The 72,089-nt window shown below is 36.1% G+C and overlaps 1 pseudogene; it reads right to left on the reverse strand.

The window, feature by feature from the left end:
- Nucleotides 1–47,191: 47,191 nt before the first annotated feature.
- LOC138148042 (ornithine aminotransferase, mitochondrial pseudogene) lies at nt 47,192–48,528 on the reverse strand (annotated as a pseudogene).
- Between the last annotated feature and the right edge of the window lie 23,561 nt (nt 48,529–72,089).

Consider the following 72,089-nt stretch of genomic DNA (forward strand, 5'->3'; position numbering starts at 1 on the left):
AGTACATAGTATAGCCACCTCTCTATTCAGTAACAAACTAGTGCAAAACATTTACAGAAAATCAAGGTACAGAATTCACAATATTACAACTTAAAACAGAAAATTAAAATACAGCATTCACCATGTCACAACTCAAAAACTTATCACTAAAAGAAGCATGAGTTTTCAACAAAGTGGTCACATAGATTTAAACAAAGTACATTCATTTTGTCAATCACAAAATCCTTAATTCAATCACAAAGTAAAAAAGTTAAAGTTCTGCACTTCTAGGTCACAGTAAATCATAATCTCAGTAAGAAATAGTATCCAAGTATCCAAGCTTGACTCAAGACTGGCTCTCAGCTTCCATGGTTCCTCTTCCATGCTCCCAGCTCCAACTGTCACCTGGATTCAAAGGCAGGCAGCTCCCAGTTCCTTTTTCAGCTCCTTGTCCAGTTCCTGTTCCATATTGAAGTTCATAGTGTCCAGTCCACCTCAACTCCTTCACCCTTCCTGTTTCTGGGAAGACAAAGCTTGACAGAGCTACAATAATATTCATATACATTGCCGGAATCATCATCAATTCACTATTTGTCTGTGAAATCAACTTAGACCCACTAACAAGATTGGAGAATTCAACACAAATCATCCACATAGAAATCAACACAGAGCCACAAACAAGGTCCAAGAGCTCAGCACAAATCATCAGTAAGTCCCAGGACCTCCAAAACTCTCCTACAGCTCTTCTGTAAACATGCAACAAGAAAATACTCTTTCAGGGCTTCCAGTAAGGTCCCAGGGCTTCTGTACACAGTATCACAAACAAACATCAACACAGAGAAGACAGAGTTCCGGGATTCCACAAGTTTTATCCTCCTTGACTCTGCCACCACAAGAGGCCTATTCTCAGTTTTGTTGTCTCTAGTCAAGACCTCTCATAATATATGGTCATTATAGCCTCCCCTTCCTGTTGCAGGAGTTCATGAGTTCTATGGTTTACAAGTTGTGAGGTTCACATGTTCTGCTTCTTAACAGACTTGATACAAGGCTAAAAAGAAACTTTAACTGAAACAAGGTGTTAATTCAATACCTGAAAAAAGGTGTGAACTACTTCTGTGCTTGCCATTACAGTGTGGAGGGATTTGAACTTTCACTCTTCAGAATTGACAGAAAAATAGAATAACATACACACTCAGTAAGACAGAAATCTATCTCAATCTACCGGCAATTAGGAGGGGGAAAGGGATAAGAGAAGCAGCACTGTTTGAAGGAAGCAAAGATTGGGGGAAGCAGCAGTAGGAAACAAAATTCTTTTGAGGATGGACAGGGTTAAAAGAGAGGGTAGGATGAATATAGGGTGGAACAGGATAGAGAGAAATACATAGTAATCATAACTGTGAAGACATTTTACATTAAATGTATCTGACAAAGGCTTTATTTATCAAATATGTAGAGAACAGAGTCAAATTTATAAAACTAAATGCCATTCTTCAATAATGAATGAAAAGCATAAGTATAAGCAGTTTTCAGATGAAGTAATCAAAATTATCTATAGCCCCCTAAAAATGTTCTAAATCACTATTGATTAGAGAAATGTAAACCTAAAAAAATACAACTCTGAAACACTACTCCATAAAAATCAAATTGAATAATGTGTCAGAAAATAAAAATAACAAATTTTAGAAAGGATGTGGGACAATTGAGATACTAAAAGCATTGTTGAGAGAGTTTTGATTCAACCATTCTGGAAAACAATATAGAAGTATGCCAAAAGAACTATAAAATCATGCATACCCTTTGACCCAGTATTACCACTACTAGGCCTGTCTCTCAAAGAGATAAAAAAGACAAAAAGGACCTATATGTACAAAAATGTTTATACCAGTTCTTTTATTGGTGGCAAAGAATTTGAGATTGAAGGAATGCCCATCAATTGGGGAAGGGCTGAACAAGTCATGGTATTTGATTGTTATGGAGTACTATTGTAGTATAAGAAATGATAAGAAACATGCTCTCAGAAAGAAAAAAAAATTTGTATACTCTTAACTGAACTGCTGAAAATTGAAAGAAGAAAAACCAAGACAATATTCTATATACTAACAGCATTATTGTAAGATGTTCAACTCTGAATGATATAGCTATTCAGAAATACGATGATTTAAGACAATTACAAAAGACTTATAATGAAGAATTCTATCCATTTCCAGAAAACGGACTAATAAAGTGTGAATATATGCTGAATCAGACTTTTAAACTTTTTTTTTTCTTTTTTGGGAGGTGGGGGTAAATGGGGTCTTTGTTAATTGTTTGTTTTTTGTCAGGATTAATATGCAAATATGTCTTTTATGACTGCATGTGTATAACCTACATCAACTTGCATCCCTTCTCAATGAGGGGCCAGTGGAGGTAGAGAGAGCTTTTGGAATTAAAAGAAAATATTAAGAATTGTTTTTCACATGCAATTTGGAAGAAATAAAATATTGAATAAATATACTTCTGCAAAAGAAAAAATTAAACTGAGTCCTTATTTTCCTGGTAAGTTCAGATACTTAATACAGGTTTTAATAAGAATGGCTATTTGGGGAACTACAGGATAAGAACTGAAAGATGACCAAAACTGTGCCTGAGGGGAAGGAGATGTCTCAGACTACCACAAAGAAATTCTAACTTGTGAAGGGTGGAGAGCCATGTACCATGTCAACTACTACACAGATTTGGGTCACATATTCATTGAGAACTGAGTAGGTGACCTATGTATAGAGGGAAAAATCCAGGTGAAACAGTATTGGCAAAATAAGTTGTGTACTGAGCAAGAAGCTAAAATATTTAATTGTTTATAGTAATTTTAAATTGATTGTCTAGGATTATCTAAATATATCACCACATCTTTTGCAAAGAGTGATAGTCTTGATTTTTATTGTCTATTCTTAAACCTTTAATTTATTTTTTGTGGGTCTTTTGTTATGCCTAGAATTTCTAACAATGGTGATAATGGCCATCTTTGCTTTACTATGACCTTATTGGGAAGACTTAGTTTATCTTCATTGCCCATAATAGCTTTAGATTAAAAAAAAAAACTACTTTTTATTTTAAGAAAAGAGCATATTGTCCCAGTTGTTTCTCAGGTTTTTAAAAGGAATGGATATTATATTTCTCAAAAGCTTTTTCTCCATTTATTGAGATAATTATATAATTTTTATTGTTTTTTAATTGATATTGTTGAATTTGCTCCCAGTTTATCTAATCTTGGACTAAGATTACATTCTTGGTACAAATACCACCTATATATAGTGCAAGATCTATGTGATATATTACTGTACTATCCTTGATAGCATTTCAATTAAAACATTTGCATTAAAACTCATTAGCGAAATTAGCCTATTGTTTTCTTTCTCTCTTATTGTTCTCCTAGTTTAGATAATAAAACCATATTTGTTTAATAGAAGAAATTTGATAAGAATCCTATATCTATTTTTTCAAATATTTTATATGGTATTAGAATTAATTTTTCTTCCAATATTTGGTAGAATTTACTTTAAATTTATTTGTTCTTCATCTCCCTTACTGCCCTCCTCCCCCACAAAAGGGAACATGTTTATTTATGGAGTGTTCAACTTCCTTTTCTAAAATAGGGTTATTTAAATATTCTATTTCCTCTTCTGTTAATTGAGATAATTTATAAGTCTATAAATATTCATGCATTTCATTTATATTGTCAGTGTCATTGAAATACAATTAAAGAAATAGCTCCTAATAATTGTTTTAATTTTATCTTCCTTGAAGGTGTATTTACCTTTTTTTTTTTTCATTTTTGATACTGGCAGTTTAGATTTCTTCTTACCTTTTGAATGAAAGGGACCAATGATTTATCTTTTTAATATTTTTTAAATGAAGCTAATCCTACTTTTATTTATTTACTGGCAATTAAAAATTAAATCTTTTTGATTTTTCAAGATTTTCATTTTGGTGTTTAATTGAGGATTTTTATTTTTTCTTTTTTTAATATTTATTTTATTTGCACCCCTAATTCATTGACCTGATCATTCTGTCTTTAAATAAAGAGAGAGTATAGAGATATAAATTTTCCCCTTACATGCTATTTAGCTAAATATCACAAATTTTAGTATGTTGGCTCTTTGTTGTCATTGTCTTAATGAAATTATTTTCTCCGTGATTTTTCTTTTATGTATTCATTCTTTAGTATTATATTATTTAATTCCCAACTAATTTTAATCTATCTTTCTATGGCCCTTTATTGAAAATAATTTTATTGCATTTTGTTCTAAAAAGGATGCATTTAATATATCTGCTTTTTTATAATGGTTTATGGTTTTCATTCCTTAATTCATGGTAAAATTTTGTTACAGAACACCTATAGATTAGAAAAAGGTATACACTATTCTACTCTCATTCAACTTTCTCCAAAGGTCTATCATGTCTAACTTTTCTAAAATTATACTGAAATCCTTAACATTTTTATTTTGTGATTAGATTTATCTAGTTCAGATAGGGGATAAATTAAGGTTCTCCTCTAGTTTTACTATATCCTCATATTAAGTGAATTCATTTAACTTTCTCCTATAGAATTTGGATGCTATACCATTTGGTGCATATATATTTATTACTGATATTATGTTATTGTCCATGGTGCCTTTTAGCAAAATGTATTTTCTCTGATTATCTATTTTAATTGTCTATTTTTGCTTTTGCTTTGCCTAAGATCATAATTGTTACCCTTGTATTTCTTTTTCCTTCAGTTGAAGCATAATAGATTCTGCTACAATACCTTATTTTAAGTCTATGTATGTATTTTTGATTAAAGTATTTTCCTTGTAAATAACATATTGTTGAGTTATGGTTTCTAATTCATTCTCTTCTTTACTTCCACTTTATGGTTGAGTTCATCTCATTTATATGCACAGATACTATTGCTCATGATATAGTCTTCCATTTTATTTTGTTATGTATTGTCTTGTTACCTTATTCTTCCTCAATAGTGTTTTCCTTCTGACCACTGTCTCTCTTAAACTTCTCTTCTGTTTATGACCCTTTTCCATTTTTCTTAACTTCTCCCCTTCCCTTCTTCTTTATTGCATTTGTTGGATTTCTATAGCTAACTGAGTATGTATATGCAATCTTCTCTCATTGTACTAATTTAAATGGGAATGAGATTCAAATGTAACCTGCTTCCTTTAACACCCCCCCACCAGTTGTTAAAAAACAACAATGGATTTTTGCATGCTTCTTGTAGATAATTTTTGCCAGTACTTTTTTCCTTTCTCCCTTCTCTTCTCTCAGCCTTACATTGTTTTTTTTTTATTTTCAGATCATCACAACATAACAGATTCAAATCTATTACCCCCCACTTCTCCTTTTATCTTCCTTACTGATAATAAAATTCTTGAGGTTGTATAGATATCATTTTCCCATTTGGGAATATAAGCAGCTTAATCTTGTTTCTCATTATTTCTTGCTTGTGTGAGAATTTTTTCCCTGTTTCTCATATATATTTTCCTCTTTCTCATATATTGTTGTTAGAATAATAAATTTTCTATTCATTGCTGGTCTTTTCATCAGGGATGCCTGAAAATTCCTTATTTCAGTTGACTTGCCGGGATGGGGCCTGATGATGACTTGCCTGGAAGGCACCTGCACTAGATTTCCCTTCACTTTTACCTGAATGAGACAGACTCTTTCTGCCATTTTTTAAAGTTGCTTTGGGCTGGAAAATTGTTTTACACCATGTTTTTGCTGGTTACACTGCTCCAGAGTTCATTTTATGTTATTATTTTTATGGTTGTTTGGAATTGAATTTGGAAGACTTAAGCCAATTTCCTGTCTTATTTTTCCATCTTGCCTCTGCTCTCCACTCTTATTAAAATTTAAAAATAATTTATTTGGTTTTAAAAATATTTCTTTCCCTCTTCTAGGAAATTCTCATCAGCCTTGTTTCCAATCATTATTTCTCTTTGAAGCTTTGGTGATGTTTTCATATGGTTGTTTGTTTGTTTGTTTGTTTTTTATTTTGTTTCTTGAGCTTCCCTGTCACTATTATAGATTTTTATGATCAGGTTCTTTTTGTTCTACTTGTTTGCATATTTTCCAATGCAAAATTCAGTTCTAGGGGCGGTCAGGTGGCTCAGCAAGTAAGAGCACCGGCCCCAGTGTCAGGATGACCTGGGGATCAAATCCGGGCTCAGATACTTAGCTCCACACCCAGAAATAACTGGCCGTGTAACCTTGAGCAAGTTATTTAACCCCAATTGCTTAAAAAAAAATGAAAATTCAATTCTATTCACCTGAGAAACTAGATGCGTCAAATGTCCCTATCTTCAGGCCTTTTGCTCTGTTGTTTTAAAGGATGTTTCTAGGGATATGTAAATCTTCAATGCCTCCAAACTGGTGTAGTCCAAGGATCAGGGTGGTTATTGTTTTCTTTGTCTGTGCTTTGGTCCCTATCCAAGTAGGCATCCTGATCTTTAGCAACTATGTTGCCTGTCCTCTCTGAAACTTCAACCTATGCCCAGGTAAGCTTCCACTTCCCTTTCTACCCCTTGCAAGTTCTCTTCTCTTTCCTAAAACAGTGAACTAAAACTGGGTAATGAGAAATAACTTTGCCAAATGTTGCTGGGTTTTGGGCCCATTGCTAGCACAGAGATCTCCTATAATCTCTTAGTTACCAAAAGTCCAGTTCCCTTACAATTTCTGAGCTGCTAGTGCTACTAGTACAACTGTGGCTGCCACAGTCACCTTTAAGAACCCCAACTGATTTTGAAGCAGCATTATGCTCCAAACCCAACCCCAATGCCACTAACTTCTTCTTCCACAATCTTACATTTTACTGGGTTGGAAAAATGTCTAACTCTGACATGTTAATTCCACTTCAGAAATTAATTTTGCATTTTATTCTAAAGATTTTTTAAAGGGGAATTTTAAGTGAGTACAGAAAGAATTCTCTCTTTCTCCATATAAAAAATTATAGACATGACATTTACCTATTACAGATATAATGGAATATTCAAGCATAATTGTGGTGCATGGCACTTTCAAAACTTATGTATTATGCCACAAAATCCTTACAAAAATTGAATAAGAAGAATCATATTAAATGCATCTTTTACATACCACAAGGGAATAAAGTAATAGGATTACAACCAAAAAAAGTACTTTATACAAATGAAGGCAGATAAAAAATGGAGAATATTTATTGTTTGTGGGTAGGGTGAACCAATGTGATAAAAACAATAAATGTTAAATAAATGTAGTTATTTGATTTGGTACCACTTAAACTAAGTGATTATTTTATGAAACTAAAGAAAATTAAAAACAAAATTCACAACAAAATTTAACTGAAAAACAATTTGAAACTATGTCCAAAATGGTATTAAACTTTGGATACCCTTCAACTTAACAAAATTATCTCTATACTTTAAAAAAAAATCAAGCATAAGAGAAAAAGGATCATAGCTAAATAATTTTATAGCTAATCTTTTTTATAATAGCAAAGAACTTTTAATTTGGAAGTTGTCCATCAACAAAAGAATGATTGAACAAATTATAGTAAATGAATGTAGCATAATATTATTATAACATAAAAAATGAAAAGATTATTTCTGAGGAATTGTAAGATAGGTATGGATTTAGGAGATTGAAGTAACAAGAAGCAGTAAAGCAAATTATATAATAGCAACATTATTATAAGGACAAACTATTTTGAAAGACTAGAATTTGTCTCAACAAAATAAGCAATGATGATGGCTTAGTATTCATGATGAAACATTCTATGCACTCCATGTCTGAGAAGTGATATCCTGAGTGCTGAATTTATGTCTGTCTGTCCATATATTTGTAATTTATCTCACTGTCTCTCTCTGTATCTATCTGTCTGTCTCTTTCTCTCTCTATCTGTATGTCTATTTTCTATTAGCTATGTATCTGTTTCTATCTAATTATCTTTGGATGCAGCCATTTAGTGATTTAATTTGTTAGAATTTAAATATTTTGAACAGATTTTTTTCTTTCTCACAGGTGCTAAGGGGAGTGGGTAGAAAGAAGAGGTGATTTTTGTTGTTTAAAAAGATACTATTTTTACAGAGATGAGTAAGATATGGTCTTTAAACTCTGAGAAGCAACAAATGTATGCTTGTGCATGTCTACTATTTGGCAAGAAGTTGTTAAGCACTGCAGATACAAAAATAGGCAGAAGAGAGTCCATTCCTTCAAGGAGTTAAAAATATAACAGCAGAAACAACAGACCAAGAAGTATTTATTAGCAAGTATATATGTATAGGAGTTTGTGTGTGTGTGTGTGCACATATAAATGTATATGCATATTTAAGAAAGGAATGGCACCAGAATCTAGAGGGTTTGGGAAAAGTATCCTGAATGAGATGAGATTTCAGTTGGTAATTTCAAGAAGACAGGAAAGTCAGGAGGAAGAGATGAGAAGAGTGACCCAGGAATGGGGAACAGTCAGAGAAAATATCCAGAGCTGAGAGATGGAGTACCTTGTTTGTGGAACAACTAGGTGGGCAGTTTCACTAAGTAAAAAAAAGTATATAACAAGGAATAAGGTATAAGAAGAACGAAAAAGTAAATTCGGGTAAATTATATGATGAAGGGCTTTGAATGACAAATTGATGATTTTTTTTGATTCTAGATGTTATCAGGAGTTGCTGGAGTTTATTGAGTAAGAGGGTGGCATTGTCAGACCTACATTTAGAAAAAAAAAATATTTTAGCTGATGAATTGAGAATGTATGGAAGTGGTGAGAGGACTGAGGCAAGGAGATTCATCCAGTAGGCTATTTCAGTTCTCCAAGTGTGAAGTGATGAAGTCCTGCAAAAGCATCATGACATAGGAGAGAAAGGAGTATATGTAATATATTTTGCAAAAGTGAAATTGATGGACCTTGGCAATGGAATAGATATGGGGGTGAGAGATAATGAGGAGCCAAGAATGAACACTACTAGTTTATGAAGACTGAGAAGATGATGTTACCCTCTACAATTTTAGGGAGGGTTTCAGGGGAAAGATAATGGATTGAGTTTTGTTCATACTGTCTTAAAGATGTCTACTGAAAATCCAGTTTGAGTATGAAAAGTAGTTGGTGATGTGAAACTGGAGGTCAACAGAGAGGTTGTATATATATATATATATATATATATATATATATATATATATATATATATATATATATATATACAACATACATAAATATATAATCACCATAATAATAAATACAAGGATTCATTTGATTTCTGAATTTTTTACAGGTGGCCATTTAGAAGAAGTGAGAAACACTGGAGAAGCAACTCCATCAAGGTACTATCAAGACTTTTAGAATGACCTCATTTTGTTTTTTTTTTGCTTTTGACAGGGCAGTTCTTTTGGTAGAACACAGGTCTAACTGATAATGACTTTTAATATCACAAATTCATACCATATTAACTGACAATTATGGAATAAAATTCTACCCACAATCAAATCAGAATTGATAAACTATTCTACTCTTCTGCCAAATGATCTTAAGCTTAGGTTTGACTATTTCACCCTCAATTCAATAAACTCTAATCATTTCCTATTAAATATAAAATCATTTATTTGAAATTCAAAGCTATAAATAGTGTGCCCCTTCAAAACTTTACAGTCTTTTTACTTCTAAGGCATCAAAGCATTCTGCCATATGGTGACACAGACCTCTATGCATTTTTTCTTGAAAAAGACTCTCCTTCTCCTGAATCCAGGCATTTTCCTGATTGTATCATGCCTAGAATGTTCTTCCTTCTCATCTCCACATCCTGACTTCCTTCTTCACTGTATTCTTGCAAGTCTAAGCTATAATCCATCTTTGTGCAGGAAATCTTTCTCCTTCCTTCTTCATTCTAGCATCCTGCTTATTTTGATCATTTCCAATTTATCCTGCCCATAAGTTATTTGTACATCATTATTTCCATGTTGTCACCCCTCTTAGAAAACTGCTTGATAATACATACTTTGACTTGTCTTTGTTCCTGTAGTATTTGGCACAATACTTAGCACACAGTAGGCATATAAAAAGTTTTCATTGACAGACTGAAAATATAAGGATGCAAATACTTATACTGTACAACTAACTTATCTGTTCAAGTAATTCCCAGACAAGAATGTGACAGAATATGTTGCTCAAGGTTTCACTTGAGGGTGAATCAATCTCTTCTCTGCAGTAGGTTCTGGTTCTTAAAGAAAAATTGTGCAATGCTCTCTAGTGATTTTCTTCACAGTTAACCTATTTAATTATGTAGAAATAAAACAAATATTTATAGTCAACTTAAAGGAGAAAAAAGTGAAATGAGAGTAAGGGTAGGTAACTGATATACATCTCTGCCATAAGTTATCTACTGCTAATGATATTTATTCATTTTCTAGTTTCAGAGATAGACATACACACACATATATGGAGAGAGAGATACACTGACACACAAAGAGACAAAGATAGATTGAGACAGAGATGATAAAGTTTACATACATACATGTGGAGAGAGATATTTCTAGAAATATAGATTTCTATAGATAGAAAAAGATAAAAATGAAGAATTGTAAGAGCGCTGTTTGCTCCTAATGTGGGGCTAACAGAGGCCAATCCAGAAATACAGTTTTCAGAATCATTTTGCAGCATCATAAATTTAAGCCATATAAGTTGATGAGTTTAAGAAAATAATTTGGAAAGTCTGAATAACTGAACACTGTCTTAGTTAGGGGGCATACTTATCAAGGGGCTTTACTTAATTGAGAGAAGAAAAGGGAGTTAGTAAAAGAGACAAGGAAAGATTTTGCAAAGTATCTATAAATGAAAAAAACTCTATATTCCAAAGTCCCTTGAACCTCTAATATTTTATGACTTGATGGAATGAGTGCATTAGCATAGTGAGGTAATTTCAGAATGAGGACTAAATCCTGGCTTAGTCACAGTTATCAATAAAAGTATAGAAGAAGCATAGTAAGGGGAATGGGAGAATATCAAAAGCAAACTTTATCAGCTTCACCATTTTGTTTGTCCCCTTCACTGAATAGAATTACTGAGTCAAATGGCAACCCAGTGGCAGAAGATCAAAGATTTTCATAGATAAATAACACTAACCATAAAAAGACTATATAGTCTCTTAGATGCATGCTTAAATTGTATTAATAAAATCCAAAATATAAGGTCATTATTTTGAAATTTACAAATGATTACTTAAAACCAGGGGGAAAGGGAAGGTGAAGAGAGATAATATAACTTGCATCAACTGAGCTCCCACATGTTTTGTTTACTCCTGTCTGTAATGACCAGCATCCTTCCTTTAAAGAACCAAACAAGTGCTTCTCAGTATTTATCTGCCCTCTTGATATTCTACATTCCAAATCTATGTCCTTGGCTAGGACAGGATTTTTGTAAAGTATTATTTCAAGATCTCAATGTTTGGATTTTTCAAAATTATTTTAGGCAAACAGAAAATCATCCTAACAGGAGATGCAAAAGTGGTGAGTATTATAAGAGAAAAAAAGCATCCAGATAAACTCTATACTATAAATTTCTCCTTCATTCTTGCTGTATCCATTTACTAGTGTTTTATTTCTTTGCCTAGTGTAAAGGAAAACAAAATATCAGATAAAATTCATATTCCACATGACAAATGGACATGGCTTTTAATCACATTCAGTATTTTGAGGTCAGTATTCATAATAGATTTTGAATCAATATTAATATTCCTCCCAGGCATTTATTAGATGAAAAATGTTTTATGAAGAAAAAAAAGAATTTTCTATTATTTTTAAATAAACACTAGATATTTGACTTCACTTTTCTTTGGGTGAAAGATAATATACTCCCCTGTTTAGAATTCATTGGATCCCAGAGGGTTTTTTTTCTTTTTTAAATAATAAAATAGCATTTGAGAAAAGTTATTCTGAACAGTATGGAATAATATTGTCTATCTGTGGTAATACTAGTAAATCTTCAAAAGACTTTTTACATCACAATATTTTAATGCAATTAACCCCTCCAAAAATCCACCTGAGCAACAGTTTATCAAAGATTGAACATAAAACATAGTCTAATACTGTGAACTTCATCAAACAAAAGATATCAGCAACAATAAAATGGCAATATATAGTGACAATAATGCTAAATAACTCAAAGATCAACCATGATTCCTGAGGACTCATAATAAAATATGTTATCCCACCTCCTGACAGACTGAGAATGGACTCAGGTTGTCAATTATTTTTTTGCATTGTCAATGAGGGATCTGTTTTCCATTACTATAAATGTTTATAGGAGGAGTTTTGTTTTTCTTTTACTATTAATGAGGACAAGAAAGTGGGAAGGAGAAGAGAATTTTTTGACTGAAAAAATAAAGGTTCATTTTTAGAAGTCAGTATAAAAAATAAGATTGTTTCAAAAAAGAGATGAGAAAGACCAAAAAAAGCCTCATCATTTTCTTTGGAGTGGGGGGAAGTGTCACAAAACTGGAATATAGCATATATTTTAATATTTTAATGCATTTATCAGTGTTACTGATTTTTTTTCATCTTCTAAGAATATTTCTTCAAGTGAAACTTTTATTTGTTTTCTTTTTTTTTTTCCTTTTTGGAGGGCTATTGGGGTTGTGACTTTCCCAAGGTCACACAGCAAATTTTTGTGTTATATGTCTGAGGCCAGATTTGAACTCAGGTCCTCCTGACTCCAGGGCCTGTGCTTACTCCACTGTACCACCTAGCCACCTCCATTTATTTGTTTTCTAAGGGAGATATTCTAAAGGTGGGAAATAAGGGGTAATCTTGGCTAGCAAAAAATAAATTATATCAATAAAATTATTCTCTTAATTAAAAGAAAGTCTTATATCCTTTCCCAATACTCAGTTATAGAAAACTGGGATATTTAAATTACAATCTACTAGTTTCATTCCACTGATAAGCTTGCATAGTATACAGACCTCATAAGGCATGACAGGAACAGAGCTAATACATATACCCAATGGGGCATTCTGCTAATTTTATTCTCCTTGATCTGGAATGTCTACACAGAATTTTTACCTTGATTTCTTTTCTCTAAACTCTCCTTTCTGGCTCCTTTAATTTCATTAAGGAGGCCATCACAGTCACCAACTGTTGCATAATCTTGAAGAATTTAGAGTTGTAAGAGACCTTTGAGAATACCTTTCATCTTAAATTGGTTATGAGTCTCTTAACAAACAGAAAATAATGAAAAGGATACATGATCTTCCTGTCCTCTCATCCTGTATACCAGGCCCAGAGACACACTCAACTCCATTAGAAAACATTTGGATAGGGGTGGCACAGTGAGTAAGAGTGCCAGCCCCAGAGTGAGGAGGACCTGGGATAGGTTCTGGCCTCTGATACCTAACACCCACACAAAATAACTGGCCGTGTAACCTCATCCCCAATTGCTTAAAAAATCATTTGGATTGTCAGGGAAGGGAAAACAAAAATATTATAAACATATAAAAGAACTGTGACACATTTTCTTATTGCACATTGTCACAACTTCATTGTTAATTTCCTAGTACATGATTATCTCCTCCTCTTAGTTTGTCTGAAAGCAAGAGCTTATTTAATATACTATTTATGGTACCTAGAACGTTAACAGCTGACACCTGAATCACCTTTTACCATGTAAATCATTGTTCCTTATAACACACACTTAGTTTATATGTGGCTAGGATCTCAAAATAATGGCCTTAAAAACATGTGATTATTTCATGTGTAAATGTACCCAGTGAGTTCAGTTAAAGAGTGCAAGCTGTAGCATGGGTCAAGAATAATTTCTGAAAGATTCATTCCTTCAGAAGCCCAAACTGAGTCAGTTCAACTTTTCTATTTTAATTCTTTTTATTTTAAAAAGGAAAAGAGAAAAAAAAAATATTAACTATTTGATAAAATAGTGTGAGCAATTGGGTGACCTACATGGGAAAATCTCAAAATCCCAGCCAAGTCTCTAAAAGCTATGAGACAAGGGGTCAAAGTGGGGTTAAAGAAGTAGTGGAAAGAATCTTGGATTTGTAGTTAGAGGATTTTAGTTCAAATATTGGCTCCATTTATTCTTGTTTATATGATTTGAGACTAGCCATTATATTTCTGTCTCAATTTCCTCATCTATAATGTGAGGGGTTTGGACTCAGAAGTTATTCGGGATGTAAGTATGTGACTGTCATCTTCAAGGGCAGAGAATGTGAGCACATAAGGAGTTCCTAAACCAAAAAAATCACAGATTTAAGTCTCTCATCTTGCATCCCAGCAAAAAATAAATCATAACAATAACAATCACAGTAACAATTAATTAAAACAGTTCAAATCATTGTCATTATTGGATTTTGCATAATTCCTTTATTGAAGAATCTGAGAATATATATAACATTTAAAATAATGTTAGTGGTCACTAGATCATTTACCACCAACATGTAAAAGAGTTTTAGGTGTTCTCTTTTGTAGTTTTTACCCTTCTACCCCTCAGGAAAGGCTAAAAGATAAAAAAAAAAAAAAGAAATTCAGCATGTCCTGGGGAATTGTTCTTTCTTATTGTTAGTAACTGAATTTAATTCTTATCTGTTTTTTTTCTATGATGGCTTAAATGTCTTCACTCATCTTCAGTTTTTCTTTCCTTTTGTAGTATTTTGGCTTCAAAAACAATGTTGTTCAGCTCTTTCATTCCCTACCTCTCCAGTCCAATAACTTTGGAGTCTAATTTTTTGAAAGAAGACAAAACCATTTTGGTTGGATAAGCAAAGCTATGGTCATAAAATGCACTCCTGTGCATGCATTGTTATACCATAAAAGAATGAGACCCAAGAGACAATTTAGAAGTGTTCTCTTTATTGGCACCATGCAACTGCTCCTAGCCAGACCCCAAATTGAGCAGCAGCTAACAAGGGCAAAGCATTAGTATATATAGGCAAACCATATGCCTAACGGTCAGGGATTGTATAAGCAGGAACTTACAGAAGCCCAAATCAGCAATTGGGTAATACGTATTTTAATTTTCACTTGTGGGTTTTCTTAGGCGGGACTAAATTTTGCAGTTTGCTTACTTTTTTTAAGGAGAGAAAGACGACTGGTTAGAATAGTGGGAGGGGGAAGGGGAAAGGGGAGCCAGAATGGGGTCATGTACAATAGCACCAGCCATGTGTGTATTACCCACAGGATTTCTTTTTTTTTCCTCAGAAGAAAATGTTACTGCACTATTACAGCAAGCCTTTTTTTTGGTAACATGCCCAGGAATTATACCTGATGAAGTTTTCAAATATGTAAAATTTCTGTTACCTTTATTTAGGTAATACAAGAGCAGAAACAAATTGAGTGAGTCGATTTAATAGAAGTTCAGTGAAGTCTAACTTGCTGCCATCTAAGACATGAGCTGTCAGGAAGATAACACAGAAAAAAAACATGCTGCTTGCTGCTCAATGATGGAAAGTTGAACAATGTTGGGCCTAGGGGCCAATATCCTACAATAGAACTGCTAGCCTCAAGTAGGGAGGCAATTAATTTCTCAGACGTGAATTCAATGACACTGAAAAGAAAAGAAAGAAAACAATAGATCAGCAGTAATCTTGTACACATTATGTAGAAGATGGATTAATAAGAAATAAGACAAAAATCAAAGCAAGAGGAATGCATTCAATTCACCTCATGCTAACTTTTTAATGGAAATAGCATTGCAAAATTACCTTCACTGACAAATAAAAAGTTGGTCCTTCCTGACATTCCTCAAATCAATCTTTCATCTTCCTTCCCCACTAGCCTGCTATGAAAAAAAATTATATATATATATATATATATATTGCAAGAATGACGATTAAGAGGGAGATTTAATTTTTTTCCTTTTTGAGCTAAATCAGTAGCTATTAAAATGCTCTTAATTCAACTTCTTCAGGAAAGAGAAAAATAAATTATGAATTTAGGCTCCTACAAAGGCCCTGTTGAGTTTAGCCCTTGGATCCAAGTTTATTGTAAGACAACAAAGAATATCATCAAGGGGCTGAATTGCAGATCCAATTGTATTTCCCTTAATTTCCTACTAACAAGTTTAGCAGGCAACTAGGCTACTTTAAGGCTTCCCTTTTGCTTAAAAGCTATCAGAGGTTATTTAAAGTTTCCCAATTCACCTTCTCACCAAAAAGTTACAAATATCTTAAAGGGCACACCAATAAGACAGGAAAGAAAAAAAGAGGCAACAATATTCATAGAAAATAAATCCACTACTATGGACATATCAGGTGTCTGGATGCGTCAGAATTCCTCTAGGCCTGAATAAAAATACCAAACTTACTTTTAAATAATAGCCTATGACTAGAAACATATGAGTCTTACTTTAGAGGCAAGTGAAGATTCTTTCCATCTCTATAAATGTAGACATTCTCCATTGAAACGGTTTGTAGAACACAAAACTATCTGAGGGATAATTCATAATAAACAACAATATAACTAATATTTATATGGAGTTTTAAGATTTATAAATTGCATTATAAATGGTATCTCATATGAAGGGTTTACAAGTAGTCTCCATGAACATAATGTGCAGGTATTTAATTCTCCCATCCATCACAAAACGTCTTTGCCTAAAGAGTTTTCATTTTTCCTAGGAACATATAATATTTCATCTTCCTGCTTCTCTTTATCATCCTTACCTATCTCTGCTTCTCCCTATAATGAAACTTATGTCTGAAAAGACATTTCACTGAAAACACAATCACAAGGAAGGTGGAGTTGAAGTAGAGCATTGTAATACTCTTTGAAATTCTCCTACATTTTAGATATTCATTAATCCTGTAGATGTCATGGCTACATAACTCCACAACAATCAGTTCGTTTGTAAAATTCACTTAAAAAGAGAAACAAAGTCAATTCAGTTTTACTCTTTTGACTTTGTATCTATTTGGGCTTCTGTGGACAAAGTTCATGGGTGGCATACTGTAATGGTATGGTAATTTGATGTCCTTCCTTGTCCCTTTATGAGCCTCACTTAGAGCACAACAAGACATGCTTGCTTAAGGGAGGTTTGCTTTTCAGGAAGGAATCTTTTGTTACTTTGTAATTAGGCAGTGGGTCATGAAGGTTGTGATATTCTCTGACCCTGAAGAAGGGTGTGTATATATATATATATGTGTGTGTGTGTGTGTGTGTGTGTGTGTGTGTGTGTGTGTGTGTGTGTGTGTATGTATATATATATATATATATATATATATATATATCGTGTTTCCCCGATAATAAGACCTATCCCAAAAATAAGCCCTGCCCTTACTGTGTAAGATTCCTCTAAAACAAGCCCTCCCCCAAAAATAAGCCCTATCGAGATTGCTACTGTAGTGAAGGTGATCCCCTGAGCTACACGCTACATTACGGTACCCTCTGTATGCACCGCCCCCCCGGGTGAAACGCACGCCGCGCTCCAAGCTGCATCCAATCAGAGCTGCAGCAGTGAGCGCGTCATCCTGTTCTTCCCCAGTGATTTGCTTGCTGGCGCCATTGAGAGCAGTGCCGCAGAGGAGAGCTGAGGCAGGACAACATAAAAACCTGGTATGTAAGTGGGAGTGAGGGGGCATGATGGAGGATAAAAATGGCATGATGGAGGAAAAAAGAAGAACTCAGGGGACATGAGGGAGTGAAAAGAAGGACTGATGGTCATAATTTTATTATTCTGTCTGTTTTGACCCCCAGACATGAGTACAAAAAGGAAGAGCTATACTGTTGAGTATAAGAAAGCAATTGTAAAGGAGTCACATGGCAAGAATCTTGCAGTTTTCTGTAAAGAAAAACTTTTGGATCTTCGAATGGTCAGAAAATGGAGAGCAGATTATAATAACCTCAATCAACAGGTGGATGAGGGAAAAGGGAAAAAGAGCAGGTCTGGATCAGGTCGGCAGCCCTTATATTCTGACTTGGAGATCCTCATTGGTGAATGGATTGCTGACAGGAGAGCAAAGGCCTTGGTTGTGCGCAGGGCTGATACGGTATTCAAGCATTTGCCCTTTCAATGGCACCAGAGTTTGAAATGGTCTCAGAAGGATTCAAAGCATCACAACACTGGTTGGACAGTTTCCTTCAATGGTATGAGCTGCCCCTAAGAAGATCAACAACACTGTTTAAGCTGGAAGATGCTGAAGTTATTAAACGTGCACTTGCATTCAAGTCCTTTATTGATAGGATCGACATTTCCAAGTACCAAACCTGTAATATGATTGCTATGGATGAAACTGCAGTGTTTATGGGACAAGGATCTCAAACAACAATTCATCACAGGGGTGCAACGTCAATCTACATTCCCACCACTGGCTATGAAAGTGCACGGGTCACCTGTGTTTTGGCAATTCGTTTGGATGGAAAGAAAGCCACAACTCTAATCATCAGTAAGGGCAAGAAAGATAAGATTGAACGTGTATCTGGCATTTACGTTCTTGAAACTGAAAAAGCCTGGTGTACACAAGCCGTTATAAGAAAGTGGGTTGATTTAATGCTGCCACTTGTTATGCAAGGTAACCAAAGAGGTCTGATAGTCTGGGATTCAGCCAGCACTCACTGTGCTAAAGAAATGAAGAACTTCCTTGCAGAGAGAAGAATAGATCAAGTAATGATTCCTGCAGGAATGACTGCCTATTTCCAGACCTTGATATTGCAATAAACAAGCCATTCAAGGACCATTTGCACATGGAAGTCAATGACTACATTGAAAATAGAATGGAAAGAAATCAGTGTGGAAACTTTGTGAAGCCCTGTCTGCAAGAAGTCATGACTTGGGTGAAGAAGTCATGGGATAAAATTACTGACAGCTGTGTCGCCAAGGCACTACGAGCAGGTTACCTGGACAAGACATATTCATTTAAAGAGAGCTATATTGCTGGGCATGACAGATTGGGTCCACTTCTTCTGAAGGAAATGGAGGCGCAAGACATCCAGGACGGAATTCAGGGTATGGACACTTATGACGATGTTGTTGAAGAAGATGACATGATCATTATTGAATAAAGGTACATTTTTTTGTTCACATTTACCTGTTTATTAAAATTGCTGTCAATGTTCATTAAGATAAGCCCTCCCCCGAAAATAAGCCCTCTGGTGTTTTTCTGTCCAAAAAAAAAATATAATAAGACAGTGTCTTATTATCGGGGAAACACGGTAGTCAATTGGAGGGTAGCATGACCAGAATATTTAAGAACCTAACCATAGACGAGACCCCTCTTCCATTACCTAATCCCTTATCAAACCCCTTCTTCCTTTTCAAAATTCTATGTAAATTTCTGTTATTTAATTGCATCTTTATCCTATAAAAATTCCTCTTGTTTTCTCTGAAGTTGCTGGTTCTTCATGAGAGGTGACAATCTCATTAAATGCCTATACTTGGATTAGAGGTGGTCTGCCTCTGAATTCTTTGAGATGGTTCTATCAAAATACATCATGAAACCCCAACAGTTTTTGGCTTCCATGGGTTTAAACCACAACAGCACCACTGATTTTGTATGAATAGAAGAGTATATCCACTTTGGGGGGAGGGTATGTTTCATACTGAATGTTACCATCCCAGTTTAGTATTTTTTTTCTAAAAATTAATTCTGACTAGACAATTGATTATCAAGAGGAGCACATTGGATTGTGACTTGAGAGAATCAATAATAGAAGCCCTAGCCTTTATGAGTTATTCCCAGAACCTAGAAGATATAACCATACTCTGAGGATTCAACATGCAAGTTTAAGTTGGGTTGTGGAGAGCACTCCAGGGTAGGTACTTTACAATGATCATGGGAGAAATTGTATTGTCCTTTCATTGAGTATAATGTACATTAAATTGATAGATTTGGTGGACCTATATAGATGAAAATATCTTTGGATGCATTCAGAAATTGGCTACCTATATCATTTTGGAGTATATGTTATTAGTGAATGCACAATAATCTTTTTTTTCTTTTTATAAACATCTGATTAAAACATAACTTGAACGATAGCAAGAAGCCCATTAATTCAAAATAAGGGAGGGTAAATGCTATTTGTTCTTTGAAATATGCCTTTCAATGTCAACAGCACGATGATATAATCTATTCTTCACTGATGAGCATAATTTAAAATGTTAAATCTATTTTTGATTTTTCTCATTTACTAAAATGAAAATGACTCCATACCATTTAAAATTTGTTTTCTTGATCCTATACTTGACAATAAGCCGCCATGGGGGGGGGGAGGAGAGGGAGGGGGACAAAATGTGAAATTCAAGGAATTGTGGAATTGAATCCTGTAAACTAAAAGAAAACAAACAAATTAATAAAAAATAAAAAAAATTGTTTTCTTCAACTATACATAGTAAGTCAGGTTGTTCAGCATTTCTGAAAATACAATCAGGTTTCACTGAATTATTTCTGATGCCATCTATATTTAACCTTAACTCAGTGAATAGGTATAGTGAAAAGAATGTTAAATTTCAATTACCAGGAATGTAGGTTTTATTTCTGTCTCCACCATTTCCTCTTTACTTGCACAAATTGAGCCATTTCTTTGAGTATTATATTTTGTGTCATTTTCGTTATCTATAATTGGACTAAATGTCCTCTAAAAACCCCTTTGAGATCTAAATCTGTGATTCCATTTTGTTTAATAAGAAATTCTAAGTCACAGAGTGGAGAGAAAATAATAAGAAGAATAGTAATAATAATAATCAGTATTTATATAGTGCTCTGGGTCTACAGAGTGCTTTTCATATCTTTCCCCACTTGAGCCCCTCAAAAATGCTTTGAGATAAGTGCTATTATCCCCATTTTGAAGGTGAGAAAAGAGTGACATGATTTGACTGAGGTCACATATATAGGATGTGAAATAAACTGAGAATTCACATCTTTCTAACATAAAATCCACTGCACCATCTGTTCTTCAACTTAAAATTTTATAGAGTGACGGGAGGACTCTCTGAGTGTAAGTATATAGTAAGTAAATACCAGGAGCACAGCTGGTATTTATTAAATGTGTGAGTTAAAGTCAGTTTTTCTTCACTGTAGGACCAGTTCTCTAAAAATTATAACACTGTTTTCATCCTGAATCAAATGAGGTAGCCTCATTAGATACACCTTATAATTATATTGGGATTTTATTTCATAATGGCACTTAAAAGTTGTTTCTCTTTAAATATTTTGTTTATTTTGCTATTATTGTTTCAGAAATGTGCTGCAGTGCACTTTTGCATGAGAAATGATTAGTTGAAACTTGACGTATCAGGGATTATTGCCATCAGGGAAACAGCAATAGCTGAATGTTCTGTATTAAATTCTGCTGCCTATGAATATAAGGAATGGTATTGACAAACAACTCATTGAGCTAATTGACTTTTGTTCCATGTCAGTGGTCCTTAGGCCATTTCTATCACCTAAAAATGGTAAGATTGGAAATGAGTTAACTACTTGGTGCACACTTATTTTGACCATTTGTATCAGCAATGCCACATTCACAATGCCTATGGAGATTACAAATATACTGATATAATTATCCATCACAAAATACATCATGCTTGCCATATGGGGAAATAAACTAGAAAATTTATTAAGATACCAAAAGACTGAGTCCCAAAACCAGACAGTGAAAGCCATCAGAGTAGTTATGACATTGGCACAGGTAGATAAAGTAGAAAGCACCCACATTTTCAAGCCTTTAAAACAGAACAGGCTACCTCAGGCAAAGATCCTCCTCTCCCCACTCACAGCAACCACCCAGCATCCTGGAAGTGCGCTCCCAGCAGCCAGCCCCTGGCAGTCCTCAGCAGGAGTCCTTAGCAGAAATTCTGGCTAACTCAAAAAGGGCTTCGCACTGCCGCTGCCTCTGCTGCTGCTGCCGCCGTCGCCACCACCGCCAGCCACCACAGGGAACTCTAGTTTTACTTCCGCTTCCTCTTGCTCCACCCCTTCCTGCTACGTCACCAAGTCCAATGGGGAATGGAAGATCTTTAAATCCCATAACCCTTACATTCGGCCCCAAGATCTTTCATGTCCCTTACTTGGCAAAAATACAGTAGGAATAACTGGTGTCAACAAAATTTCACAACAATATAACAAGAATAGTACACAATAAAAACAGAAAACCATATTTTAGGGTGGGGCTTGAGCACAAGCTCCCCATCATTCCCCCCATCCCGAACAAATGGGGCCCCAAAATCTTGTGGTAAGGGGTGAAGATCTCTTCTTCTATGGCTACTTGCTGCTGAAATCGGATGTAGAGCTGTCCCTGTCCTTAGGGGTCCCATTTGAGAGGTCAGTTCTTAATATGCTTGATGCCAGGTCCAAGGGTGACACATCACAGTTGCAGACAGGGGGTGACATCCAGCTTAAGCTATCAGGCATCTACAGATGGAGGGTACCAAGCCTGTGGAAACAAATCTAGCAAACAAGGTGAACAAACAAAATATAAAGAAGAAGCAAAGAGACAATAACCAGACTATTGTAGCCTCACTCACAGTAGAATAAATGAGTTAAGGGTACAATTTTGTAATCATCTTCTCCAGAATAAACAATAGTTACAGTGTTATCCCTCCCATGTGCTATAATCTCTGCAGCCTTTGGAACATCATCTGGCTTCCGTTTTACCCATACTTTAGCTCCTGATTTTATTCTATCAGTAGAACCAAATCCTTCAGTTCCTGTGACAGTTATTTTGGAAGGAGGGTCAGTTCTTACAAGTGGTATTGTTTTACAAGGAATGATAATCACTTGAACTATCCTATCATTTTTGTGAATCTGTATGGGCCCTTTACCTAAATTCTGGAATGTTACAACAATTTCTCCTTGATAATTAGAATCTATCACTCCAGCCAATACGTGTATTCCTTGAGCTGCTAATCCTGATTTGGGTAAAATCTGTCCAAAGTGATTTTTAGGGATTCTTATGCATATCCCAGTGGAGATTTTTCTTATTTCTTTTCTGTCCAACCAAAAGTCCTCTAAACAATGTAAATCATACCCCACTGAACCAGGTGGTCCTGGGTACAGTGCTGGGACATCTGGCCTCAAGGTCCAATACTCAATATTTGGGATCTTATGTGTTTGTTGTTTTCTAATTTGCAGATTGGGGGTCATCATTCTGGCTAGAGGTGTACTTCCTCCCAATGGTCTATTATTCAAATTACACAAAGCCATGAACAAATTATCCTTCCAATGTTGATATGAATTATTGGAACTTAACTTCCTCAACTGTTCTTTCAGTAATCCATTCATTCTTTCAATTAACCCAGATACTTCTGGATAATATAGAATATGCTATATATATTCTATATTGTTTAGTATACAATACTTCTTCATTTCATTGCCTTTGAAATGTGACCCATTGTCACTTTGAATCTGCATTGGGGTTCCATAATATAGACTTATGAGATCTAGAGTTTTCCAAGTTTTTTTCTGGGTTGCATTCTTATAAGGACAAGCTACTAGTACACCTAAATAGGTGTCAACACAAGTACATATAAATCTGCATCCTTCTATTTGCCAGATTTGGGCTGGGACTTTTCCTCTTACTATCTCTCCAGTTACTACCCGAGGAACAGTTCGCTTCTTTTCCAATTGACATATATGGCATTCTTCTGCTATCTGTTTTAACAGTGAATGAGAGATACTAATACCTCGATCTTGTGCCCACTGGTGTGTGGCCTGGACCCCCAAATGGCCTGCTGTTTGGTGGACCCATTTTGCTAATACTGGATCATCAGTTGTTGTCAAAGTAGGGATATTATGTTCAGTAGCAATCTTTGCCAGTCGATCAGCATGAGCATTGTACTCACGTTGGTGTGGTGGGGGCCACGTGAGCATCTACATGAAAAACTGACAAGTCAGTGACCAAAGACATGTTCCAGATATCTTCCCATAATTCTTTGCCCCAGACTTGTTTGCCCTGAATTGCCCAATTTTCATTTTTCCACACGGGCATCCATGTAGCCAACCCATTAGCTACCGCCCATGAATCAGTGAATATATGACACTGTCCTCCTTGTTCTATTTTGATGGCTTGATATACTGCCATAAGTTCAGCATATTGGCTACTTGCACCTATCCCAGTACTTTCCAAAGTCCTTCTAGTACATGGGTTATCGGCCACTGCTTTCCAATGTCTTTTTTGGCCCAAATATTTTGCTGTCCCATCAGTAAACCATGCATGTCTCTTTTGTTCCTCAGTTAATACATCATATCCTTCATTCCATTTTACAGTGGACTGTACCAACTGTTGCTTTGGCTCAGGGGGTGTGTCATTCCTCTCAATTTCTATGTTTGCTACAGATTCATGTAGAGCAGAGACTCCGCTTTTGCCTGTTTTCGCTCTATTTTGAATATACCACTTCCATTTGATTATACTAGCCTCTTGGGCATGTCCAATTCTGTGAGAAGCTGGGGTACTCATTACCCAGGTCATAATTGGGATTCCAGGTTTTAATATCACTTCATGGCCCAGAGTCAGTTGTTCAGTCTCCACCAAAGCCCAATATGCAGCTAACAACTGCTTTTCAAAAGGTGTATACTGGACTCCAGATGAAGGGAGTTTCCTACACCAAAATCCCAAAGGTTCATTTCACCTTTGTTGTTTTTGCCATAAGCTCCAGTTTGTATAATCATCTTCTACAGTCACTTGCAATTCCACTGGACCATTTTGCATGGGCCACAAATCTAGAGCCAATTGTATGGCAGCCTTGGCTTCTTCAAAAGCTTTACTCTGCTCAAGTCCCCAATAGAATTCATATTTCTTCCGTGTGACTCTATATAAAGGTTTTAAAATCTGTCCTAAATGTGGAATGTGGTGCCTCCAGTATCCAAACAATCCTATGAACTTTTGGGCCTCCTTCTTATTGGTAGGGGTAGGAAAATCCTGAATCTTTTGTCGGGCTTGAGGAAGAATCTCCCTTAGCCCCTTGTTCCATTGTATACCCAAAAATTTCACATTTTGAGCTGGTCCTTGAACCTTTGCAGGGTTAATTTCCCACCTTTTACTTTTCATATGCTCAATTAGAAGGGTCAAACTCCTTTCCACTTCTTTCGCATTTTTCCTTGTATCATGATATCATCATTGTAGTGTGTAAGCTGTACACCAGGTAGCTTTAATTCATCCCAACTGTTCAGCCACAATCCTGTGACAAATAGTGGGGCTATGCATGTACCCTTGTGGCAAGCGGGTGAAGGTATATTGTCTACCCTGCCAAGTGAAATCGAAGTGGTCCCATTGTTTAGGGTCTATTGGGATGGTGAAGAAGGCATTTGCCAAGTCAATAACTGCATACCAAGTCCCAACATATGTCTGGATCCTTTCTATTAAGGTGATGGTATCTGGAACAGCAGCATACAAAGAAGGAGTCACCTTATTCAACTGTCTATAATCCACAGTCATTCTCCATGTCCCATCTGATTTTCTTACTGGCCAGACAGGATTATTCCATCTTGTGGTTGTAGGGACTAACACTCCTGCTTCAACATATTCCTTTATAGTAGTGGTAATTTCATCTTGCCCACCTGGCACATGATACTGTTTTAAAGAAATTACTTCAAAAGGTTCAGGTAAAGTGATTGGGTCCATTTTTAGTTTTCCCACTAAAACTGTATTAATTCCTATCTTCCTTACAGCAAATTGGTATCTCCCTTCAGGTAAATTCAGAGTCATGCCTCTCAATACATCTATTCCAATGATGTATTCAGGAATGGGTACAGCAACCACAGTATATTCTTTCTTAGGTAACTTCCCAATTTTCATTGTTATTTTAACCTGTCTGGCTGATATTTCAGCGCCTCCTAGACCTGTGATGGTAATAGGACTTCCATGTTTAAACTTATCAGGGTTTCCATAGATAAGTGTGGCCTCAGCCCCAGTATCAAGCAGTGCCCTAGTCACAGTAGTTGATCCATTCTTCCAATATATTGTTAAACCAATATGGGGTCTACAATCTCTTCTGCATATTTCTTTTATCTGGGCTGGGGCTTGGCCTATCTCCTATTCCCCCTGAAGGTGGGGCAAACTTGGATACAAAGATTCAGATTCAGAAATACCTGCAGGGGTGGTTCCTGCTTCCCTGTTCATTCTAATGCTAAGTACCTTTTCTTGGTACAGCTTATGCAGCTCTTCAGTTGGAATGCCATCTATTCTTCTGAAGTCCACCCCTGCTCTTAATAGAGCAGTGAACAGTTCCCTTCTTGTTGGTCTATTTTGTCTCTGAATCCTCTGGCTGTTTACTCTTCTCTCAATTTGTCTTTTTCCCATTCCCCTAAATCGCTTAATTGTGAAATCTTATCCAGCACCTCTGAAAGAGGGTGCCCTATTTCTCCAATTAATAGAGTCAGAATTAGGTGCTTATATGCAGGAGGAGCTGTCTTCACTATGATATTTCTATGAGGAACTCCTAGGGGGGGTATCATAATATGCATTTGCATCTCCAATCAGGATAGCAGTTTTCATTAACTCCTCCTTTAGCTTTCTCATACAGTCTCTAAGTTAGTACCAGGGTCTGTCTCCCCTAGGCTACATAGATTCAGTAGGATATTGCTTTTTGCATCCTTCTGCAGCTAAAGCTAGCAGATTAGTTTTATTGTTACTTCCTTGCATATGGTGATCCCTAAAAGCTTGGTGTACAAAAGGATTCTGACTGATACTTATGAATTTTAAGCAGTCCTCACTGTCCAATGTTATTCCTCCGGCGCCTTCATCAGTGATTCTTACTATCCAAGACACTAAAGACTCTCCCATTCTTTGGGTAAATCCACTCAATATATCAGTGATATCCTGTTGAGTGAAATCCTCAATTATCAGCCTGGACTCTGTTTTGCCTCGGTGGTTCTCCTGTCTTCTTCTTCGTATGGGGAGAGCTTCTACATTAGAAGACTCCTCATCTAACCTTGCTCCATTCTCCTCACACACATTCTCCTGGAAGCTGTCAGGGCAACTCTGCCCAGCCTGTACAAAAGCTGCATGCACATTCGTTCTGCTAGTTTTTTGCTTCCTTTTAGCTACATGAACAGTAGCTTGCTCCTGGACCACATGAGTCCCTCTAGTTTGCTCTTCTGAGTGCTGTGACACAGAAGAATCCTCAGGCAAACCAGCTGACTCCCTAGCCATCCGAGTTCTTTCCTTCAGCAGCTTATCCCTACTTTTACACACAAGGTGATAACGTGTTAGCAGCACCCAGGCTCTCCTGCACACTCCTGCCAGTTCTTTGCCTGGTTCTATGGGTATTCCTTTCAAACATCTTTCCAAATCTCCAGGTTCTCCCTCTTTTAGCCTTGGTTCCCAGTTTTCACAGGGCCCTTTGCTTTTAGCCCATTCTGTGGCGAGAGAGGAATAAGGCAAATCCTCCAATGCTGGAATAGCCATTTCTCCCTCTAAAGCCCCACTGCTTCCAAATAGAGGCCTGACATTTTGTGATCCCATCCTGGTCGCCAAATGTATCAGCAATGTCATATTCACAATGCCTATGGAAATTAGAGATATGCTGATGTAATTATCCATCACAAAATACATCATGCTTGCCATATGGGGGAATAAGCTGGAAAATTTATTAAGATACCAAAAGACTGAGTCCCAAAACCAGAAAGTGAAAGCCATCAGAGTAGTTATGACATTGGCACAGGTAGATAAAGTAGAAAGCACCCACATTTTCAAGCCTTTAAAACAGAACAGGCTACCTCAGGCAAAGGTCCTCCTCTCCCCACTCACAGCAACCACCCAGCATCCGGGAAGTGTGCTCCCAGCAGCTCCAGCCCCTGGCAGTCCTCAGCAGGAGTCCTTAGCAGAAATTCTGGCTAACTCAAAAAGGGCTTAGCGCTGCCACTGCCTCTGCTGCTGCTGCTGCCGTCGCCACCACCGCCAGCCACCACAGGGAACTCTAGTTTTGCTTCCGTTTCCTCTTGCTCCACCCCTTCCTGCTACGTCACCAAGTCCAATGGGGCATGGAAGATCTTTAAATCCCATAACCCTTACACCATTAGAGAAGAGAATACATTAATTACATGTTAAACATTCATTAAAGAAAATTCCAAAGCTCCCCCATTTCCAATAGTCGTTTAGCTTCTATACTATATTGAAATAGAACTTTGTTATAATTTCTTCTAAGAAGCTTATCATGTGCGCACACACACACACACACACACATACAAATCCTAGGAATATATCTTAAAGAAAACTATTTCAAACTTACAGGAGAAGTACAGACAGTTATAAATTGAAATTTAAAAAGTGATATCAATTTTTGTCTGTCTGTGATTTCATCATTATAAAAAGTTCTCTTTGAGAAAATGCCTCTACCAAACCAAATCAGCAACTTACCTGCAATTTCTATTGTTATAATATTTCCTAGGAGTACATTGGTTAAGTGACTTGCCCAAGGCAAAATAATTGAACTTTTCCTTACTCTGAGAATGTTTCTTTATCAATGTCTAAGTTAAAACAGATTAGATCATAAAGAAAAGTTTTAGAATTAAATTCAGCAAACTGAACTTTCATTAATCCATTAAGTGCTAAACTCGTACATGGCAAAAATTTTGTGACATATTATGTAATGTCTGATGATCTGGGTTCAACACCTGCTACTAATACATACTTACAGGGATATATTAGCCCATCACTATAGTTTTCAGTTCTCTATGCACATCTTTAAGTTGTGTGAGGGTTTTTCTTCATAAGGAATTTTAAATACCAGTGAAATCACAGAACCAGTCTGAACAGAAAAATAAAATAAAATATGCAATACATTCTCAACTAGAAATTCTGCATGAAAATAAAATTGCAAAGATCATTTGTGTATTGGACACTGCTTAACCCTAGTCTATTTAGAAACTTACATAAAGAGTCCTTTCTTTTGTAGAGGACTAATTAAAGTGCTTTCAGGTGAAAAAAATTAATAGATGAATTTGTTCACCTTTCATGGGAGGAAATCTTTTTAAAAATCTTTAAAACTCTCATAAGAAGGAGAAGTGTGTATTTTTAAAATATACAATATCATAATGGAAGAAACATTGTGTTTTGTTGGAAAGAATAATGGATTTAATGTCAAAGACTTGGTTCAAATTCCATCTCTGTGATTCAGTAACTCTATGATCTTGGACAAGCAATTCAACTCCATCAGCCTTTATAGGATCATAAATTTAGATCTAGAAGGGAGCTCAGAACTCATCTTAATCAGCACCTTCACATTATAATTGAGAAAGTTAAATCCCAGGGAAGTGAAGTGACTTGTTTGATATTACACAGGTAGTAATTGCAGGATTTGAACCCACTTCCCCTGACATTGTGTTCAGCTATCAAATTGGGGTATAGAGTTATATGAATTCTAAATCCTATAATACCGTGCATATACAAATATCAGTAAAGAATGGCTAGGTAAGGTAGAGAAGACACAGTAGTCAATGATTATAGTAACCTACTGTTTGATAAATTCAGAGACACCAGCTTCTGGGATAAGAACTAACTATTTGACCAAAACTGCTGGAAGAACTGGATAGAATGGCTGAAACTGAGCACAGACCAATATCTTACACCATATACCAAAATAAAGTCAAAATGGGTTCATGGTATAGGTATAAAAGCTGATAATATAAGCAATCTGGGAAAGCAAGGAATAGCTTATCTGTCTTACTTATGGAGAAAGGATGAATTTATGACCAAAGGATAGAGAATATTATGAAATGCAAAATTGATCATTTTTATTACATCAAACTGAAAAGTTTTTATACAAAGCCAATGTAAGCAAGATTAGGAGGAAAGCAGAAAATTTGGAAAGAATTTTTACAACCAGCATTTCTGAGAAAGGCCTCATTTATAAAATATACAGAAAATTGAGTAAAATTTATAAGAATACAAATAATTCCCCAATTCATAAATGGCCTAAGGATATGAAAATGTAGTTTTCAGAGCAAGAAATTAAAGATATCTGTAATCATATGAAAAATTCTCTAAGTCACTATTGATTAGAGAACTGCAAATCAAAATAATTCTTAAGCACTGCAACTCACCTGTCAGATGGACAAACATGACAAAACAGGAAAATCATAAATGTTGGAGAAGATGTGGTAAAATTGGTATACTAATACATTGTTGGTGGAGTTGTGAACTGATATTGAATTATGGCCAAAGGACTGTAAAAATGTGTGTACCCTTCATCCCAGTAATGCCACTTCTAGGGCTGTATCCCTAAGAGATAATAGAAAAGGGAAAAGGAACTATATGTACAAAAATATTCCTAGCAGCTCTTTTTGTGGTGGCATAGAATTGGAAATTAAAGGGATACCCATCACTTGGGGAATGGCTGAACTAGTTGTGGTATATGAATGTAATGGAATACTATTGTGCTATAACAATGAGAAGCAGCTGGACTTCAGAATAACCTGGAAAGTCTTATGTGAACTGATGCTGAGTGAGTGGAGAAGATCCAGGAGATCACTGTACATAATAACAAGCTCATTGTAACTGTGATGACAAACTTATTTACTTGGCTCCTCTCAGCAACACAAGGTTCCAAGATGATTCCAAAAGACTCATGTTGGAAAAATTTAACTGCATCGAGAGAAAAAAATTACAGAGCCTGAATGCAGATTGAAACAAACTATTTGCTCTCTCTTCCTTTTTGTTTTGTTTCTTCTTTCTCCTGGTTCATTCCATTGCTTATAATTCTTTTTTACAATGTGATTAAAGTGAAAATGTGGTTAATGTGAAGGTATATGTAGAAACTATATTGAATTGCATTCTATCTTAGGGGTGAGGGGGAAAGTGAGGGAGGGAAAGAAAAGTTGAAACTTAAAAGGTTATGAAGCTGAATGTTGTCATCTAAAAATAAATGAATATATATTAAAAATAATGGTACCATATGCCAAAATAGATAGTTTATATCAATCTACATGACATATCTAAGATCATTATTAGATGAATATCAGAAAACCTGGATTTTGATTTTAAATATTTTCCTTGCTGACTGTGTAACTCTAAGCCAATCAGTTATTTTTTCTGCCTCAGTTTACTATCTTTTTATTTGCAATATTATTAGACAGATTGGTAAACTAGCTGGTAAAATAATTGGTGAACTCTATTATTTTCACAGAAAGATATGTTTAAAACATACAAAGAATGTAAGAGATCATAGAATTCAACTGCACATTTTACAAATGAAGAAACTAAGACAGAGAAAATATGTGATTTTCCAGGATCCATCCAACTAGTAAGCATCTGAGAAGGTACCTGAATTTAGGTCTTCCTAATACAAATAGAATAACCTATTTATTATGTTTTATGAGTATGGACAAAAGATAATAATGCTTTTAAAATGTTGCATAGCATTGCTACTTATTGTTTTTTAATCTGGAAGGATACATATATACAGGATATACAAAATATTATGGTTGATTCTAAAATTGGAGAGATTCGAATTTTATGTACATATTCTATGAATGTTGATTTTTACATCATGAAATGAGGCAAACATTTTTGTTGAAATAATTTGCTTTTCATATTAATTTTCTTAGTGGAGTAAAACTTGGCAAACAGATTTTGGGTCCTCATGGGAAATTATTTTTAAAAAATAAAAGAAAATCATTCATTTAAAAAAGAGTAGAAAAAGATGTTGTATGCTATTTCAAACTTATTTCTTTTCATTTCTTCTGAGGGACAATCTCAACATCTTGGATAATAATTCAAATGCTACTTTGCTACTGTAAAAAAAAATACCTGAAAAGTAGAAAAAATAAAGAGAATTGAAAAAAACTAGCATAAAGGAAAGTGGTCTTAATTGTTTTGAACAGTCCAGTTTTAATGTATAAATTAATAGAATTAGTTAGAAAATTGCCCAATATTGCATTTTGAAAACGTAGACCTAGAGATCAAATAGTAGAGTAAATTTTGTTATTTTTATTTTTTAGAAAATAAAAAAAAATAAAGTCTGTGTACTAGATCACATTTTTAAAAATATGTGTTTTAATTACTTTATAGATCTGGACCCTCAGAACAAATACTTCTTTATAGTTTTCAAGTATTTTAATTCTTTTTGGAAAGGAAGGATAGAGAAAAAAGAGAAGGGGAGGGGAAGAAGAGAAGAGAATTCACAAATTAACTTAAAATATTCATCTAAACATCAGTATTATCTCAAAAAATAGTGAAGTAGTCCTAAGTTTTTAAACAAGATATGCTCCAAATACATATATTTTACCAACTAGTTTAATACTTGAAATGGCTTCTTCTCATACAAAAAAAAATAAATTGTATATGTATATATACATATATATATATATATATATATATATATATATATATATATATATATAACTATAGGACTAGCACTCTGCCTAGATCAGAAGTTACTTAAAGATATCTAGTTATGTTTCTCTTTACCTACAAACATATACCACAAGATCTTTGCATATCGGTGATGACTAAAGAATATGAAAATGTAGACAGAACTCATCTTCAGTATCTTCCGCTAGTTAAGAACATCTTTAACTTTCAGATGTTCATGAACTTTATCTTGCCTCTTTGTTCCAATAGTAGCCTACACCTCATTTCTCACTTAACTGACTTCTTCCCAGAACTTGAAATTTATCTGTTAAGTATAGTTCCTGCCTTTTCTAACAACCCATTCTGCTTCTGGTATTCAACAATTCTTTCAGTCCCCTCTTGCCTAGTCAGACTCCTACTCTTAGTACCTCTAAGCCACGATTATCCTGCTGTTTCTCAGTTCTAGGCAGGGAAAATAGTTCTCATGGTAGCCCACAAAAAACTGTATAACAAAGGTAAAAGGTCCTATGGATATAAAATAGGAGTGCCCACAGAAAACTATACTTGCTGTTCTACTACAATATTTCAAGAATCTTTGATTTTATTATTGTTTTCCCTCTACCTATGGTTGAGATGCTTCATTTTCTCTATATGACGAATCTCAAGGAGAATGTACATTATTTCCATGATATTCACCTTGCCCGTTAATTTGCTATATATCTTTTCCTACCTATTACAGATTTTCTGATACCATACTTGCATGTCTCATGATATTCAGCTAGATAGTCCAGTGGATAAAATAGTAGAATTAGAGTTGGGGGTTGCTATTATTTAATTGCTTCAGTCATGTCCTACTCTTTTTTTTCCCAAATGCTTTATTAACTTCTGATTTACATCATTCATTTCCACCAGATTTTGAGTTACAAATTTTCTCCCCGTTTTTCCCCTACCCATCTCCCCAAAACAGCAGTCCCACAGGATATTCCCTACTCCAATCTGTTCTCTCCCATATTTTCTCCCATACCCCTTTCAACTTTTCCAGGGGGTCTCTATGCTCCAGTGCCTGCATATCTTATTTCCCAATTACATGCAAAATAGTATTGATTATATACATTTGAATATTTGATTTTAAAACTTTGAATTCCAGATTCAGTCCCTTCATCCCTTGTCACCCACCCTTACTGGGAAGATAAGCAGTTCAGTATAGGTTGTACTTGTGTGGCTAAAGCAAAACAATAACATACCAGATATATTGTAAAATACTGACTATATTTCCCTCCCTCCTATCCCACCTCCCACTTGTTCTATTCTCTCCTTTGATGCCGTCCCTTTTCAAAAGTGGGTGTTTCCAACTTCCTTTCCCCCCAGCCTGCCCTCCCTTCCATCATCCCCCCTCTCATCCCCTTCCCCCTTACTCTCCTGGAGGGTGAGATACCCTATTTAGTGTGTATTTAATTCCCTCCATGAGCCAAATTAAATGGAAATAAGGTTGACCCATTCACTTTTGCCTTCCTATTCTTCCCCTCCATTGTAACCATTTTCCCTTGGCTCTTCTACTTGACATAGTTTACCCATTTCTGTCTCTCCCCATCTCCTCTCATTATATTACTCCCTCACCTCTTAATTTCACCTTTTAAGTATCCTCCCTTGCTGTTTAATTGGTCCTGTGAACTCTATGTATACCTGTAATTATATATAAACACATTCACTTATGTATTCATATGCCCATATACACTCATATATATATATATATATATATATATATATATATATATATAAGTGCGTGTATGTAATATATATATGTATGTGTATATATATATGCATATATATACATATACACACACACACATATATATATATATATATATGTGAATGTATGTATTTCTATTCCCTTCAACTACTGAGCAAAGTTTCATCAGTTACAATTATTGTTTTTTCCATGTAGGAATGTTAATAGTTCAACTTTGATAAGTTTCTTATGATTTCTTTTCCCTGTTTAACTTCTCATGCTTCTCTTGCTTCTATCTGAATGACAATTTTTCTATTCAACTCTGGTTTTTTCAGCAAGAATTCTTGAAAGTCCTCTACTCCACAGAATGACCATATTTTCCCCTGAAACAAGATACTCAGTTTTGCTGGGTAGGTGACTCTTGGTTTTTATCCCAGCTCCTTTGATCTCCGGAATATCATATTCCAAGCTCTTCGATCCCTCAGGGTAGAAGCTGCTACATCCTGGGTTATCCTGATTGTTTTTCCACAATATTAAAATTGTTTCTTCCTGGCTGCTTGTAATATTCTGTCCTTAATCTGGGAATTACAGAACCTGGCTATAATATTCCTAGGAGTTTTCTTTTTGGGATCTTATTCAGGAGGTGATCGGTGGATTCTTTCAACCTCTATTTTGCCCGCTGGTTCTAAAACATCAGGGCAGTTTTTTTGAGAACTTCCTGGAGGATGATTTCTAGGTTCTTACTTTGATTGTGGCTTTCAGGTAGTCCAATAATTTTTAAATTATCTCTCCTGTATCTATTTTCCAGGTCAATGGTTTTTCCCATGAGATATTTCATATTACCTTCTATTCTTTCATTTGTTTGGATCTGTTTAACAGCATCTTGATTTCTCATAAAGTCATTAGCTTCCATTTGCTCCAGTCTAATTCTGAAGCAATGATTCTCCTCATTGAGCTTTTGAAATTCTTTTTTTCCATCTGGCAAATTCGACTTTTTAAGGCATTCTTCTCTTCATTGCCTTTCTGAGCCTCTTTTGCCATTTTATTCAGTCTGTTTTTTAAAATGTTATTTTCCTCAGGCTGTTGGCTCTCATTTCATAATTTTCTTGCATTGTTCTCATTTCCCTTCCCAATTTTTCATCCACTTCTATGATTCTTAAGGTCCTCTCTGGCCTGTAACCAGCTCATATTTTCCCTTTAAGTTTTTGGTGCAGGAGTTCTGACCTCACTGTCTTCCTACTGTTTCATGCTTTGCTCCTTTTTGTCCCCAAAATAGGAGTGTAATGTTCGAATCTTCTGTCTGCTTTGTTTCCTTTGCCTGGTCATGTTGCTCCTCAGTCACTTGACCCCTGGGCTTTTCACCATAGTAGGTTTCTGCCACCAGACTGGGGAGCTTTTGTCCCAAATGCTGGGGTTTTCTCATTTGCTGGAGGTATTAGATGGGTTCCCTCTCTGAGGTCTCCACACGCTCTGGTAAGCTCAGGACCTCCACCCTGGACTGCAATCTAGATCCAAGCAGGTTAAAGCTAGAATGATTACCCCTCAGACTGGTGATTGGTCCCTCTACACTCTGCAGACCAGGAGCTAAAGCAGCCACATGGCACTGGCTGGTTGTGCTGTGTCTCAGTGGCTTCTCGCCGTGGGGGCAAAAGCCACGCACTCCCTCTTACTGGTCTCAAAGTCAAGAGTGCCCTGACCTCTTACTTTGTCCTAGGCGTGTATGTGTTGATAATTCTGGAAACGGCCTGCCCTGGGGCTAACGTCTAGGTGTGGGGCTGGGCTTGGCTCCCAGAGCGCTGTGCTGGCCGATTCCTGCCAGGCTGCTGGGCTGTCCTCAGTGGGAAGTTAGCTTCTCTGTGTCATTTTGTGCGTTCTGCAGCTCCAAAGTTTGTTTAGAGTCCCCTTTTTACATGGATTGGGGAGGGTGGAAGCAGGAGCAGCGGGAGGTCCTGCTTCTACTCCGCCATCGTGGCTCCGCCCCTCGCCAATCCATGTCCTACTCTTTATAACCTCCTTTTGCAGTTTTCTTGGCAAAATTCTAGAGTAGTTTGCCATTACCTTCTCAAATTCATTTTGTAGCTGTGGAACTTTGGGAAACGGAAGTAAGTTATTTGCCCAGCGTCACATTGCTATGAAGTGTCTAAAGTCAGATTTGAATTCAAGAAACTGAGTCTTCCTCACTTCAGGCCCAGAACCCTATTGATTTTCTCATCTAACTGCCAGGTGTTGAGAGACATGAGTTCAAGTAACTGAATAACATTGGACAAGTCAATTTCTGTTTGCTGCAGTCTCTTCAACTGTAAAAACAGATTATAATAGTACCTGCCTCCTAGAGTTGTTGTGAGCATCAAATGAGATAATACTGTGGTAAAGCCAACCACAATCAGCTCTCCTGAGGACTTCTGCTGTGAATAACTTTAAGATTCTGATCACATAGTATAAGGAACTCTTTATTTATTCAGCAATAAACTAAAGTAAATTATTTGCAGAAGCCAAAGTACAACATTCAGAACAATATAACATCACAATTTATTGCTAAAGTGGTCACTTAGTCTTAAACAAAAGATATCATATAGAAAGTCACAATCTGAATCAATCAATATAAATACCCATCTGAAGACCTGAAAAGGGATTTTCTTGTTGTATGTTTACAGAAATCCTGGGAGAGGGTTTTGCTAATGTTTTCAGGGGTCCTAGGACTGTTCTGCAGACAGAGGATGAATTAATGAAGAGACTGGCAATGTATCTTTTGGCCTTGCTAAGCTTTGTCTCCCCAGGAACAAAGATTGCTGAGAACTTGCCTGTGTCAAGATGAAGAAAAGACCTCCATTTGGGTATTAAGAGCTGTGCTTAAACTTGTTGTAATTCTGGGGTAGATTCAATTGTGATCCAGGTGGGGGAACTTTTGACCTTTTTGTGTTCTATGATTGAACAAATGAATGTACTTTACTTTCCATTGAAAACTAATCTCCATTTGAGAAGAGGGGCTTTGTAATGGACTACATGAAGGTACAGCCTAGGGGTGGAGTAGTATTTAGAACAGGGACTTTGTAATTGATTGAATGAATGTAAGGTCCTGGGGTGGTGTAGTACTTGGAGATTATTTAATCACACTTAGTAAATGCTGTATTTTGAATGATGTCATATTTTGATCTTCTCTCTTCTTAATTTGTCACTGAATAAAATGGAGAGCACCTATGCTGGTATTTTGAACCTTGGGAAATTGCCTTTGCTTGGCATTACATTACAGTAGCTGCTTCAGAGCCCCAGGCCTGCAGATTGTAGTGGGACCAAGCAACAAGTCTCAGGGTTAATTGCTCTTGTTTTAACCTGCTTGGATCTGGATCACTGTCTAGGAAGGAGGTCCTGGGGTACGTGACTATTTTGGCAGAGAGAATGTGGAGGCTTCAGAGAGGGTACCCAAGTAATAGCTCCAGCAGCTGAGAAAACCCCAGTGATTGGGATAAATCTGCCCTTCCCGGTAGCAGGCTACCATGGGCTGTCTCTCCCCATAGAAATGCATATATATATATACATATATGTGTGTGTGTGTGTATGTGTGTGTCTATGTATGTATATGTATACATGCATATATATGTCTATATAGGAGGGTATACGGGTGTATGAATACACATGTGAGTGTGTGTATATATGTGTACACGTATACATAGAGAGAGGGCACAGGGCCAATTTAATAGGAAGGGAAGATACCTAAATGGTGCAATTAAGAGGTGAGAGAGGCATATAATGATAGGTGATGGGGAGAGACAGAATGGAGTAAATTATCTTATATAGAAGAGGCAAGGGAAAACTGTTACAATGGAGGGGAAGAACAGGAAGGCAAAAGGGAATGAGTCAACTTTATTCTCATTGAATTTGGCTCAGGGAGGGAATGATATACACACTAAATAGGGTATCTGACCCTAGCTGAGAGTCGGGAGGAAGGGGATGAGATTGGGGATAATGGAAGGGAGGGCAGCCTGGGGGGGAGGGAATTAGGAATCACTCACTTTTGAAAAGGGACAGGATCAAAGTAGAGAATAAGACAAGTGGGAAGTGGGGGGCAGGATAGGATGGAGGGAAATATTGTCAGTCTTTCACAGTATATCCACTATGGAAATGTTTTGCATAGCTATATATGTACAGCCTATATTGAATTGCTTATCTTCTCAGTGATGGTAAGTGATGAGGGAGGAAGGAAAATAATCTGGAATTCAAAGTTTTAAAATCAAATGTTTAAACACACACACACACACACACACATATATATATATATATAATTATTAGTTTTTACATGCAACTGTGAAATGAGATATAAAGGCAATGGGGCATAGAGATCCACCATGCCCTATTAGAAAGTCAGAGGGGAATGGGGGAAGATATGGGAAAGAGCTGATTGGGGAAGGAAATATTCAGTGGGATTGCCGTTTTGGGGAGGTGGGTAGGGAAAAATGGGGAGAAAATTTGTAACTCAAAATCTTGTGGAAATCAATCATATAAACTAAAAAAAATAGAGGAAAAAGAAGTCTTTTCATCTTGACTCCAGGCTGACTTTCAAACTCCATGGCCCTTATTACACACTCCCCACTCTTTCCTGAATTCACTCAACTGTCACCTGGATTCACAGGTAGGCAGCTCTAAGCTCCTGTTCCAGCTCCTGTTGCAACTCTTATACCAACTCCGTTTCCAGCTCCTGTTCCGACACTAAGTTCATGGTGATTAGTCCACTCCAAGCTTTTCACAGTTTCTGTTTCTGGGAAGAGAAAGTTTAACAGTGCCACAAAATCATTTACACACATTAAACTTAGCAGAGTTATAACAGTACTACATAGATTGCCAGCACTATCATCTCAATTCACTTTCTGCCTGTGAAATCAACACAAATCACAGACAGGGTACTTCTGTCTGACAAAGTAACACAACAGATAGAATGCTTCTATCTGACAAAGTAACACAATCAACAGACAGAATTTTTCTGTCTAGCAAAGTAACACAATCACAAGTCAACAGAGTGCTTCTGACAAATTAACATAATTCAACCAACGGTATACTTCTGTCTGACAAAGTAAGACAAACACAAATCAGAAGAGACAGAACAGAGAGAGTGCTAATACCACAAGTGTTCTTCTTTTCAATTCTTCTTGATTCTAGCTTGTGCTTTTGCTTTTATATTCTCTTTTGGTAAGTTCCTTCCACCGTGGGCTCCATGTGATGATGTTAGTTTCCAACAATGTCTTGACACAATCAAAGGCAGGCTCAAAGACATTTGAATTCCTGAAACAAGGAGAAAAGCACTATTTTTCCTTTGCCACTACAACTTATAAAGTGCTTTGCAAACCTTAAAATGCTATGTAAATACAGTTGTTATGTTATGTAGAGGTCTAAACTTCTCTCCATTTCTCCATTTATTCCGACATTTTTTCTCTCAAATTATCACCTCCAATTTCTTAGGCATCTTTTTCTTTTTTTTTTACCCTGTATCAAGTAATGGTTCTTTTTTTCTTCTTTTTTTTGCAGGGGGGAAGGCAAGGCAGTAGGGGTTAAGTGACTTGCTCAAGGTCACATGGCTAGTAAGTGTTAACTGGCCGAGGTCAGATTTGAACTCAGGTCCTCCTCACTCCAGGGCCAGTGCTCTATTCACTATGCCACCTAGCTGCCCCCCAATTAATGATTCTTAAAAGGATTATAACTTATTACTTTGTCTTTTCGCTTAAAGAAAATGGATAATAAAGCTACTTCACCATGCATTTGTATCCAAACACTAAAGCCATGAATAATATTACAAAACACTCTTTACACAAATAAAGACATATCTAAACAATTAGAAAATTAGTAATTGCTCAAGTATATTCAAATTATATAAAACAAAGATAATAATACTATCTAAATTAAATTGACTTATTTAGCACCATATCAATAAAACTAACAAAGAATTATCTAAAGAGCTAAAAAATGTAATAAAATTCATCTGGAAGAAAAAAGTGCAAGAATATAAAGGGAATAGCTGCAAAAAAAATGAAGGAAGGGGGTCTTGTAGTACTGTCTTAAAATATACTACCAAGTGATAATCATTAAAATAATTAATACTGAACAGGAAATACTGTAGTTGATAAGATTAAATAAGTTGTAAAAAAGCAAATGACCCCAGTAACATAGTATTGATGGAATCCTAATAAACCTAACATAGTATTGAAGGAATCCTAATAAAGCTACCCCTAGCTCCAATATTCAACCTTCATTATGGGCCTGACCCTACTGAACAGCAGGCCCACTGACCCAACCCACACCCTCCCAATGTCATAACTTCTTCATATATACCTTACTGCTCACAGAAAAAAAACAGATATGAATCTGAACTCTTAGTTACCACAAAAACAGCAGGTGTGTACATGTTATGGGAACCCAGATATTTCCTCTACCTATTCAATGCCTCTAGACCCATTCCCACAGAAACAGGTGTGTTCTTGTTTACATTCACAATCACATCATCCAGCCAGCTCAAGATAGGACCACAATACCTAATTATCCATTTTGACCAGACAGGACCACAATAGCTAGCCAATTGGATGGCAGCATGTAGAGAATGTTTAACAACTAAACCATAGATGAGACCCTTCCTCCATTACCTAATACCTTAACAAATGCCTACTGCCTTTTTAATATTCATGATTTTTGTTATGCAATTGCATCTTTACCCAATAAAAATCCATCTTGCTCTCTGAAGCTGCTGGTTCCTCTTGGAACATAACCCGCTTTGTAAGAGGTGACAATCTTAATAAATGCCTATAATTGGATTAGAGGTAGTCTGACTCTGAATGCTTTGAGATGGTTCAACCACAACACAACATGAAACCCCAACAGTTTTTGAGTAGGCAGAGCCCCACCTCTACAGTTTTTGGTATCCCTGGGTTTGAATTGCAACATTATTTCATAATCCTAGCTATAGAGGAAGGAACTAATGATTCAGCAATAACTCCTGGGAAAAGTAGGAAGTAGTCTGGCAGGAACTAGGTATAGACAAACATTTCACACCTTATCATAGAATAAGTTCAAAATAGATATATGATTTAGATATAAAGAGTTATAACATAAGCAAATTAGGAGAGAGAAAAAATTACCTATCAGATCTATGGATGGGGAAAATTTCATAGCCAAACAAGAGATAAAGAAGAAAAGTAAGATGGATAATTCTGCTTATGTTAAATTAAAAAAAAAGGTTTTGTAGGAAAAATAACAATGCAGACAAAATTGGAAAGAAAGAAGAAAACTGGGGAAACCATTTCTACAGCAAATTTCCCGGATTATGGATTTGTTTTTTCAAATATATAGGACATTAAGTCAAATATACAAAAATGAGAGACATGCCTCAGTTGGTAAATGGTCCTAGGATATGAACAGACAGTTTTCTGGAGAAGAAATAAAAATTATTAGGAGTCATAAGAAAAATGTTCTATATCATTAATAATTATTGAATCACAACTTAAAACAACTTTGAGGTACCATCTTACACCAATAAAATTGACTGTTACTTTAGCTATGAAATCATTAAGCCATTCTGGAGAACCATTAGGAACTAAGCCCAAAGGGCTATGAAGTTATGCATACCCTTTAACCCTGCAATACCACTAAAGAGATTAACAAAATAAAGGACACATATATTCAAAAATATTTATAGTCACTCTTTTTGTACTGGCAAACAAATTAAAATGAAGGGAATGACTATCAATTAGGGAGTGAATAAACAAAATATTTAATATGATTATTATGGGATACTACTGTGCTATGATAAAGATGAAATGATTAAGAGGATGGTTTCATGGGAAAATGACATGAGAAGATTTATATGAACTAATGCAAAGTGAATTGGAGTGATTTAGTGTTAATAACTTTAACTCAGTATTTTTTAAAAATATCTAATATTCTTTTTCCTTATAGCAGGCTGTGTATTAAAGGAAAGGCTAGTTGCTCAGGAGACAAGGAAGAATGAAATAAGTTGCAAAATAAAATTCTAGTCAAAGAATAATGAAAGAAACATCAATAGAGTTACTGTGTAAACTCCAAATTACAAATGTCCTCCTTTCTTTACAGATAAATCAACACTTTATTTAAAACTACATTTTAAGTTTAAAGTTAAAAAAAAAAACAAAAATAAATTGCAATGAAAAATAAAGATAACAGTGCAGCAAGGTTTCAGTGTAGGAAGGATGTCATCCCTGACATGTGACCTGCCTGTGCAAAAGAAATGCAAGTTACCTATTCTAAAAGACAGTGGTTTAAAAACTAATTTACCTTTTTATACACTATAGTCACTTCCAGTGACAATCATCTAGTAATGGTTATGGTGGAGGTACCCCAATAATAAGGATAAAAAATGACAAGTTTTTCTTATACATAACACTTTATGTTAATTCCACTTATATAGTCGAATTTTCAATATTTCAAGATCAAACTACACCTACAAATTTTCTGTAGCTAAACCATAAGTAAATAATGGAAACTTTGATTTAATCCAATGCTCTCCACATTTTATTTCTTTTGGATCTAATTTACCAGTGCTTGGTTTGGAAAGCAAGTTTTCATAATCATATTTGAATGGTTCCTCTCCCGGTTTATGAATCAAAAGAATATATCTCCTTATTGACCACAATCAGAACATCATTAAAACAATGAATATGTTCCCTTACTGCTTAGCTTTTTATGACTAATGTCAAAAAAAGATAATTTTTCCATTTGTATGAACAATGCAGTATTCACATTGCCTAAGGCAAATATAAATATGCTGATATTCTTATTATTCACAAAATATACCAGGCTCTCTACACAGGGATAAAGCTAGAATATTTATTCAAATACCAGAAAAGTGAGTCCCAAAACCAGGAAGTCAAAGCCATCAGAGTAGTTATGAAGTTGGCACATGTAGTTAAGGTAGTAAACACCCACATTCTCAAGCCTTCAAAACAGAACAAGCTACCTCAGGCAAAGGTCCTCCTCTCCCCAATCATGGCAATTACTCAGTTTCCAGGAAGCCTGCTCCCAGCAGCTCCAGCCCCCTACAGTTCCTGTCCCTCGAAGTCCTCAGCAGCAGTGCATTAGCAGAAATTCTGGCTGACTCAAAAAAAGAGGCTTGTGCCTCTGCCTCTCTCCTCCACCTCAGTCACTACTGCTTCTGCTGCTGATGCAGCTGCTGCTTCTACACTGCCAGTCACCGCATTGCTTCTGCTTCCTCTTACCCCACCCCTTCCTGCTACATCATCAAGTCCAATGGAAACATAGAAGATCTTTAAATCCAACAACCCTTACACCATTAAGGAATAGCACAGGCAGAGAAACAAGGGAGATTATATCACTTGAAGACCTCAAAACCCTTACAACTCTGCTATAGGATATACTAAATACCTAATAATATACTAAATAGATGAAAGGATGGACTGGCCAGCCACCATGTAGTGGGAACATGTGGAGCATCAGTACTATATAACTTTTATCTGTTCTATTACCAGTTTTTTTTTTAATTAGGACCTTCTCATCTTACCCTACCAATACATGTGGAAGTATTTGACCAGCTGCCTGACCAAATGGAGCCTGAAGACAGTTTATCTTCTTCAACACTCAAAACATATAGAACCTTTATATTTAATGCCTATGCTGCTGAGGTTTGTTTTGCTTTATTTGTTTTATGTTTGTTTTAAATAAGGAAGATTAGAACATCAGAAGACCTGCCTAACATCATGAGTCAGTCTTCTCAGCTTTATATTTCTCAGGTAGCATTATGTACTGGAGTTAGAAGTCCAAGTTGAAATCTAAGATTTTGTTGTTCTTGTTCTTGTTAAGTCAATTTCAGTTATGTTGACCTCTCCATCACTGTATTTGTGATTTTTTTGGCAAATAGAAAAGTTTGTCATTTGTTTCTCTAGCTCATGTTACAGATAAGGAAACTAAGGCAAACAGAGTTAGGTGACTTTCCCAGGGTCCCATAGCTAGCAAATACCTTAGGCTAGATTTGAACTCAGAAAGATAAGTCTTCCAGGCTCCAGCCAAGCACTCTATCCACTGCTGCACCTAGTTGCTCACCCACACAAAATAGTTCAACCATCCAGATTTTACTTCTTTTTAAATAATATTTTGGATTTTAACACTTTTTACCTCTGTGACTTTGCTGAAGATAGGTTACTGTCACCTCGCTCCTCTGTCCATGGATTAAGTCTCCTTCTTTGTCAAGTGAAGAATGTCTAAATAATTTCTAAGATCCTTTCCAGTGCCAAAATCTATGAACTTATGATTTTTCATCTATAAATTAGGTAAGTAAAATAGGTTACTGTATAAGGTTTCTTTTAGATCTAAATTCATACAACTTTTTATGCAGTATTTCAGCAAAGTAATGTTATCCCCAAACATCACAATCCCCTCCAGGGCCTTCACTAACAAGTTCCAAGCTTGTTTAAAATCAACATAGTAACTAATATACAATGATATCCACTGGGTCCCTATATTCCACACTTTGAGAATGTGACTAAAGCAGGATCAGTAATATATTTATGTTTTAATAATTAAACATATAGTTCTACTTAAAAGTCCAGAACAGGAAATATGACTAAAGAAGTATAATTTCCAATGATAAGGAGCAAGCCATATCTCATATTCTTATTTTAATTACCACACATTTAATCTCCAATGTGTCATCTTCCATCATCTAAACACACACACACACAAACACACATATCTATAAACATGTTATATTTTTTCCTCAAATGAAAAAAAGGCATAAATCACACTCTTTTCTCAAAACCAATTCCCTTGCTTTATTTGAATAAACCACCACTCTCTTCCTAGAGAAGAGTTTGAAAGTGTTAAGTACCCAGTTCATATGTCAGGATCAAATTGCTTCCTATCTCCTTCTACTCCCATTTTTTCTACTCTTTGTTGTGTTGTTGTTTTTTTTTTTTTTAATGTGGTCCCTTCCCTCATCTTCAAATAAGAAAGCTTATCTTATTCTAACTTTTGGTTACTCTTAATAGTCAGAGGATATTTTGAGAGTCAATTATCATCCTTTAGACCAAGTAGACAGAATCATAAAACCTGTAATAAAATGTAACTTTAATTCTAGGGAATTTTCTTAATGAAAGAGTATTATTATTACTCCTGATAACTGCTTCCAAAGCCTATCTTCATCCTAAAGACAGAATACCTGCCACATACCCAGAGGATGAACTTTAGGTATTGTGCTTTTTCCTGTTCCCAACATCTTCCATTTTGTCAGTGAAATAAAGAAAGTACACACCACTGCATAAAGGGAGGGGAAAAATTTAAATACTATTCTATACAATTATAAAATTATTGACTTTTAAAATCCAGTTTTATTGATATCTTTTTCTTTTTAAATTGCCAATATTTTTTTCAGAATCTCTTCTTTTCCTCTCCACCCCCCAGAGAGCTGCTCCATATAATAAATACATCTTCTAAAGGAAAGAAAAAGGGAAAACAATTGATAAAATTAATCAATAGAAAAAAATCTGAATATAGAATAAAATTGACTCTTTAAAAGTTTAAATCACATCTCTATTTACACATTTCCAGGATCCAAAATTTCCCTGTTAAATGAATATCACACACACACATACATGCACATACAAACACACACTCTTCAAGCTTGATAAATATCCTTTAGTCTTTGTGAACTGCTAGAAAAATATAATCATGGAGGGAATTTCAGGGGCAGGGTCAAGATGGTGTCAGTAGAGGAATTATTTGACCAAATTCTTATATCACCACCCTCCAAACAACTTAAAAATAAAGCCTCAAACTAAATTCTACAGCGACAACCAACAAAAGGTCAGAGTGAAATACTCTTACTGAAGACAATTTAGTGGGTCAGGGGAAAAAAAAATATTTGTGACACTGGGGTAGCAGTTAATGGGCAGTCAAAGTGAATAAAAAAAATCAAACTAGGTGTTAGGTACAGAAGCAGCAGTAGCTTCAGGAGCTTCCAAGCCAGGGAAGGTAAGAGCACCTAGCAGTTGTTAAGAAAGAGATTACTGGAAAACCTGTGCTCGAATTGAATTCAGAACAAACTTATTCCCTAGGCCTCTTTGGGTGTAACCGTTTGAGAATGAAGAGGAGCACTTTCAGTCAAGAGGTAATGGTATCTCTGAATAGCAGTTTTGCTTTTTGTCACAATGGATCAAACACCCCAAGACAGCATGGTCCAGGGGAAAGACATACTTTTTTTCTCTTCCAAAAGGAACAAAGGTCCTTCCTTGGTAAGGACCAGAGCAAAGAATAGGAAAGCAATAACTAAACCTCTCCCCAAATAACACCAATATGGAAGCACTGAAAACTTCCAAACTATGTAAATGTGAATTTGCTCCAGATTACACCACATTAGAAGCACTGAAAACTTCCAAACCCCCAGAACTAGCTCTAAAAACAGCAATGAGAATTAATCTGAAACTTGAAATAGTGTCCCTGACCCCCTTCACAAAAGCCAGGAAAAAAAGACTAATATTAATATAAAGTTCAAAAATTTTTTTTAAAAAGGGTGAAAAATGAGCAAAACAACGACAGAAATCTGACCACAAAAGCTACTTTTTTAAAAAAAAAATAAAGGCTTTATTTTAGGATAAACAAAATTTTGAAGCTTCAGAAAAGGGAACAGTTTTAGAATGGCAGATTATAGCAGGCCATTCCCAACACTGCTTTAAAGAGTCAAATACAAAAATAAAGAGATGGGAATTCCAGGCAACCATGCAATGCTCAAGTCCAGTCAGACCCAAGCACACACACACATCAGCATTCTCCAACCAATTCCTGCCATCAAGTCCCATTTAGCTTCAGACAAACAAGTTTTTGACCAAACATCCCCCCAGGTGTGTGCTACTGGACTTGCCTGATTCACTTTAAAGTAAACAAATCTTCCACTTAATCACCCTGGAGTAAAATGTTTCAAATACAAAAGTATTTTTGTGCCTTTCTAAAAAGGCAAAATTATAAAAATGCACACATACATTCCATTTCATGCTCGGTGGCCAATACTTCCAGCAATTTAAAAGATGTCAATACACAAATACAAGCCAGCCATTTAGCTCAGAAAGAAGATAATACAGTTAATTGGTTACAGTAAACAGCAACTGCAGGTGATTGAATCTTTGCTCTATTCTAGATGAACATAAAAAGAGAAGTTCTTCAAGACACATAGGAGTGGCTCATGCTTGCCCTGAGAACATAGGCTTTCAGCACATAAATGTACCACCTGCCTTGAGCCAGCTACTGGACACAATGGAAGATGAAAAGCTTTAAGAAAGACAAAATGGTCTTGTTGATAATTTCCACTGACTCTCAGATTTCATCTTCCTTGATCACGAGGGGTGGAGCCAGCCTGATGATGTCCCGGTGGGTGGGTTTGGCCAGAAGTCCATTGTCATGAAGCTACAGAAACACTTTCCAAGCATCACAATCTTTCATTTCTCTGATAGCAATGGCATTTAACAGCCCTTTTCTTCTCACAGCAGTCACAACGTCAGAAGGCAGTTTCATAAGTTCCTTTCTCAAGATGTTCCCCATAAGGTCTGCATTTTTGGCCAGCTCCTCCTCTTCCAAAACGTCCAGGGATGCCATGGCTACCCTGCTGGCCAGGGAATTGCCTCCATAAGTTGACCAGTGCTCCCTGGGCTTAATGGTAAGTAGGATTTCATCATCACATAACATAGCCAATACAGGGTATAAGCCTCCAGAAAGGGTCTTTCAAAGGAGGATGATGTCAGGCCTGATATTTTCATGATCCACAGCCAGCCACCTCCCAGTCCTCTCTAATCCCGTCTGTATTTCATCAGCAATGAAGAGAACCTGAAACTTGGTGCAGAGCTCTCTCACTCCCAAGAGATAGCCCGGATCAGGGACAACGACACCAGCTTCCCCATGAATGGGTTCCACCATGAAAGCCGCCACATTGGGATCCTGGAGGGCACACTCAAGGGCAGGTAGGTCATTGTACAGGATGATCTCAAAGAGAGGCATAAATGGCCCAAAGCCTTTAAAGTCAGTTGAACTAGAGATAGCAGATAATGTTTGGCTCCAGATGTTTCCAGCTGCAAAAATAATCTTTGCCTTGGACTTATGAATGCCTTTCACATTGTATGCCCATTTCCGAGTTAATTGCAGGCAGTTTCTCCAGCTTCCACTCCTGTATTCATTGGCAGAAGTTTGTTGTAGTTGAACAACTTCATGATATACTCCTCATATTCACCAAGCACATTGTTGTAGAAAGCTCTAGAAGTTAAGGCTAACTTAGCTTGACTGTTCAGGCCGTCCACAATTTTTGGGGTGGTAATGGCCTTGGTTCACAGTACTGTAGGCACTCAGGAAGTCAAAATATTTCTGCCTTCCACACCCCACACATAAATGCCTTTTCCTTTTTCCAGGGCTACAGGTAAAGTATGGTAGTTGTGGGCACCATACTTAGTTTCTCCTTCATAGATCTGCTCCGAGGACAGAGGGCCCTGTACAATTCTTTTGGTTACGACTGATGCAGCTGAAGTCACTGAAGAGTGAACACCCCGATGAAGCAGAGCAAGGGTTTGCAAGTTTGTGAGTTTGAAAAACATTTTCTATTTCGGGAGAATCAGAGCTTCCTGACAGCGGCTCCCAACACGCAGACGCGGAGGTGACACCTGGCACTGGGGATGAAGATGACAGAGAGCCACAAAAACTACTTTTAAAAGGGGAGATAAAAAACAAACTGAGAAGCAATGAAATAATAACAGTTATAAGCAAAGTCTGAAAGGGAAAAAATTGTGAATTGAGCACAAGCCCAACAAGAGTTCCTGGGGGTGGGGTGGGGGGGATAAATGATTTGTTTTTAATGAAATAAGAGATGAAGAGGTAAAAATGGGTAAAGATTAGAAGAACAAAGGAAGAAAATTATGAAGGCTGTTAATAAATTGGGAAAAGCACACAATAAATACTCAAGGAAATAATACCATAAAAATAATTAGCCAAGTGGAAAAGAGGTACAAATATAACTGAAGAAAATGATTCTTTCAGAATGGAGATTGGGGAAATAGAAGTTAATGACTTTCTGAGACATCAAAACCTGGGAAAACAATGTTTTTTTAAAAAAGAAATTTTATAATGTCAGAGAAACAACTGACCTAGGAAATTAACTGGGAAAAGATAATTTAAAAACTAATGTATCACTTGAAAGCCATGATCTGAAAAAGAACCTAGATACCATATTTAAAAAAAATTTATCAAGGAAACTACCCCTATATTCTAGACCAGAAAATAAAATGGAAATTGAAGGAACTCACCAGTCACCATATGAAAGACATTCCAAAGTGAGAACTCCCCAAAGTATTACAATTGAATTCTAGAGATCCCAAGTCAAAGAAAATTCAACTCAAATAGCCAGAAAGAAACCATTCAAATGTAGTGGAGCCACAGCCAGGGACACAGAGAATCTACCATCTACTATATTAAAGGAGAAGAAGACTAACAATATGTTATTTCAGAAGAAAAGAGAATTAGGATTGAAGCTATTAATAACCTATCTAGAAAAACTGAGTGTAATTCTTCTGGGGAGGGAGTTGGGGGGAAATGGATTTTTAATGAAATAGAGGACTACCAAGCATTCTTGATGAAAATACCGGAGTTGAATAGAAATTGTTACATCAACCACAAGATTCAAGAGAAAGATAAAAAGGGAAATATTAAAGAAAAATAAAGGACTCATTAAACTGTTTACATTTATTATTTTGAAGATGATATGTGTAACTTCTAAGAACTCCATTATTGTTATGGCAGTTAGAAGGATTTTACAGAGGTCAGGAAATTAAGTTGATCATGTTAGGATGATGCTAAAAAAACAGATAGGTGAGAAAGTTGAATGTCATGGAAGAAGGGGAAGGGAGAATAACAATACTGTAATCTAGTACCACAAAAGAAGATTCATCTGAAGGCAGGGTGTCACCTGGTTTTGTCCATAATATTAATTTTGCCATTTTCCCTGATACTTTTCTAAGATTTCTGCCTTCACAGGTGACAACTGATGTATATTTAGAAAGGAGTTCCATATTAGTCATTCAGTTGTCACTCTGTTGCTGTTATTTACTCCTCCTGTATTTCTGTTGTTGGAAATGTTCAAGATGCAAATAATATATTTGGTTCTGGTTTTTATTCCAAAATTTTTCAAACTTCTTTTCATTATTAAGTGTCCATCTTTTTTTTCCTGTATGATTAGAATCAGATTTGTAGGATAGGTGACCTTAGACTGTTTCCTGAGTTCCAGGGCTTTTTGGAACACATTTCTCTAGTTCCTCCTCCTTTTGTTCGGGTAGGTGTATGAGAATCTTTTTTTAATCAGTATTTTATTTTTCCCTAATTACACATCAAGACAATTTTTAGCATTCATTTTTGTATGATTTTGAGTTCCAAATTTTCATCCCTTCTTTTCTTCCCTCCTCTCTTCTGAAAATGATAGGCCATTTGAGATAGGTTATGCATGTGCTACCACATAAAACATATTTCCATATTAGTCAGCCCTGAAAGAAGAAACAACAAATGGGAAAAAAAAAAACAATAAAAGAATAAAGCAAGTGAAAAAAATGTGCTTCTATCTTCATTAAGAGTTGATCAGTTCTTTATCTGGATGTGCATAACTTTTCCCTTCATGCGTCCTTTGTGCTTATCTAGGATCATTGTTTCCATGAGAAAGCTAAGTCATTCATCATTGATATCATACAATGTTGCTAATACTGTGTACATACAGTGCTTTCCTGGTTCAGCTTATTTCAGTTTGTGTCAGTTCTTACAAGTCTTTGAAGACATTTCTGGAAGTTCTTCCTTTCTTATTACACAAGATAATTCCTTTTGATGCATATGCCACAACTTGTTCTGCCATTTACGAATTGGTGGGTATCCCCTCAGTTCCAATATTTTGCCACCACAAAAAGGGGTCCTATGAACATTTTAGATCTTGTTCTTATCCTTTCTTCATGATCTTTTGGGATACAGAACTAGTAGAGGTATTGCTGGATCAAAGGTTATGTAGAGTTTGTTTGTACTTTGGGCATAGTTCCAAATTGCTCTCTGGGACGGCTCAATTAGCAACCCCACCAACCCTGCATCAGTGTCCAAATTTTCCCACATCCTATCCAACATTTATCACTTTCTTTTTTTGTACTATTAGATAATCTTATAAGTGTGGGGTGGAGTTATTTAAATTAGCATTTCTCTTATCAAAATATTTAGAGCAATTCTTCATATTACTATAGATAGCTTTTATTTATTCATCAGAAAACTTCCTGCTCACATAATTTGACCTTTTAACAATTGGTGAATGTTTTGCATTATTAAAATTTGATTCATTTTTTCTCTATTTTTTGAGAAATGAGGTCTTTATTAGAGGCATGTGCTGTAGATATTGTTTCACAGCTTTCTGAGTTCCTTGGTTGTATTTATATAAAAGGTTATTTTTTTTAATTCTAACATAAGCAAAATGATCTTTTTTTTTAAATATTTCATAATGCCTGTGCCTCACTTAACTTCTCCTTTAAGAATTTGGATGTTATACCACTAGATGCTTATATGTTTAGTATTGATATGACTTCATTGTCTACAATATCTTTAAGCAAGATGTAGTTTCCTTCCTTATCTCTTTTAATCTGGTGTATTTTTGTTTTTAATTTGTCTGAAATAAAGATTGCTGCTGTGCCTTTTTTATGTCAGCTGAAACACAATAGATTCTGCTCTAGTCTCTTAACTTTACTCTTTGTGTGTCTCTCTGGTTAAGATATGTTTTTTATAAGCAATATATTGTAGGAATCTGATTTTGTATCCATGCTTGTATCTGCTTTAACTTTATGGGAGAATTCATCCCATTCATATTAACAGTTATGATTACTCACTTTATTTCCCATCATCCTATTTTTCTCCTGTTTCCTCTCTCTCCTTTCACCTTTTGCCTCATTGTCTCTGGTTTTGCTTCTGCCTACCACATACCCTGATCTGCCCTCCTTCCTTGCTTTTACTTTATCTTCTCCCCTACTACTTCCTTGTCAAGTAAAATAGATTTCTGTATTCAATTATTGTGTATACAATTCCCTCTTTGACCTGAGAGTAAGGTTCAATCAATGTCCATCACCAACCCTTCCCTCTTCCTCTTATATGTATTCCCGTAACAGATCTTTTAAGCCTATTCATGTCAAATAATTTGCCTCTTCAAACTCTTCCTTTCATCTGCACTGAATGTATTACACTTTTTCATAGCTGTAATAGTAATGGAATTTAAAGATCCCCCTGTATTGGCTTGGTTTTCAGATTCATTGTGTAAAAACCCAGAGCTTGTGAATCCCACTTGTGGGATCGACTTGTTGACATGAAAAGAGAGGGCTGCACTGGGAGGAGCTGGTGACGTGAATTTTAGAGAGACACAAGCAGAGAGAGAGCCAGAAGAATTTTTTGGGAGCAGCATCGTGGAGGCAGAAATGGAGAAGATTGCTGAGGGCTATTTTCAACTGCCCAAGACCTTTTAGACCTGCCACCCAGAGCTGCCAAGGACTGAGGAGACATGGCTATTATCCTGTTACATTGTCTGTCTGTTTTGATGTTATTTTGACAGATTAATACACTGGTGAAGGCCAATGCTGTTGTTGCAGAGGTCCTGGAACCTTGCTGTTGGTTTAGAGATCCTGAGACTGTTCTTCAGACAGAGAGTGAATTGAGCCCACTGGTGAAGGCTGATGCTGTTGTTGCAGAGGTGGGAAAATTTGTTTTATGAAAAAAAGTCAAAACTTTCCAACCCTTGGATTACAATTGAATAGTCCATCTACCACAGAGTTACAACAAGCTTAAGCACAGCATTTAATACCCAGAGAGAGGTCTTTTCTTCATCTTGACCTGAGGCAAGTTCTAAGCAATCTTTGTTCCTGTGGAGACAAAGCTTAGCAAGGCAACAAGATACATTGCTAGTGTCCTCATTAATTCATTCTCTGTCTGTAGAAGAGTCCTAGGACCCCTGAAAACATTAGCAAAACCCTCTTCTAGGATTTCTGTAAACATACAACAAGAAAATCTTTCTTCAGGGTTTCTGAACCAACAGCAAGGTTCCAGGACCTCTGCAACAACAGCATTGGCTTTCACCAGTGGGTTCAATTCACTCTCTGTCTGAAGGACAATCTCAGGATCTCTGAACCAACAGCAAGGTTCTAGGATCTCTGCAACAACAAGATTGTCCTTCACTAATGGACGAATCTGGCAAAACAACATCAAAACAGAAAAAGTACCAGCATAATAGCCATGTCTCCTCAGTCCTTGGCAGCTCTGGGTGGCAGGTCTAAAAGGTCTTGGGCACTTGAAAATGGCCCTCATCAATCCTTTCCATTTATGCCTCCACGATGCTGCTTCCAAAAAATTCTTCTGGCTCTCTCTCTGCTTGTGTCTCTCTAAAATTCACGTCACCAGCTCCTCCCAGTTCAGCCCTCTTTTCACGTCAACAATTCGATCCCACAAGTGGGATTCACAAGTTATGGGTTTTTACACAATCAATCCGAAAACCAAGCCAATACAGGTGGATATTTAAATTCCATTACTAATACAATAGCTCATTTTTTTTGTCATTACCTCAAATTCACCCTATACTCAGATGCTCTATTTATATTTCTTCTAACTGTGCTGTTAGTAGCACACTTTCAAAAAAATATTACCAGTATCATCTTCTGATGTAGGGATATAAATAGTTTAGCTCTATTGGAACATTTTTTTTAATTGAAAATCAATCCTTTTTTATTTCTAATATTGTAAATATTGATAGATATTAAAACATATTTGAGAAGTTCTTCGTGGTCCTTAAAAATTTTTATCCTTAAAATAATTTTTAATAGTTTAAAGAGTTTCTCAATATATTTTTTTTTGCTTTTTGGAGCACAATTGGGGTTAAGTAACTTGCCCAAGGACACACGGCTAGCTTGTGTGTGTGTGTGTGTGTGTGTGTGTGTGTGTGTGTGTGTGTGTGTGTTAAGTGTCAGAAGCCAGACCCAAACTGAGTTCTGCCTGACTCCAGGGCCAGCACTCTACTCACTGAACCACCTAGCTGTCCTTCCTCAATAATTTATTTTCAAATGCTTTATTAACTTCTGATTTGCATCATACATTTCCACCAGATTTTGAGTTACAAATTTTCTCCCCGTTTTTCCCCTACCCACAGCCCCAAAATAGCATTCCCACAGGATATCCCCTCCTCCAATCTGCTCTCTCCCATATTTTCTCCCATACCCCTTTCTACTTTCTACTACCAGTAGGGCATGGTGCATCTCTATGCCCCAGTGCCTGTATATCTATTTCCCAATTACACATAAAATAGTATAAATAAAAGTATGTATATTTAAACATTTGATTTTAAAACTGAATTCCAGATTCATTCCCTTCCTCCCTTGTCACGCACCATTACTGGGAAGATAAGCAGTTGAGTATAGGTTGTACATATGTGGCTAATGCAAAACAATACCATAGTAGATATACTGTAAAAGACTGACTATATTTCCCTCCCTCCTATCCCACCTCCCAGTTGTTCTATTCTCTCCTTTGATATCCTCCATTTTCAAAAGTGGGAGTTTCCAACTTCCTTTCCCCCCAACCTGCCCTCCATTCCATCATCCCCCATATCATCCCTTTCTCTCCTACTCTCCTATTGGGTGAGATACCCTATTTAGTGTGTATTTCATTCTCTCCCCAAGCCAGATTCAATGGGAATAAGGTTGGCCCATTCCCTTTTGCCTTCCTATTCTTCCCCTCCATTGTAATCATTTTCCCTTGCTTCTTCCATATGAGATAGTTTACCCCATTCTGTCTCTCCCCATCGCCTCTATTTATATTCCTCTCTCACCTCTTAATTTCACCTTTTAAGTATAATCCCTTCCTGTTCAATGGGTCCTGTGCCCTCTATGTATATATACCTGTAAACATATATACACACATTCACATATGTATTCATATGCCCATATACCCTCATATATAGAGATATATAAATTTCTATTCCCTTCAACTATTTTCATGCTGAGAAGTTTCATCAGTTACAATTATTGTTTTTCCATGTAGTAATGTAAAAATTTCAACTTTGTCAAGTTCCTTATGATTTCTTTTCCTATTTTCCTTATCTTGCTTCTCTTGCTTTTTGTATCTGAATGACAATTTTGTTCAACTCTGTTTTTTTTCTCAAGAATGCTTGAAAGTCCTCTATTCCACTGAATTACCATATTTTCCCCTGAAACATGATGCTCAGTTTTGTTGGGTAGGTGATTCTTGATTTTAATCCCAGCTCCTTTGACATCGATAATACTATATTCCAAGCCCTTCGATCCTTCAGGGTAGAAGCTGCCAGATCCTGGCTTATCCTGATTGTCTTTCCACAATATTCAAATTGTTTTTTCCTTGCTGCTTGTAATGTTATCTCCTTAATCTGGGAATTCCAGAACCTGGCTAAAATATTCCTAGGAATTTTCTTTTTGGGATCGTTTCAGGAGGGGATCGGTGGATTCTTTGAACCTGTATTTTGCCCTTTGGTTCTAAAACATCAGGGCATTTTTCTTTGAGAACTTCCTGAAGGATGATTTCTAGGTTCTTACTTTGATCATGGCTTTCAGATAGTGCAATAATTATTAAATTATCTCTCCTGGATCTATTTTCCTGGTCAGTGGTTTTTCCCATGAGATATTTCACATTGCCTTCTATTCTTTTATTTGTTTGGATCTGTTTAACAGCATCTTGATTTCTCATTAATTCATTAGTTTCCATTTGCTCCAATTAATTCTGAAACAATGATTCCCCTCAGTAAGGTTTGAGATTAGTTTTCCATCTGGCAAATTCAGGTTTTTAAGGCATACTTCTCCTCATTGCCTTTTTGAGGCTCTTTTGCCATTTGAGTTACTCTGTTTTTTAAGGTATTAATTTCCACAGTCAGGCTGTTGACTCTCATTTCTTAATTTTCTTGCATTGTTCTCATTTCTCTTCCCAATTTTTCCTCCACTTCTCTTATCTGATTCTTAAGGTCCTCTATGGCCTGTAACCAGCTCGTAATTTCCTTTGAAGCTTTTGGTACAGGAGTTCTGACTTCACTGTCTTCCTCCTGTTCCATGCTTTGCTCCTTTTTATCCCCAAAATAGGAATCTAGTGTTGGAATCCTCTGTCTGATTTGTTTCCTTTGCCTGGTCATGTCTCCCCTCAGTCACTTGACCCTTGGGCATTTTGCCACAGTGGGACTCTGCCACCAGACCAGGGAGCTTTCATTTCAAATGTTGGGTTTTTTTCAGCTGCCAGAGGTATTAGATGTGTGCCCTTTCTGAGGCCCCACTTACTCTGGCAAGCTGGACACACACCCCAGGATCTCCACCCTAGACTGCAATCCAGATCCAAGCAGGTTAAGGCAGGAACAATTACCCCTCAGACTGGTCGCTTGGTCCCCCTACACTCTGCAAGCTAGGAGCTGAAGCTGCCACATGGTGCTGTCTGGCTGTGCTGGTGTCTCAGCGGCTTCTTGCCCTGGGGCAAAAGCCATGCACTCCCAACTACTGGGTCCCAAAATCCAGACTGCACTGACCTCTCAGTTTGTCCACATCTGTGTGTTGATAATTCAGGAAACCTCCACAGCTGCTGCTTATCTGGAGTCCCTCCTGCCTGGGTCTGGTCAGACCCACTCTGGGGCTAAAACCTCAGGCTCACAGGGGGCCTGGGCTCATCTCTGAGAGTGCTGCACTGGTCTATTCCTGCTGGCTTGCCGAACTGGCCTCAGCGTGAGGTTAGCTTCTCTGTGTCATTTTGTGTGTTCTGCACCTCCAAAGTTTGTTCAGAGTCCCCTATTTACATTGATTGGGGAAGGTGGAAGCCAGAGCAGCTGGCAGGTCATGCTTGTACTCTGCCATCTTGACTCTGCCCCACCCCCCTTTTGTTTTCTTTGCCTTTTTATGCTTCTCTTGAGTTTTGATATTGGAGATCAAATTTTTGGTGAAGTTCAAAAGACTTCTACTTAATTGAATAGTCATTTTTCCTGAAGTATTTTGCTTGATTTGCCAGTTAAGGGATACTTATTATATTCCTATATCCTCTGCTTTCCAGATTGTTGTGTTCCATTACCTCTGATCATTTAAGTTGCAGCTGTTAAGTCCTACATAATGCTGATTGTTAATCTCTGATGTTGAATTGTTTTTTTCTGGCCAGTTTTAGTATTTTTTCTTTACATTTTTTCTCCAATTTGGGCATAATGTTCCTTGGGGATTTTATTGTGGAATCTCTTTCCTGAGGTGATTGGTGGATTCTTTCTATGTCTGTTTTGTCCTCTGTTTCCAGGCTATCAGGGCAATTTTCTTTAAGGATTTCCTGAAATATGCTGTCCAGGTCCTCCTTTTGCCTATGCTTTTCATGTACTCCAGTGATTCTGTTATTATTTTTCCTGGAACTATTTTAAAGGCAACTCATTGTTCCCATGAATGTTTTACATTTTTTCTTATTCTTTCATTCTTTTTGAATTTTTGTTCAATTGTTGATGTCTCCAAGAATCATTAGCTTCCATTTGCCCAATTCCATTGTTTTCCATGATTAAGTTTTGTACTTTCTTTTCCAATTGATCACTTGTACTTTTCAAGTAGTTTCATTAATTGGATTTTTTTATCTCCTTTCCTATTTGCTAAGCAGTTATTTTCTTTTTTTCCAAGCTATTTACCCTTGTTTCATAATTCTCTTGCATCACTCTGTAATAGTAATGAAATTTGAAGATCCCTTTGTATTAGAAAGCTGACAGGTACTTAGCACCTAGTTGCAAATTAAGCCTCTGTTAAAGTAACAGAAGGTATGATCCCCTGTTGTTGACATTACAGGAAGGGGCTGGACAGGGAATCCCTGATGCTGACATAACAGGAAGTGGTTGAACAGGGAGGAGCTATACCATATTTAAGGAAGAACACAAGATGAACCGTCATAATTTCTTGGGATAATCATCGTGCAGGCAGGGCAGCTGTTTCCTGACTGAAGACTAAACTGAGAATTGAAAAGAACTGAGAAGAGGAATGAGAATTGAGAACTGAGATGGAATTTCTTGAAGTAAGCCAAATGGAGGCTAGATAAAGTAATTTTGATTTTGAGGATAGTGCTTATGGTGCTGAGGATTTGTGAGGGCCAGCCAGAGCTACTGAGGCTGCTGAGGATTTCCAAGGGGGAGCTGGAGCTGCGAGGACTTTTAAGGGCCAGCTAGAGCTACAGAAGACTGAGGAAGCATGACTGTGGTGCTGGTATTTTGTACAAATGTTGTTGTGACTTTGTTAATGTATATGAATATTCTTGTGGCTGTGTTAACCCTTGTTGTCCCAGAAACAGAAACTATTAAGTATTTGAGATGGACTGGACACTGTAAGTTTCAATGAGGAGAAGGAACTGCATGGAGAGCAGGACAAGGAACTGGGAGCTGTCTGCCTTGGAACCCAGGTGACATTTTGGTGGATTCAGGTAGGAGATACCTTCCTTGACTCAAGATGAAAAGACCTCTCTGTGGATAATGAATAGTGGCTGATGAAATTTTAACTTACTTGTGATCGAGGGTGGATTGCCTGTGTATTTTCCACTACCCCTTAAGAGGGTGTTGAGTAGTGACTGGTGACCGAGTAGTGACTGATGTTTGAATAGTAACTGATGACTGAATAGTGACTGATTTGTAATTTACTGTGCCCTATGGGTGGAGGATTTTGACTTTTTGTACTTTGTGTCCCTTAAGAAGGCAAACCTTCTTAAGGATGATTGAATGATTGAGTTACTAAATGATTGTACTTTGTTCAAAATTATGTGGCCATTTTAGTGATAAGTTGTTGAGTTGTGACATGGTGAATGTTGTGTTTTTATTTTCTGTGATAAGTTGTAACATTGTGAATGCTGTACCTTGATTTTCTGTGAATGTTTTGCTCTGATTTGTTATTGAATAAATAGAGAGTTGGCTACACTATGTAATCAGAATCTTGAAAGCTGTTCAGAGCAGCAGTCCGCTGAAAAGCTTCTCATGCTTGGCTTTATACACTCTTGTGTATTTTCCCTATTGTATTTCTATCTCTTTCATATGATTTTAAGATCCATTTTAGAAAGTTTTGGCTTTGAGACCACATTCCATTTTCCTTTCTGTTTTGCTCACAGCTGTTTAGACACTACTATCCTCTTCTAAGTTTGTGCATTGATGTTCCTTGTCACCATAGGATATAGTATAGTCTTGCATAATTCAAACATCCTTTTCTTTTTGCTTGTAGGTCTATCTCCTGCTACCTTGTGGTACTTGTTATTTCTGAATGAATTGACAAATCTTGGAGTTGTGTCCTATTTTTTTTTGGCAATTTGTAATTGCTTTGAGTAGGAATTGCATTTTGCATGTTCAGAAGTTCTTGACAGTTCTCTTCTATACTTTCCTTCACTGTAGTTTTAAGATTTTTGTCCTGTCATATTGTCCTGGGAGACCTATGATCTTTAGGTTGTCTCTATTCATCCTGTCTTTGTAGTTCATATACTCTGTTTGCTTAGTGAGCATATTTTCTTTTACCGTTCTTTTTTTTCCTTCTCTTCTAATTGTTTTTAACTTCTATGTATGTGTATTCCCAAATTTTTTTTTATTTCTTTGGTGAGGCTTACCACTACAGATTCAAGGTTTATTTTTTCCATCCTAAATATTGCTTTTACTGACATAAATTATGCTCTCATTATTCTCATTTCTCTTTTAAGTCACTCAGAAATGCTACATATCTCTCCTTATCAGCACAGTTTCTAGTTTAAGTAACTAAAGTGACTATCTAACTACAGTCACCTGCTTTACCTCAAAGTTAATGCTATTGGCTCTTCTGTTATGGCTTCTGTATTGTTGCTTCTGATCTCTCAGATTCTGCCCAAAGCTGCTCACACATGTCTGTTTTATCTGTTCTTACACCTACACTCACCTTCTGAACTTCTAATCCATCAAACCATGGCCACTCCGTGTGCAGCAATCATTTTTTTGCTCTGGTTGGAAAATCCAAATCCATATTTCAATATGACAAAAAATGAATACATGCTTTTTTGCAAAATACATAACATTTTATTGGTTTGAAGTTTTTCAGGTTTATTTTTGAAAATTCTAAAAAGTCATATGCAAATCAGCTGATTGGGATGAAGATGTCTTGCAGCTATCTCTACCTGAGTCATAATTCTTACTGGAACTTTTATATTCTTTACATTTAACTCAGTGTCTTTTTTTTCTCTCTCAGCTACTGAGAACACCTTTCAAGCTGTTTTTTTTTCAAATTTATGTTCTTTTTCTGCCTCCTTTCAGTATCTATACTTTTCATATACAACCGAGGTAGTACCTAACATAGCTGAGACTACCACAGGGATAATTAGAGTTTATGGATCAATATTTCTTGCAGATGATCAGGAGTCCCAGAAATTCTATAATGATTTCTGTAAGATTCTTCATATTAAAACAGAAAGCACATTCTTATATAGTGACTTCAATCAAAAGGTGATAATAGGGGAAATGAAGGTAATGTACTGGAAAGTATTTGCGTATTAGATGACTTACACAAACTATGCAGTAATCTCATGTCGATATATAGTGAGCACTTTCTTCAACAAGTGAATTGTGACTGGCTGAATGTAGTTTGCTTTAAATAACATCACACAAAGTGGAACTAAGTACATTAAAAAACAGAAAAAAATTTTTTATCAATACGAAAGTCATTTCTGAATTAGTTACCTTTCTTTAGGAATATCAGGAACTTCATAGATCAAAGAAAAAATTAACACTATTGGGGAAAAATCTAAAGTGAGAAGATAACTTTTAATGACTGAGAAATGAAAAGTGTTTAATGAATATAAATCCAACCTGACACATTTAAATTAGTGATTGATGATGAAAAAGGGAAGGGATAAAGAAGCACACACTGATAAGGACTATCACAATATGTTACACACAATATTCATCAAACCATGAAAATTAGTTTAAAAAAGCTTATCAGAAATCAAGAATAAATTTATACCCTTGCCAAACAGACATGCAAACATCAAAATCTACACTAGTTTAATGTATTTGTAGGTATCCCATTTGAGAACTTACAGCTTTCTGAGACTCTATGTAATAGAAACAATAAATGAATCAAACAGCAATAATTTATTAAACACTAACTATGTTTGTTAAGTTGCAGAGGCACAAAGAAGGAGGAAAAAAGAAAAAAAATAGACTCTCTTAAAACATAGTCCTTGTGAAAAAGTGCAGGTGGATGTAAATATAAAATATATGAAAAGTAAATATCAGATCAATTCAAAACAAATCATGGGGTAGTTATTAGCATATTAAATAGGTGCCAAAAGCATCTTAAAAAAGAAAAGGGCTGGCTAATTTTCTTGCCTAACAATAAAATAAAATAAGTAAGATAGAGGAAAAAATTGGGAAAGGAAATATGAATGATGCAAAAGAAAATACAGAAGGACAGTCAACAACTCAGTAAAATAGGCACAAAAATAATTAAGAAAATAACACTTTAGAAAATAGAATTGACCAAATGGCAAAAGAGGGCATGAAATTCTATTGTAGAGAAGAAGTCTTTAAAAAAACAGACATGGCCAAATTAAAAAAAAAAGGTCCAAAAGCTAAATAATAAAAGTAATTGCTTCGAAATTTTAACTGGATAATTAGAAGTTAATGACTCAAGAAGACTTCAAGAAACAATGAAAAAAAAAATAGAAGAAATGTGAACTATCTCATTTTTAAAAATAATTGAGGGGACCACTAGGTGGTACAGTGGATAGAGCAACAGCCCTGGAGTCAGGAGGACCTGAGTTCAAATTCAGTCTCAGAAACTTAAAAACTAGCCGTGTGACCTTGGGCAAGTCACTTAACACCAATTGCCCTACATTGCCCCTCCAGAAAGACAAAAAAGACAAACAAACAATATACAATTGTCCTAGAAGATAGATCAAGGAGAGATAATTTGACAATCAGGGAAAAACCTGAAAATCATGATCATAAAAGCATGACCATTATCTTTTGAGAAATTATCAAATAGTACTGCTCTGATATCCCTGAAGCAGAGGGTAAAACAAAAAAAAATTGGAAAACTATTCTGACCACCTACTGAAAGACAACCCAAAATGAAACCTCCAAGGAATATTAATTATGGCCAAATTGCAGAACTCCCAGTTCAAAGAGAAAACACATTAAGGAGCCAGAAAGAAGCAAATCAATTATTATGGAGCCACAATCAGGATCACACAATATTTAGTAGATTGCATGTTTAAGGATTGAAGTATTTAAAATGTGATATTTCAGAAAGCAAAGGAATTAAGATAATAATGAAGAGGAAACAGACTCAAAAAAGTGAATAGAATCTTTTCAGAGGGGATTATATTTAATGAAATAGAAGTGTTTCAGCATTTCTGATGGAAAGACCAGAACTGAAATGAACACCTGACTTTTAAAAACAAGACTCAAGAGAAGCACAAAAAGGTAAACCTGACAGAGAGCTCATAGTGGAATCAATAAAATTAAGACCATGAGGAGATAAGAATTATAAATTCTAAGAACTTTATCATTTTTATGGCCGTTAAGAAGAGTAAAAACAGACAGAGAGCATAATGTGGAATGATTTCAAAAAATAAAATTAAAATGGAAGAAAGGGAGATGGACTGGGAGAAGAGGATTAATGGGGGAACTTATCTCACATAAAAGAGGTGGGATAGGTAGAGTTCTTACAACGGAAACAAATAAATGAGGGAGGGAGTGTAATAGTGATGGAATTTAAAGATTCCCCTGTATTGGCTTGGTTTTTGGGTTGTGTTGAAATGCAGAGATTGTAAATCCCACTTGTGGGATGGACTTGTTAATGTAAAAAGAGATGGCAGAACTGGGAGAAGCTGGTGCCATGGATTTAATGTAGGACCACACAGAGAGAAAGGCAGAAGAACTTTTGGGAGCAGCATCGTGGAGGATTGCCAAAGGCAAGTTGGAGCTGCCCAGGACTTTTGAGAGGTGCAACCCGGAGCTGGCAAGGACTGAGGAGACATGGCTGTGATATTGATATTTTGTCTGTCTGCTTTGTTGTTGTTTTGCCAGATACATGAACTGGTGAAGGACAGTGCTATTATTGCAGAGGTTCTGGCAACTTGCTGTTGGTTCAGAAGCCCTGAAGAAGGATTTTTTTTTCTTTTTTTGTAGGTTTTTTTTAAATCATTTTTTAGTTTACATCATTTATTTCCACAATATTTTGAATTACAAATTTTCTCCGCATTTTTACCCGATCCACCACCCCAAAACAGCAATCCTACTGAATATCCCCTCCCCCAGTCTGCTCTCTCCTATATCTTACCTCATCCCCCCTCCAACTTTCCAGTAGGTCATGGTGGATTTCAATGCCCCAATGCCTATATATCTTATTTCCCAGTTACATACAAACTAATATTAATATATATATTTTAAACATTTGATTTTGAACTTTTGAATTCCAGATTCTTTCCCTGCCTCCTTCATCACCCACCCTCACTGGGAAGATAAGCAATTACATATACAATAAGTTTTACATGTGTAGCTATGCAAAACATTCCCATGGTGGATATTTTGTGAAAGACTGACTATATTTCCCTCCATCCCACCCAACACCCCACTCGTTGTATTCTCTACTTTGATCCTGTCCCTTTTCAAAAGTGGGTGCTTCCAACTTTCTCCCCTTCCCCCAGCCTGCCCTGCCTTTCTTCATTGCTCCTCTTATCCCCTTAGCTCCTACTCTCCTGTAAGGTGAGATACCCTATTTAGTGTGTATGTCATTCCCTCCTTAAGCCAAATTCAATGACAGTAATGTTGATTCATTCCCTTTTGCCTTCCTGTTCTTCCCCTCCATTGCAACAGTTTTCCATTCCCTCTTCTTTATGAGAGAATTTACCCCTTTCTGCCTCTCCTCATCTCCTCTCCATATATTCTTCTCTCACCTCTTGATTTCACATTTTAAGTATCATCCCTTCCTATTCAACTGATCCTTTACCCTCTGCCTATATATGCCTGTACACATATATACACACACTCACATATGTATTCATATGCCCATATACCCTCCTATACACACACATATATGTATATATATATATATGTATGTATACATATATACATTTATATCCCCTTCAATTGCTCTCATACTGAGATAAGTTTCATAAGTTACAATTATCATTTTTCTATATAAGAATGTAAGTAGTTCAACTTTGATAAGTTCCTTATGATTTCTTTTCCCTGTTTCCCTTCTCATGTTTCTCTTGCTTCTTGTATTTGAATGTTAAATTTTCTATTCAACTTTGTTTTTTTCATCAAGAATGCTTGAAAGTTCTCTGTTCCATTGAATGACCGTATTTTCCCCTGAAACATGATACTTAGTTTTGCTGGGTAGGTGATTCTTGGTTTTAATCACATTTCCTTTGATCTCTGGAATATCATATTCCAAGCCCTTCAACCCCTCAGTGTAAAAGCTGCCATATCCCGTGTTATCCTGATTGCGTTTCCTCAATATTCAAATTGTTCCTTCCTGTCTGCTTATAAGATTTTCTCTTTGATCTGGGAACTCTGGAACCTGGCTATAATATTCCTAGGAGTTTTCTTTTGGGGATCATTTTCAGAAGGTGATTGATGGTTTCTTTCAGCCTCTATTTTGCTCTCTGGTTCTAAAACATCAGGGCAATTTTCCTTGAGATTTTCTTGGAGGATAAATTCTAGGTTCTTTTTTTTTATCATGGCTTTCAGGTAGTCTAATAATTTTACATTATCTCTTCTGGATCTATTTTCCAGGTCAGTGGTTTTCCCAATGAGATATTTCACATTGCCTTCTATTTTTTCATTTGTTTGGATCTGTTTAATAGTATCTTGATTTCTCATAAAGTCTTTAGCTTCCATTTGCTCCAATCTAATTCTGAAGGAATGATTCTCTTCAATGAGTTTTTGAAATTCTTTTTCCATCTGGCAAATTCAGTTTTTAAGGCATTCTTCTCCTCATTGCTTTTTTGAGACTCTTTTGCTATTTGAGTTATTCTATTTTTAAGGTGTTATTTTCTTCAGTCAGGTTGTTGACCCTCATTTTATAGGTTTCTTGCACTGTTCTCATTTTTCTTCACAATTATTCCTCCACTTCTCATATTTGGTTTTCAAATACTTCTTAAGCTCCTTTATGGCTTGTAAGCAGCTTATTTTTTTCTTGTAAGCTTCTGGTGGAGTTCTGACTTTGCTGTCTTTTTTCCTGTTCCATAGCCCAATTCTTTTCCCCCAAAAAAGAAATCAAGTCATACTGCTGTGCTTGACTTGCATCTCTTGTTTGTTCATGTTTCCACTCAATTACTTGACTTTTGAGATTTTTGCCACAGTAGTACTCTGCTGCCAGAGGAGGGAGCTTTGTCCCAGTTGCTGAGTTTTCTCAGCTGCTGGAGCTATTAGTTGGGTGCCTTCTGTGAAGCCTCCACACACTCTGGTAAACTGGTCACACACCACATGACATCCACCCTAGGCCACCATCCAGATCAAAGCAGGTTAAAGCAAGAGAGTCAACCCCTCAGACTGGTTGCTTGGTTCCCCTACAATCTGCAGACCAGGAGCTCTTAAGCAGCCACGTTTTGGTGGGTGCACAGCCACAGCACCTCAGCTGCTTCTCCCTCCAGGGGGAAAAGGCCTGACCACACTACCAAACTTCTGGTTCCCAAAGTCCGCACTTCCCTGACCTCTCACTTTGTCCTTAGCATCTATGGGATGATAATTCTGGAAACCTCCACAGCTGCTGGTGATCTTCAGATCCTGCATTTGGTGGCTGGCTGTGGCCACCCTGAGGCTAAAACTTTAGGCTCCCACGGGGCTGGGCTCTGCTCTCAACATGCTGTGCTGGCTGCTTCCTACCATCCTGCCAGGCTGTCCTTAGTGGGAGGTTAGCTTCTCTGTGTCATTTTTTGGGTTCTGAATCTCCAAAGTTTGTTCAGAGTCACCTTTTACATGAATTGGAGGAGGTGGAAGCAGGAGCCCAACAGAAGTCTTATTTCTACTCTGCCATCTTGACTCTGCTTCTAAGAAGGATTTTCTTGTTGTGGAAGGTCTTGATGATATTTTCAGGGGTCCTGAGACTGTTCTGCAGGCAGAGAGTGAACTGATGAGGATACTAGCAATGTATATTATAGCTTTGTAAAGCTTTCTGTCCCCAGGAACAGAGACTGCTGAGAACTTGCCTTGGGCCAAGATGAAGAAAAGATGTCTTTTTGGGTATTAAATTCTGTGATGATATCTTAGCCTTTCTGTAGCTCAGGGGTAGATGTCCTTTGTGCTCTACACTGCCCCTTTTGAGAAGGTGCTTGACATTAATTGATGATAATTGTAATTCAATTGTGATCCAGGGGTGGGAAACTTGACTATTTTGCTCTCTGTTATTGACCAAATGAATATACTTTGCTTATGATTAGTAACTAATCTTATTCTCCACTTGAGAAGAAAGACTTTGTGATTGATTAAATGAATGATTGACTAAATACTCCCAGGTGTGGAGTAGTACTTGGAAATTATTGAATCACACTTGGTGTTTCTCTATTTTTATTTTCTCTGTTCCGTGAATGTTTTACTTTATTTTGTAATAAATAAATAAAATGATTTATTTTGTAATAAATAAATAAAATGGAGAGATACTCTGCTGGTATCCTGAACCTTGGAAGTTGCCTTTGCTTGGCATTATATGGAGGAGTAGATGTCAATGCTTAAATCTTACTCTCATCCTAATTGGCTCAAAGAGGAAATGATATGAACAACGGGATGCACATAGAAATCTAGTCTCCTACAAGGAAGTAGGAGAGGAAGGGAAAAAGAATCTTACTAGAGATAATAGAAGGCAGGGCAGCAGCATAAGGTAGGAAAGAGGAGAGAGGGGAGAGAGAGGGAGGGACAGAGAGAGAGAGAGAGAGAGAGAGAGAGACAGAGAGAGACAGAGAGAGAGAGAGAGAGAGAGAGAGAGAGAGAGAGAGAGAGAGAGAGAGACAGAGAGAGAGAGAGAGAGAGAGAGAGAGAGAGAGAGAGAGAGAGAGAGAGAGAGAGAGAGAGAGAGAGAGAGAGAGAGAGAGAGAGAGAGAGAGAGAGAGAGAGACAGAGAGACAGAGAGAGACAGAGAGACAGAGAGAGATAGACAGAGAGAGAGAGAGAGAGAGAGAGACAGAGACAGAGACAGAGACAGAGAGAGACAGAGACAGAGAGAGAGAGAGAGACAGAGACAGAGAGAGAGAGAGAGACAGAGAGAGAGACAGAGAGACAGAGAGAGAGACAGAGAGACAGAGAGAGACAGAGTCAGAGAGAGACAGAGACAGAGACAGAGAAACAGAGAGACTGAGAAACAGAGAGACAGAGACAGAAAACACTACACAATTACTAATCATAACTGTGAATGTGAATGGAATGGGCTTGCCCATAAAATAGAAACAAATAGCAAGACTAATTAAGAAACCAGCAATACATTGTTTCTAAGAAACACACTTGAATCAAAAAGATACAAAGACGAAAAAACAAAAAAAGCAAACAACAACAACAAACCTTGCTGGAAGAGAAACTATTGTACTTTCCAAAGAGGTTAAAACAAAACAAAACAAAACACGGGTGGCTAGGTGACTAGGTGAATACAGCACCAGCCCTGAAGTCAGGATTACTTGAGTTCAATTCCAGCCTCAGACACTTGATGCACTTACTAGCTGTGTGAATTTGCTAGTAATCATGATCTCAGACAAAGCAAGAGAAAAATAGACCTTATTAAAAGAGATAAGCAGGAAAAATATATTTTAATAAAAGGTACCATAGTCAATGAAGACATCTAAATACAAAACATATATTTACCATATGGTTTAGAATCTAAATACTTTTTGTTTGTTTGTTTGTTTGTTTTTGGAGGGGGAAGGCAGGGCAATTGGGGCTAAGTGACTTGCCCAAGTTCACATGTCTAGTGTTTTGTGTTAAGTATCTGAGGCCAGATTGTAATTTAGATCCTCCTGATTCAAGGGCTGGTGCTCTCTTCACCTAGCCACCTAGCAACCCCTGCATCTAAATTCTTCAAGGCAAAGTTAAATGAATTAAAATATGAAACAGCAAAAGTATAATAGTGGAGACACCAACTTTTCTCACTCAAAAAGAGATAAATCTAACCATAAAATAAACAAGTTAAAGAAATGAACATAATTATTAGAAAGTTAGGTATGACAGACAGGCATCTGGAAAAAAATTAATTAGAATGCTGAAAAGTATACTTTTTTCCCTAGAAGTACATGTACATGCTATATAACCAAAAAATAGACCATGTATTGGGGTATAAAAACCCCATAACCAAATGCAGAAAAGCAGAAATATTAAAAGTATCCCTTTCAGATCATAATGCAATAAATGTTATATTAACAAAGGGATATAGAACATATTTTAAAATTATATTGGACCCTAAACAATCTAATCTTGTAGAATTCCTGTGTTAAAAAATGAATCATACACATAATCACTAATCTCATTAAGGAGAAAGACAAAGAGACAATGTACCAAATTCATGGGATTTAGCTAAAGCCATAATTGGGGGGGGGGTGGAAATTAATATCTCTAAAATATATCAATAAAATAATGATCAGATCAGTGGGTTGGGCCTGCATCTAAAAAAAAAATTAGAAAAAGAAGAAAAAAAATCAGCAATTCAACACCAGATTGGAAAACAGGGACATTAAAGGAGAGATTAACTGAAATGAAATAAAACCATTGAACTAAGAGATCAAATTAGGAGCTAGTTTGGTGGGGGCTAATTGATGAAATACATAAAACATTGGCTAATTTTTTTTAAAAAGATAGAGGAAAACTAAATTACTATTATCAGAAACAGAAAGGGTGAATTCACTACTAATGAAAAGGAAATTAAAGTGGAATTATATGCCAATAAATCTGGTAATCTCAGTGAAAACAATATTTACAAATACATATATATTTATGTGTACATATATACACATATAAATGAGTTTGTCTGTGTGTCTATGTATTGCTTAGAATGACAGTGGAGGAAAAAATACTTAAATAATCCTGTCTTAGAAAAGAAATTGAAGAAGCCATAAAAGAGTTCCTCAAGAAAAAAAAAATCCCTAGGACCATATGAATTCATAGGAAATTCTACCAAAATTTGAAAAATAATTAATTTTAATATTGTGTAAACTATTTGGGTTAATGGGTAAAGAAAGAGTTCTATTAAATGTCTTTTATTACATAAATATAGTGATCCTACCTAAATCAGGAAGAACAAAAACAAATAAAGAAAACTATAGACAACTTTACTTAGTGAATACTAATACATAATCTTTAAATAAAATACTAGTATGGAGATTACAGTGATATATCAGAAAGACCATAGACTATGATTGTGTGGGATTTACACCAGGAATGCAGAATTGGTTCAATATTAAGAAAAATATCAATATGATTGACCATATCAATAGTGTGTGCATATGTGTGTATACTCACATATTTATACACAGTCCGGATGTGCATACATATGTGTGTATTGATATAGATATAGATATGCATATAGATATAGATGAACAAGGAGCCATTGACAATGCACATTAAAAACAATAAAAAGCCTAGGAATAAATGGAGCTTTCCTTAAAGTGATAAGTAGTAACTGTCAAACTCTCACCAAGTATTATCTGTATTGGGTATAATCTAGAAACCTTTAAAAAAAAAGAATCAGGGATGAAGGGATGTTAACTCTTATGACCACTAGTATTCAATATTGTTAAATAAGTGTGATACATAGCAATGAAAAGAAAAAAAAAATAAATTTAAAAATTGAATTGTCAAAGAGAAAACATAACTATCACTCTTTTATGATTGATATGATGGTATACTTTGATAATACTAGCAAATCAACTAAAAATCTAGTTGAAATAATTAACTACTTTAACAAAGTTTCAGAATATAAAATAAACACACATATGTCCTCAGCATTACTTTATATTACCAACAAAGATGAGCAGCATGAGATAGAAAAATAAATCCCATTTAAATAACAGTAGACAGTATAAAATACTTGGGAGTCCACCTGCCAAACAATCCCAGCAATTTCATGAACACAATTACAAAAAAAAAATCCTTTTCATACAAATTAAGAATTAAACAATTTAAAAACTGATTATTTAATCATAGATAAGCTCAGACAATGTAATAAAAATAATAATTCTACCTAAATTAATTTATTTATTCAGTCTCATAATAAACTTCAAAAAATTATTTTGTAGAGTCTGAAAAATAATAACAATAACCCATCTGGAAGAATAAAAGTTCAAAAATACAGAAAGAATCAATTTAAATAATGTGAAGGAAGGTGACTTAGTACTACCAAATCTCAAACTATATAACAAAGTGGTAATCATAAAAAAAAATATGGTACTGACAAAGAAGTAGATTGGTAGATCAGTGAATAAATTAATTATACAATACACAATAGTAAGAGACAATAGTAATCTAATATTTGTCAAAACCATATATCCAAGATTTTGACAAGAAATCTGAATTTGACAAAAATTGCTTGGAAACCTGGAAAGCAGTTTGATTGAGACTAGGTCATGATCTCACACCATCTACTGAGACAGAGACATAATGGATACATGATTGAGACATGAAGGTTAATGCTATAAAGAAATTATTGGAACATGGAATAGTTTACCTGTAAGATTTATGAAGAGAAGAATTTATGACCAAACAAGAGACACAGAACATCACAAGATGTAAAATGGATAATTTTAATTACATGAAAATAAAAAAAAAATTTTCACAAATAAAATTAACATTGCCAAGATCAGAATGCAGGAGGGGGTGGGGGGAAGGAATTACAGCAAGTGTCTGATAAAGGCCTATTTTCTCAAATCTACAGAGAACTGAGCCAAATTTAGAATATATGAATCATTCCTCAATTTATAAATGATCAAATAATATGAATAGGTATTTTCAGAAGAAGAAATCAAAGCTATGTATAATCATGAAAAAATGCTCAAAATCACTACTGATAAGAGAAATGCAAATTAAAACAATTCTGAGGTACCACCTGACGTACTCACCACTGTCAGATTGGCTGATATGATAGAAAAGGAAAATTACAAATGCTAGAGGAGATGTGAAAAAAATGGAGACAATAATGTACTGTTTGTGGAGTTGTCAACTGAGCCATCCATTTTGAAGTGCAATTTTAAACCATGCCCAAACGACTGACAGTCCAAACTTTTTGACCCAACAATATCACTACAAATCTATATGCCAGAGTTCCAAAAAAAAGGAAAAGGACTTAGAAGAGAATTGTTAAAAACAAAAAAAAATGTTATGTGTATGTTTATGATGGAATACAGCAAGTGGAATGCTTTCAGAAAAATCTGTGAAGATTTATGTGAAGAGAAGTGACACGAAACAGGAGAACCTTGTACACAGAATTCTATGATAATCAACTGAGAAAGCTTAGCTACTCAACAATAAAATGATCCTAGATAAGGCCAAAGGACTTGTGGTTAAACATTTTATGTACATACAGAGAAAGATCTAATAAAGTTTTAGTGCAGATGAAAACCTTTTTTTTTTTCTTCAGGTTTCTTTTTTTGTCTGTATTTTTGTTTTGTTTTGTTTTTTTGCAAAAAAAAAACAATATGGAAATGTTTTGTTTGACTTCACATGACTAATGTATTTCGAATAGCTTTCATTCTTAAAGAAGGGGGAGTGGAGGGAAGAAAGGAAATATTTAGGAACTTATATATTTTGTAAAACAAATTTTAAAAAAAATTTGAAGAAAATTTACAATGATGACAGAGGACTGTGCTCATGATGAATAATGTAAGTTTTGTGAAATGTTTCTTCTCACCCTCTTTTTTTCCACTTGCTCAAAATAATTATCCTCAGCTTTTATTCTCTCTCTTCCCATTTAAAGCACATTACTTGTTCCCATCAATTACTGCCTAGTTTTGTTAAGAACTAAAATACCTTTATGAACTTTCTTTGTTCCTGCTCTACTTTCACTCCTGTATCCCTGTTGAATGAAAAACACTATTACCAGTCGTATGCATTTATATATTTTCCATCTGTTGACCAGTTCATATAGAAGTGATGTTCAAGTCTCTCTGCTGTACCCTC

This window comes from Petaurus breviceps, unplaced genomic scaffold (assembly GCF_028583685.1).
Source record: "Petaurus breviceps papuanus isolate PSGF00001 unplaced genomic scaffold, PetGlider_PUasm1.0 90822, whole genome shotgun sequence".
In the NCBI taxonomy this organism is placed as follows: domain Eukaryota; kingdom Metazoa; phylum Chordata; class Mammalia; order Diprotodontia; family Petauridae; genus Petaurus; species Petaurus breviceps.